This window comes from Rissa tridactyla, unplaced genomic scaffold, assembly GCF_028500815.1.
Source record: "Rissa tridactyla isolate bRisTri1 unplaced genomic scaffold, bRisTri1.patW.cur.20221130 scaffold_47, whole genome shotgun sequence".
Lineage (NCBI taxonomy): Eukaryota > Metazoa > Chordata > Aves > Charadriiformes > Laridae > Rissa > Rissa tridactyla.
In genome coordinates this window covers 438,439-508,202 of record NW_026529679.1, presented here as the reverse complement: position 1 = coordinate 508,202, position 69,764 = coordinate 438,439, and the positions used below count along the sequence as shown (strand labels likewise).

Below are 69,764 nucleotides of genomic sequence, written 5' to 3'. Positions count from 1 at the left end.
TGGTCTCTCAGGTCCTCAGGCAGCAGCAGCACCCTCACAACTGGCATTCAGGCCATTCGCCTGCTGCGGGGCTATCAAGGACTCAGGCAGACGTGACCTCCAAATCAATAGCTGCCTGCTTCTGGCCTATCAGAGATTGTGGCAGCACTGACCTCCTAACCAGCAGCCACACCATGTGCCTGCTGCTGGCCTGTCAGGTGCTCATGAAGGAACAACCTCGTAGACACTGAACCCAGCCTTGAGCCGGGGGTTGGCCTGCCACCTGCAGAGACAGGGGTGACCCCAAAATGAGCATCCAAAGCAGATGCCCGCTGTTATAGCAGTGGTAACCTCACAATCGACATGCCAGACCTTGGCTTGCTGCTGGCCTGTTGGGTTCTCAGGCAGAAGGCACCTCACAAGCATCTACCCAAGACATTGCTGGACTGCCATGTCCTCACAGAATCATGTAGATTGAAAGGGATCTTTGGAGATCGTCTAGTTCAATCCCCCTCCCCTAGAGGGAGTCAGCCAGAGCAGGTCACTTAAGATAACCTCCAGGCTGGTTTTTAGTATCTCCACAACAGGACACTCCACAGCCTCTCAGGGCAGCCTGTGCCAGGGTCATGTGCCCTTGATGCCAAAACCTATTTTCTTGAGTTCAGTTGAAATTTCTTATTTTTGAGGACTGGGCCTTAGCACATCTAGCCCTGTCTGGGGATTGTGAGGGACGTGGGCTTCTTCAACCTGGTGAACCTCCTCCAGTGAGGGTCACCCTCCAAAAGGGATAACCTCACTCCAAGTATGGGAGAGAGATGGATGGCATATGATAGATGTAAACACATGGAAGGATTTGGCTGAAGAGATTCTTAGCCTGCTGAAAGACCAGGGCATTCTTCCAACTGCCTGAAGCTCAAAGCAGCACCTGGGGAGTTTAGAGGGATGCGCCTGAGCGAGGAGTAAGGGGATGGGGAAACTGGAGAGCAAGGGGAAGGCCAACCCTGCTGCCCCATTAACGGTCCAATGGCCCTACTGTTCTGGAACTGCATGGGACAGGTGTGGTCAAGGGTGGGGAGACATGGCCCTGGCAAAGTGCCCTGGCAGCCCTCAGGGCTCTGTCCCCCTCAGCCCTCCTCTTTTGGTGGCCTCCCGCAGTGCCTGGGCCACAGGTGGTCTGTGTCCCCTCAGTGGCAGCCCCTCTCCCCAGGCCAGCACAAGAGTCCTGCTCCAGGCACAGAGCAGCCTGCCCAGAGTGGGGGCCTGCAGAAAGAGGTTTCTCCTTCTCATGGATTCCTCCCTGCAGGCACAGAAATGCTCCCTAGCTCTTCTCCAGGGACACCCCTTCTCCTGGGACAGCCTTTCCCCAGGTGAGCGTGTCCCGGCTGGCCTGGCTGGACATTCCTGGTTCCCACCCCGTGCTCCCTGCAGGGCCCTGAGCTGGCGGTGCTGCTCTGCAGAGGGAGGGGGCTGTGGTGCCCTGGGGCCATGGGGTGACCCTGCCCTGGCCATGCTGGTCAGGATGGGGAACAGACCCAGCCAGAAAGGGATATCTGGTGCTGAGCCCCCTTCCATCTCCCCTGATTGCTCAGTAGCCAAGGACAGGGCTTGGCAGGACAATGGGGTGTCTTCGGTGTCCCAAAGCGTAGGGAAGGGCTGCCCTAGATCAATCCCACAGGGTTTTTCAGGACAGTGGGTGAACCATTGTCTAGTCCTCTGTCCCTTTGGCCTGCTGACTCCTGGCATTGCAGGGGCCTTATTAGTCCTTGGTCTCTTCAGGTTCACCTTTCCTTCAAGGACACTCTACCTTGGATGGTCAGTCATTTGATGAGGTGCCAATCACTGCTCATCCAGACTCACGTACTTTTCTGGGAGATCCCCTGAGCTCTCCTGGCAACTCCAAGTTCCTCTCCAGGATAGCATTGGCCATCAGCCCCACCACAAGTGGGACAGTACCAGGAAGGACAACCAAAAACCATTTGCTCTCTGCTTGGACATGTGCCACCAAGAAGGGAGCTCTAGGTCCAGCCCTTGGTCCCCAACAGATTCCCCTGCAACACTGACCGTGTCCCCCTGAGTCTGTGGAGAACCCCAGAACACCAAGAGGACTTTTCATGGAACAGTTCCTGGGGTGTGTTCTTGATACCAGCTTTGGAAGAGTCATCCAGCCTCTGCCCCTGCCTTGAGGAGTCCCATGAGTGACAGTGGTGCCAGTAGGAAGGCCCCCTCTGACACAGTGGTTCACATGGCCTGTTCCTGCCTGCAGCCACAGGGGTGCCACTGTAGAGACAACAGGACTGTCACAAGGTACACGAGGCCTTCGAGGGAACACAAAGGCAAGGGCACAGCAGGACAGTGGGGATGTGAGGAGAGACCAGCACTGGAAAGGCCACGTCCTGCTGCTGTCCTTGACCATGGCTCCAGGGAAGCAGCAGCCCCGACTCGCAGACAGCAGAGACAGAGGCAGCTGCCAGCGAGGCAGCCAGGGGCAAACCCAAGGGCCCCTGGGGCTGATGCTCCATGGGGCAGATGGGTATTTGCCTCCCAAAACACTCCTGCATGCTGGGGCTGCTCACCCAGCTCCAGAGGAGAAGTGAAGAGATGGCAGCTGCGACTAATAATTTTCTGCTGGCTTCTTTCTTGACTTTATCTAACCAGGGAGCCCAGATCCACACATACCTTAGGTATTTGGGTCAAGAGGAAAACATATAAGAGACCAAGAAGAACATCACAGGTATAAAACAAATGAATAAACAAATAAAAACAACAAAAATAATTTAAAACCCACAAAGAAATAAGAAAGACAAATATGAAAATAGTTAGTCCTGCATTTTCCTGATGTACTGTGGGAGCCGTAGTGGTGTAATGGGCACCTTATTAATCTGAAGTGGACACCATTCAAATAGTTTCAAAACTGCATCCTTGAGCTCCTTGTTCCTCATGCTGTAGATGAGGGGGTTCATTGCTGGAGGAATGAGCGAGTACAGAACTGCCACCACCACCTCTAGGGATGGGGAGGAGATGGAGGGGGGCTTCAGGTAGGCAAACATGCCAGTGCTGACGAACAGGGAGACCACGGCCAGGTGAGGGAGGCACGTGGAAAAGGCTTTGTGCCGTCCCTGCTGAGAGGGGATCCTCAGCACGGCCCTGAAGATCTGCACATAGGACAGCACGATGAACACAAAACATGCAAAAACAACAAAGGCATGAACCACAATAAGCCCAATTTCCCTGAGGTAGTCTGAGTCTGAGCAGGAGAGCTTCAGGATTTTGGGAATTTCACAGAAGAACTGGTCCACAGCATTGCCCTGGCAGAGGGGCAGGGAAAACGTACTGCCCATGTGCAGCCAAGAATAGAGAAACCCACTGCCCCAGGCAGCTGCTGCCATGTGGACACAAGCTCTGCTGCCCATCAGGGTCCCGTAGTGCAGGGGTTTGCAGATGGCAACGTAGCGGACACAGGACATGACGGTGAGAAGATAAAACTCTGTTGCAGCACAGAAAAAGAAAAAAAACACCTGTACAACACATCCTGTGTAGGAGATGGCCCTGTTGTCCCAGGGGGAATTGGCCATGGCTTTGGGGAGAGTGGTGGAGATGGAGCCCAGGTCAAGAACAGAGAGGTTGAGGAGGAAGAAGTACATGGGGGTGTGGAGGCGGTGGTCACAGGCGATGGTGGTGATGATGAGGCCATTGGCCAGGAGGGCAGCCAGGTAGATGCCCAGGAAGAGCCCGAAGTGCAAGAGCTGCAGCTCCCGTGTGTCTGCGAATATGGAGGAGGAACTGGCTGATGGAGCTGCTGTTGGACATTTGCTGCCTCTGGGTGTGGAGCACTGAACAAGGAGGAAAGAACAGTGAGAAGTATAGGGGAAACTTTTCTGAGCAAAATCAACACCATTTCTCATACTTCACACTCTGCACTGCTTTTCCACTTCTATCAGATCTTCATTCAGCTCTGTGGCTGGAGCTCAGACTGTTTCTGGCCGAGTGTACCAGGAGGAGCGGGACCTCTGCCCGCTGGCTGCCCAGGAGTCAGCCCTGCTCTGCAGCAGCAGATTCGTGGGAATGGGGTGGGCAGTCCTGGTGTTCCAATTTGTCAGATAAACCTCTCCTCATGGACAAAGGGCTTGTCAGTCTCTGCACTCCCATTGCCATGAAACCACAGTTGCAAGAGTGTTGGAGAGAGGTTCTTATACAGCTCTTTCCTGTCTCAGCTGGAGATTCTCTTGCATTTCAGAAATCCTCACCATTTCTGCTGCATTCAGGGACAGCAAAGGCAGTCCTGCCAGGCAAGGGGATTGTCTGAGGGTTAGTGCAGAGAGAGGGGAGCTGGTCTGTCCCTCTGTCGTGTTCCCAGCTGCCCTCTGCTTGTGCCTTTCTGAGACAGAGGGGAATCGCACTCGCGTGTTGACATGGAAAGACACCAGGCACTGCTGAGAGCAGAGAAACCCACTGCCGAGAGCTCAGTGTCTCACCCTTTCTCAGGTGAAGTGCAAGAGCTGCAGCTCCCGTGTGTCTGCAAATGCCAGGAGGAGGAACTGGGTGATGGAGCTGCCGTTGGACATCTGCTGCCTCTGGGCATGGGGGCTCTGTCCAAAGGAGGAAAAAACAAGACAAAATTAGGACAGACGCCTTATAGCAAAGACAGTCTGCTTTTCAGTGATTGGGGTTTTTTTGATTTTTCTACCATCATAGTTGGTGAGTGGTCTTTTGAGAGGAAGAAATTCTAATTTTTATGATTGAAACTCTGGAGTCTTGAGACAGGACAGGAAACAGGGCTCTGATCTCTGTGTTTTAGTGCGGAGTCAGGAGAGCTGCAGTGTCCATCAGTCTTTTTTCCATCTGCCCTGTGCTTCTGCTTGTGCTGCCTTGAACATGACTTCACACACAAATTCCGCTCAAAAAAAAACAACAAAAAGAAACAAATAACTGAACTCATATGGGAACAGCGGAGCACTGTTTGAAAGGACAAATATACAAATACTTCTCTTTCCCAAAGCAGAGTTAGAGCTGTGATGGAGAGAGCAGGACACAACCCCTCACAGAGAGAAGCAAAGGACTCTGTGAGGAGAGTGCTGACCCCCGAGGAAAGGCTCAGCCCTCCCTAGGATCCCACAGGAGAGCTCTGCCTTTCTGGGGGCAGCTGGCAAGCCAAGAGGACAGGCAAAGCAGAGAGTCTGGGGTCCCTAGGATGGGGTGTTCTGAGGGGAGAGTCAGCTCATTGCCCAGCAGAGAATGCCCAGAAGACATCCCCAGTGAAGGACCAAAGGAGAGCTGCCTGAGCGCCCCCTCCCCAGTGCGTGTTGCCAGTTTCCCCCAGCCCTTGCCCATGTCTCTGCTGCCTGGAGCTGCCCCTGCCAGGAGCCGCTTCTCTGTGCCCAGGTCTCCTCCCTCTCCCTGCTCCCAGAGCCCATCCCACCCGCTGGGGGCTCAGCTCTGCCCTGCAGACCCCTCCTGGCAGCAGGGCACTGCCCAGGGCCATCTCCCTCTTTGTGGCTCCTCAGGAGGAGATGAGAGAAAGCCTGATGCTGGAAGCAAAGGTGCTGCTGGTGCTGTGTGTAGGGAGAGGAGGGGGTGAAGGCGCTTTGTGAGCTTTCTGGCAGATCTGCTGATCCCTCAGTGGAACAGTGACAGCTCCTTTCCCTCAGGAGACAGCTGAGAGCACAGACCCTGCAATGTCTTCATCTTCCAGGCAGCCCCTGCCTTGTCTTTCCTCTGTAAATGCTGCTCTGCCAGTGTTCTGGGGGTGATCTGCAGCTGTGGGCAGCCCTGACCCACACAGCACACTCTCAAAAGAGCCAAAGGACCCTGCCCTGAGGGGAGTCTCTCCTTTGCCCCAGAGCTTCTCCCCACAGAAGCTCGGGGGGGGGAACTCCTTGGGCAGGCTGAGAGCTGACCCTGGCAAGCAGCAGAGTGCCTGCCCCGGCACAAAGCCCCCTGGGGTGCAGGGACCCTGCTCTCAAGGACAGCCCTGGGCACCCCTGCCTGCACACCCACCTGTCTTCAAAACCCTGCCACAGTCCCTCGCAGAAGGCAGCCCTCCTTCATTGTCGCTGCCATGGTGCAGCAGGGCAGCCCTGCTCGGAAGCACGTCCTCCTTCTCCACACCAGAGAAGCCAGGAGAGCCATCCTGACAGCTCCTCTCAGCCAGCCCTAGAACATCCCTCCAGGAGACTCCCCTGCCTTGCCCTACAGCCAGAGACTGACTGTGTCAACAGGGGTGTAGATTTCCCAATGAACAAGCTCAGAACTCTCCTCCCACCCCAGACTGCCTTTGTCCTCTCTGTGCCTGGCTCCTCTCGGGTGCCTGCAGGCAGTGCCCTCAGCCCTGCTGTGCTTGGCAGAGGAGCTGCTCCTGGGCAGAGCCGTCTCTCTGCAGCGCTGCCCGCTTGCCATGAGCTCCCTCCATGCCAGGAGCCCAGCCCAGCTCAGACGCAGAGGACCAGCCCAAGGCCTTTTAATGACCCCTCTGGTGGGTTTGATGCCAAGTCCATGAACCTCGGTTGCTGAAAGGAAGTTGAAGAAACCTCTCAAGGAGTCAAAGTCAGGTTCAAACTCCAAAGTTTCTTGTAGTGTTAATGGGTCCCACTGAGGGACACCACTCAGAAATTATCACCAGGGTCTGGTTGGAGCAGTAACGTGGAGGCAGTGATGACAGGTCAGGAAAAGCAAGGTGAAGGTGTCTCTGATGCTGAGTAAACCTGGATGTGTTTCATTAGCGCAAAGGGCCAAGCCCTGACCCCATCACCCAAAGGGCCAAGGCCCAACCCCCAGCCCCCAGGAAGGGACATCCTGTCCCTCACTCATTCCTCAGGGCTCTTCCTGGGACACTGTGATGTGGGGATGTGCAATGCCAAGGACAGGGCTATGGTACGACACCAGCCAGTCTCCTGAGTATGGACAAGGAGGCAATGAGACCCCAGTCCTGGAAGGACTGGTTGTCTCCTTATAGGCATCAGTGGCAGAGACAACAGCCCAAGACATGAAGAGGTTGGCTCTGTCAGGGGCCTTTCAGCTTTGCCACATCCCTCTGTCTTCTCCACCACAGGCTGTCCTACAGTGTTCCATCACCTCTGCCTCTTTCCCTGCAGGCTGTAGTCATCCACCTGGCTGCCCCACCTTGCTCTCACCTTCCTTTGCGTCGGAAAGGATGGCCTCCAAACCCCATCTTGGGAGATCTCTGGGCTCTCGCCATGCTGTTTGCAGATGAAAACATAGTGGTCATAGGCCAAGAAAGATGGAGGGAGACTTTTTACCAAGGCCGATAACAGCAGAACAAGGGACAATGGCTTTAAACTGAAAGAGGGTAGATTTAGATTGGACATAAGGAAGAAATGCTTTATGATGAGTGTGGCGAGACCCTGGAACAGGTTGCCCAGAGCAGTGGTGGATGCCCCACCCCTGGAAGTGTCCAAGGTCAGGAGCTTTGAGCAACCTGAACTAGTGGGAGGTGTCCCTGCTCATGGAAGAGGGTTGGACTAGATGATCTTTTAGATCCCTTCCAACCCAAACCATTCTATGACTCTTTGATTCTAATAACCCCCACTCCTCCTGCACAAGGCTGCAAATACCTACATACACCATGTAGGCATTTCCATCTGACCTTGTCTCCAGCCCTTCCATAAAAAAGAAAGGATTGACATTTGTAGGACGTGAGCTGCCATGCTTTCTGAGGAGCAATTCAGAACTCAAAAGGTAAAACAAGAATTCCAAGAAAGTCCTGACATAGTTGTGTCAATTTAGTTAGTTAAGTGGGCCAATGGAAGAGCCTGCCAGGATGACCTTGCCTGTGGTGGAGGGGGGTTTTTGTCTTGGGTGTCTGAGACTCATGCTGGGAAGCCAGAAAGCGCATTTGAGGACTGTATAAGACTTGCCGTGGGATTTCTAGGAAAGGACCAAAGGTTTCTAGAGGAACGAGATGGGACAAGAGAGAGGAAAGAGGAGGAAATGAGATGGTCATGTGCAAACAGGTGGCTGGTCAGGACACTTCCCTGGCTGTGCCCCACAACTGATCACCACAGCCTGTCCTGTTTTCTTAACAGCTCCATTTCCAACAGCTTTCTGGGGAGAGGGAGCTCTCTGCTCTCTGCACAGATGGAGCTTCAAGTGCCAGACACTGGAGTGAGAACCACAAGTCATGAGACCTTTTGTAGTTTGGGGGGCCAGCAACTGGTGAGACTGGTGTGTATGCGTTTAACATTGGTGTGTATGGCAGTGGTTTACCCACAAGCAAACACCAAACCAGAGAGACCAGAGAGTAGAATACACCTGCGAGCAAGTTATTTTTCAGGGCCTAAGTCTGGACTGGACACTAGAGGGACCACAATATCTGCAAGTTGGGTACTGGAAGAAAAAGGTAGCCCAGACCACCTCCTAGAGAAACTGGGGGGTCACAGTATCATAGAATTGTCTAGGTTGGAAGGGACCTTTCAGATCAGCAAGTCCAACCATCAACCTAACACTGACAAAAACCATCACTGAACCATGTCGCTAAGCACTACGTCTACCCGTCGAATTTGAAATACCTCCAGGGATGGGGATTCCACCACTTCCCTGGGCAGCCTGTTCCAATATTTGATAACCCTTTCAGTGCTTCCTAATTTCCTAATATCCAGTCTAAGCATCCTGTGGCGCAACCTGAGGCCGTTTCCTCTTGTCCTATCACTTGTTAGTTGGGAGAAGAGACCGACCCCCACCTCTCTACACCCTCCTTTCAGGGAGTTGCAGAGAGCAAGAAGGTCTCCCCTCAGCCTCCTCTTCTCCACGCTGAACATCCCCATTTCCCTCAGACGCTCCTCACAGGACTTGTGCTCCAGACCCCTCGCCAGCTCCCTTGCCCTTCTCTGGACCCTCTCCAGCCCCACAATGTCTTTCCTGTAGTGAGGGGCCTAAAACTGGACACAGCACTCCAGGTGGGGCCTCACCAGTGCCCAGCACAGGGGGACGATCACTTCCATGCTCCAACTCACCACACTGTTCCTGACACAGGGCAGGATGCTGTTGGCCTTCTTGGCCACCTGGGCACACTGCTGGCTCATAGTCTTTCTCTTCACTGACAGAAGAAACAGACTTTTGTTTGTCTTTGGTGCTTCTCTCTAACCCAAACGAATATGCAGCACTAAAGTGGGTTTCCCTACATGGAGCAGCTTTGCACAACGTCTGCTCCAAGAGGGGAAATATCTCAGACTGCAGCCGGAAATGGGTGAAGGTGTGGAGGATAAATGTGTTGCTTCTGACACTATTTGATATGCATACAATACAAAAAGGCAGGGAAGGCTAACCACCATGAAAGAAACAGGAAAACTGCCCATCAATGAAGCTCTGCAGAAGGAGGATGGAGCCGTACGTAACATGAGGTGATATCATTGGCATCAGCACCTAGAGAAGACTTCTGTAGGGAAGACTTTCACCTGCTCTAGGTGACCCTGCTCTGGCAGGGGGGTTGGACTAGACGATCTCCAGAGGTCCCTTCCAACCCTTATCACTCTGTGATTCTGTGACTTTGCAAGGGAGTACCCTGACTTCATGCAGCTAAAAAGCAGAGGCCTTGTAATGTGCTGAAGGGCTGGGGAGAAGTGCTCTGGGGTGAGAGAGGAAGGGTGGATGGCAGTAGGTTGGAGAGATTTGAGTTACAGAGATTTGAAGTCATCCTGTCAAGGTCTGAGCAGGCTGAACTTTGGAGAGGAGGAAAACTAAAGCAGCTCTCAAGGGTGTTTTGGAATTTGTGGTGCTATCACTAATATCAGAAAGAGGACAGTGCTGTAACCCAGCTGCAGCACTGTGTTAATGCAGAACTGGCTATTGAAAATCCAGTATTTCATTCACTTGGGCTCTTGGCTTTGGCATCTTTTCACTTTGACTCCACTCCTGACACCTCTCTCATGAACCACATAAGAATGGAAGACCAAAGGAGAATTAGGCTCAGAGCTGGCTCCTTAGGGCGTTTGGCGTGTTAATGAGCCCTCTGGTGCCGAGTTCCTGCACTGCAGATCCTGAAAGACTGAGCAAGTCCCCGGAGAAGTAAAAGTCAGAAGCAAACCTCCAGGTTTCTGGGGGTGTTAGCAGGCCCTGCTGATCTCCGCCTCTGAAGAGACGGAGGAGGGAATGAGCAGACAAAGTTCCTGTCCCTGGGGGCTGGTGAAGCAGGAAAGGATGTCAGAGACACTTGCTACAGGAAGACATTTAAACATGGAAGTCATTGTGAAAGCCCTTGATTTGCTTCCCCAAGTAGGATGGCCAAGGCCTGACCCCCATCCTTTGGGGAGGGAGCTCCTTTCCCTCTTGGAATGCTCAGGGCTCTGTGTAATGTGTGAGTGTGTGAAGCCGGGTACTGGTCAGCAGGAGGACCCTTTGCAGGCTCTATGGTGGGTGGGTGAGGAGGCAACGAGGTGCTGGAGCTTTAAGGAGCGAGTGCCTTCTCATGGGTCTCAGTGGAAGAGGCAGAAGCCTACTCAGGTCTGTTGGGGTGTCAAGGCCCAAAGCCATGCCCACTGCAGCTACACTGTCCCATGCCTGTGCCAGGTTCTTTAGCTACAAAAAAAAGCTGTGGAGTTCTGTGGATTTGCCAGTTCCTGTGAGTCCCCTCCAAACTATTTGGTTTCTTCCAAAAGCGTTGTCAATGCTGATTTATCACCCAAGATTTGCAAGCCCCAGACATGCTAGAATCCTCTATTTAGCTCCACAACCCAGCGCTGAAGTGCGTATCCTCCTCATTCTGCTGCCTCAGAGTGAAAATTCAACCTCGGACATTTCAGCCTGACACGCCTTGCTATTTCAGGTCCTTCTCCGGCCTTTCACACGCTCATTGCTATGCACACACTGCTCTTTCCCTGCATGCCTGTGTCTCTCACAAACCCTTCCTCTTCCCCTGCCGAGATGGGACTTCAAGAGGTTTGTGCATCCTCCACGCCCACGGTCTGAACTCACAGTCGTCTCAGGGAACCTGTGTCCGACTGCGGCCAGTGTTGTCCTGCCAGCTCAGGGTCTGAGTTCCATTTGAGCCCAAACCATTCCAGTTCCCGCTGCCTCCCTCTTCCCTCTGACACTGGCTACTGTGTGACACAACTGCTGTACAACTCCAGGCAGGATGGGCCAAAGAGTTTAATTAGCAAATTGGGACCTTTCCCCTTGCTGGAAATGTGAACTTGGCTCTCAATATTTACGTATTGAACTGCTTTGCCACTTTGAAACTGCCTCTCTGAAAAACTAGCCCAGCGTGGTTTTTTTTCTAGGTTTGTTTTTGTTCGTTTAACCCAAATGTACATGCAGCACTGAAGTGACATTCCATAGCATGGAAAGTGGGTTTCCATAGGATTTTGCACAATGTCTGCTCCAAGAGGGGAGATGTCTCAGACTGCAACTGGAAATGGGTGAAGTTGTGAGGAGATAAATGCGTTACATCAGACAATAATTGGTATGAATACAGTTAAAAAAAATGTAGCGAAGGTGAAATGAAAGCCTCACCTGTACCTGACTCTCTTCTCCTGGGGCACACTGCAAGGCACAGGCTCATGGAAGGGCTTTTGGGAAAGGGGAGCCTCTGGTCCAGCCTCTCACCCAAAGGTAGGGTTGTCGATCCCAGGGTCAGGTTGGATGACATTCTGGGGAGCTGAAAACCTCCAAAGATGGAGATAACAGAGAGTCGATGGGTGTCCTGCTGCAGGTCAACGTCCGCCTACTCCGTTGTTCCTAATATTCGGTATAAAGCTCCATGGAGGATGCTTGCCGCTGTTGCCTCTGCCAAACATCTGCCACAGCAGAAGAGTTTGCCTCCACCTTCATCTCTCCAGGAAGATGTCACCTGCTCTTAGACTGCCCTGTGCCTCCCCTTCAGCAGACTAAAGAGGACCGGTTGTCTCAGCCTCTCCACACAGCTCACGTGCTTCAGGCCCCTAACCCCATCCCAACAGACTTCCTCTGGACTTTCTCCAGTTTCTCCGTCCTCCTTTCACAATGGGATCCATCTATGGCATCCACCATATCTCCCACACCCTTCTGCCCAGGACACTCCTCAGCCAGTTGCATCACAGCCTGTCCCAGTGCACCGGCTTTGTTCTGCCCCCAGTGCACACCTTGCCCCCTTTGCCTTATGAAACTTCAGGAGGTTTCATTTGGCCAAGTCCCCAGGTGTGTCAAGGTCCCTCTGGACTCAAAGTCCAAATGCTCAACATTGCAGGTTTTGTGGACAGTGCCTCAAACCAGATGAGAATATGGGGAATTGCAGGATCCCACAGGTAATGAAAGAGAATGATTTGCTTAATGGAGTTGGCACCTGAGTTTGAAAATCAGCACACCAACCACCTCAGATATACCCCAAGGTTGTAAGAAAAAAGAAAAGCATGGCCAAGGGGGAATGGATGAACAAGGAAGTCGTTCATTTTGGAGGGGATTTAGAGAAAAAAGAGAAGGAATTGTGGTTTCAAGGAATGAAAAGGATGTGGTCAGGGCTGTCTGGGGACACCTGTGAAGCACCCTGGCACCTGATGTGAATGACTTCTGTGGTCAGAGACAACCTGAGAGCTTTCCCTAATTTGAAAAAATGAAGGGGAAGAAAGGACAGTCATATTTAGGCTGGATGGGACGTCAGGAGGTGTCTCAAGCAGCCTCCTGCAGGGCCAGACCAGTTACTGAGGGCTTTCTCCAAACACATCCTGGTCACTTGCTAGAAGAGATCCAGTGACATAAACCAAAGAAGTAACCTGGACGTGGTGTAAAAAGTCCTGAGCAGAAGGGGATCATCACTTCCACTGTCTGTGCTCCTGCTCATACAGCCCGGAATGCTTTTGGCCTCCCTTGCTGATGGCTCCTGGTTGTCCCAATGAAACCCAAGGACCACCAAAGTCTTTCCTGCAGAGCTGCTATCCAGCCATGCAGCCCCATGCCCTCTGCCATTGCACACGATGAGTGCACCTCAAGGGGAGGACTTTGGCTTTGTCATCATTGGATACTGTGTGCTTCCTTTTGGCCCAGCCTTCCAGCCTGTCTTTGTCCTTTGGGCGGTAGCCTTGAGCTCCAGCATCGTGTCTGCTCTCCTCCATATGCTGTCATCTACAACTGTTATGAAAAAGCACTCTCTCGTCTCCTCTGGGTCATTAAAAACACATTAAACAGGGCAGGTTGCATCTGAGTCTCCCCTGGCTAAATCCTGTCACCTTCTCTTTCAGCCATGAAAGAATTGTGACCTGAGGGGTCCTGCTCTGGAGCACAGCCTTTCACTCCCCTGCTCATCCATGGGGCATTTCTGAAAGGTGCATGCAATATTTGGGTGCCGCCAGTCATCAGGGAGTGCCCCCACTTTCAAAGATGATGGAAGGGGCCTCTCTGTGACATCGGCCTGCTCTCTCAGCTCCCTGGGATGCCACCCATCCTGTCCTAGAGACTGGTGAGGATGGTGCTTGCTCAAGTGACTCCTGACTTGATGCCCATCCACCGCTGGTTGTTCTCCTCCAGGGTCCTGCTTCAAGTCACAGAGGGCCGGGAGACCTTGCAGGGACAGATCGAGGCAAAGAGGACATAGACAATCGCAGATCTATCCACACCTGCTCTCATGAAACTCAGTGGTGGCGACAGAAAGGTGTGTACTCAGGGTACACAGGGTACAGTTGTTCTGGCATGGACTGCTCCAGTGTGGGTCCCCCACAGGCCACAGGTCCTGCTTGAAAACCTGCTCCAGCATGGGCTCCTCTCCTTGGGCAGCAGTTCCTGCCAGGAGCCTGCTCCACCGGGGTCCTCCATGGGCTGCAGGTCTAACTCTCCTAAAGGAAGAAGGCCAGCCCAGCACGGCTTCTCTTCTGGACCAAGCCACAGGAAGTCCCGGAGGATGGCTGTTTCCTATGCCCGTGGGACTTGAGAAAACTCAGTGCTGACAATACTCCAATGTTTTGGGTATTGCTGAACAGAGTTTGCACAGTGTCAAGGCCTTCTCTAGTTCTCATTCTGAGTAGGTGGGAGGTGAGAAAGAAGTCGAGGGGGCACCCAGCCAGGACCGCTGATCCAAACAGACCAGAGGCATATTCCATACCATATGACCTCATGCTCAGGAATAAAAACTTGAGACAGAGGAAGAAGACGGTGAAGTTCTTGTCATTCAAGGAGGCTGCTGCTTGGCGACCGGCTGGGCATCAGTTTGCCTGTGGGAGGTGGTGAGTGATGGCCTGTGTTTCACTTGTTGAGGTTTTCTTAATCTCTTCTCTTCACCTATTAAACTGCTGTTGTTGACCCAAAACTTTTCACACTTTATTTCTTCCTTGTCCCACTCAGGAAGGGGGAAGAATGCGTGAGCAACAGTGTGGCTGCTGGGCTATTGGCTATTGGCCAGAGTCAACCCACCACAGCAAGGAAGTTTCTGATAGCTGGGAGCTAGTTCAGCGGTTGGGCACCAAGATGCTTAGGGGCTGAAGGGGAAGGGCCTTGTTTAGCCTGGAGAAGGGAAGGTCTCGGGATCCTCCTAGCAGCCGGTCTGTCCCCGTGGGGAGGTTTTCAGGGCCATGGAGCCAGGCTTGTACCAGTGGTGCTTGGCAGGAGGTTAATAGACAATGGTCAGATGTTGAAATAAGGAAGGTTCAGGAGAGAGAAAATGAAAATCTTTTTCTCCATGAAGGCATCCAAGTGTTGGAGGAGGTTTCCCAGAGACATTGTGTCATCTCTGCCCTTAGATGTTTTCCAGCTCCCATGGGATAAAGCTTTGAGCAACATGGTCTGACTCCATGGCTGATGCTGCTGTGAGCACGAGGTCAGAACAGAAGTACTCTTTTCATATCTGCAGCTACTTAGTTTCTGGACTTGTTAGAAGCACCATGACTCAGGATGACCATTGGCACACATACTTTATAAGCTACGCTGTTGGAGGTTCAGTCCAGGGGGACCTTGACACACCTGGGAGTCTGGCCAATAGAAATCTGAAAATTTAGAAGGAAAAGCTGGAGAACAATTCCATGCAGCAGCACGGGCAAGGACCTGAGCGATGAAGGAGTGCTCTGAGGAGAAGGGTCTGGGCACCATGGCAGCTGCCATAGGAGCCAGTGGGCGTCACCTTTCAAAATGAAAGAGGAGAGACTGGAGAGGGTGCAGAGGAGGTGTGCCAAGATGGAGTGAGGGGCCTAACGCGTGAGGGGAGTCTTGGGGGAACTGGGCTGCTCTAGCCAGCTGATGTAGAAGCACGGGGTGGACAAGCAGCTGGAGGACGAGCAGCTGAGCATGAACCAGCAATGCACCCCCGTGGCAAAGGCCAACAGCCTCCTGGGCTGCAGCAGGAAAAGCTTTGCTGGCGGATGGAGGGAGGTGACCCTTCCCCTCTGCTCAGCACTGGTGAGGCCACACCTGGGGTGCTGTGTCCAGTGCTGGACCCCCCCACACAAGAATGTTGTTGACCTACCAAAGCAAGTCCAGCAAAGCGCCACAAAGATTGTTTAAGGCACTGCAGCATCTTTCATAGGAGGAAAGGCTGAGAGATGTGGGAGTGTTCAGTTTGGAGAAGAAACGTCTTTGGGGGATCTTCTTAATCTATATAAAATTCCATCTGAACCCAAGAAAACACTTTTTGACTGTGAGGGTGGTCAATCACTGGAAAAGGTTGCCTAGGGAGGTTGTGGAGTCTCCATCCATGGACATATTCCAAACGCACCTGGACAAGCTGCTGAGCAACCTGCTCTAGTTGATCCTTTCTCAGCTGGGGGCTTGGACTAGATGATTTCCAGAGGTCCTTTGAAACCTCAACATTTCTGTGATACCGTGAGTATAAAGGAGAAAAGTCAGACAGAAAGAAATTAACAACACATAGCATGGACCTCAAATATGGTGGGATCCCATGGAGAGGACCCAAGCTGGAGCAAGGGAGAAGTGTGAGGAGGAAGGAGAGACAGAGATGTTCTTTACTGACTGTTAAGACCCCCTTCACCATCCCCCTGCTCCTCTTGGGGTTGGGGTGGGGAGATGAGCTGGGAGCAATGGAATAATTGGAGCCCGTGAGAAAGCGTGAGGAGAACGGTCTTTAATAGTTTTGTCATTCTTTCTCACAATCAAACTCATTTTTAACTAGCAACAAATTAAATTGGTCTTCCCCAAGTTAACATGTCTTTGCCCGTGGCAGTAATTGGTAACTGATCTCCTTTTCTTTATCTTGACCCATGAACATTTCTGGGTTTTTTTTCTCCCTTTGTCCTGTTGAAGCGGAGGAGGGAATGAGCAGCTGGGTGGGCGTCTGGCTGCCGGCCAAGGTGAACCCACTACAGAACCACATCAGGACGCCTGCCTCCAGTGTGGGTCTCTCCAGCACAAGAAAGTCCCTGACGGACTGGAGCGAGCCCTGCAGAGGCCAGAAGGATGGATGGGGCCTGGAGCACATTTAAGGAAGAGGAGAGGCCGAGAGCTCTGGGTTCTGGAGAAATCCTTTAGAGCCAAACACTGGGGCAAGGACCAGGCCAGTTGGTAAGATCTCAATCAATGGAGATGTTCAAGGTTTTATTTCCTTTTTATTAAAGATGGCGGTAGAGTTGTGTATCACAGAGCCCTGGGGGAAGACAGGAGTGACCGTGCAGCAAAGGTCCCTCCTCAGGGTCGGGGTACATGGCCAGAGATGGAGATGCCTGGTGTGTGGGACTGATCTGGGACAATTTTCCCGGAGCAGCTTCCCCAGGCTGTCCAAGGAGCACGGCACAGACCAGGCCCCTCTCTTTTGCACCTTTGGTGCCTTGCTTCCTTCACCATGGCTCTGCACCATGAGCACCCTGCTGTGTGCGCGCACCTGCAAACTCACACGGCTGAGCTCTCCGCTGGCGCTTTCCTCTCCTGGGCACATTCCACCCCAGCCCAACACCTCCCCAGCAATCCCTAATTCTCCTCCTCCCCTCTCCCCAGCACAATGGCCCAGTCTGGGCTGGCCCCACAGCAGTGCCCACCACAGGGTGCTGCAGAGCTCTGGTCACTCACAGCACAGCCCCAGCCCCCCTGAAGGACACAGCAGCTGCTGGGGGGCAGAGAGGGAGGTTCAGGCTCCCCATCAGTCCCAGGGCTTTTTACCTGGACCCAAGGGCAGGAGGAAACACAGGCCACTCACTCTCTGGCTCTCTACATTCATATTGTGCATCAGCACACCAAGTGTATTTACCCCTTCTCTGTCCCCACCAGCCCCACACTCCAGGACAGCATGACAGTCCTAGCCCTGCAGCTCCTCAGCCAGCTCCTGCGTCTCCCCAGTCTCTCTCCCCTGTGCCAGCTGGGTTCCCACTGACTCTCCTGTGATTGCAGAGTCCTCATTTCCCTGTCAATACCTGGAATTAGCACTTCACTTTTGTGTGATTCCACGCTTTGTGGAGCTCCAGTCACACCCCAGGCACACGCTGTCCATGGAGATCCCCTGGGATATCCAGGCAGCTACAGATTCCCCTCCTGGAAGATGTCTTCTGCCCTGTCGCATGTGGGAAAGAACTGGGTCTGGACCCCAGTGGCCATTCACCATCTCCACTGTCACTAGGCACCAAGAGGTGAGTCCTAAATCCAACCCTCTAACAGGTCACAACAGGACAATGAGCTTGTTTCTTTTGGAACCATGGAGTAATGGGCCCTTTTGGCGTGCAACAGCTTGGGCCTGTTCCTGAACGACCTTTGGAAAAACAGTGCGCAGGAAAGTGCGCAGGCAGTGCGCAGGAAAGATGCCTTTTTATGACAGAGGTGCTTTGAGGGAGTCAGCCTGGGCCCAGTGTTACACAGAAACTTTTCTACATGGGTTCCAGGTGAGACAGAGGAGGTTCAAGCTTCAGATCAAGTACGTGAAATCCAAATATTGCTCTACAAACATAAAACCCCAAATAGGAATAACAAGCATGATACTAAAACAAAGCATGGGCCTGGTGTGGGAGTCACTTACGTAGAAAGACGGGAAGTTTATCAGTATTGAAAAAAGTCCATGAAATCACCTTCCTCAGGGCATCCTTGAGCTCCTGGTTCCTCACGCTGTAGATGAGGGGGTTCACTGCTGGAGGAACCACCGAGTACAGCACTGCCACCACCAGATCAAGAACTGGGGAGGAGATGGAGGGGGGCTTCAGGTAGGTAAACATGCCAGTGCTGACAAACAGGGAGACCACGGCCAGGTGAGGGAGGCACGTGGAAAAGGCTTTGTGCCGTCCCTGCTGAGAGGGGATCCTCAGCACGGCCCTGAAGATCTGCACATAGGACAGCACGATGGAAACAAAGCAAACAAAAACAACAAAAGCACTAACCACAATAAGCCAAACTTCCCTGAGGGACTCTGACTCTGAAGAGGAAAGCTGGAGGATGTGGGGGATTTCACAGAAGAACTGGTCCACAGCATTGCCCTGGCAGAGGGGCAGGGAAAATGTACTGGCCGTGTGCAGCAGAGCATTGAGAAACCCACTGCCCCAGGCAGCTGCTGCCATGTGGACACAAGCTCTGCTGCCCATCAGGGTCCCGTAGTGCAGGGGTTTGCAGATGGCAACGTAGCGGTCATAGGACATGACGGTGAGAAAACAATAGTCCCCTACAATGAAGAAGAGAAAGAAAAAGGCCTGTGCAGCACATCCCCAGTAGGAGATGGCCCTGTTATCCCAGAGGGAATTGGCCATGGCTTTGGGGACAGTGGTGGACAGGGAGCCCAGGTCAAGAACAGAGAGGTTGAGGAGGAAGAAGTACATGGGGGTGTGGAGGCGGTGGTCACAGGCGATGGCGGTGATGATGAGGCCGTTGGCCAGGAGGGCAGCCAGGTAGATGCCCAGGAAGAGCCCGAAGTGCAAGAGCTGCAGCTCCCGTGTGTCTGCGAATGCCAGGAGGAGGAACTCGGTGATGGAGCTGCTGTTGGACATTTGTTGCCTCTGGGTGTGGAGCACTGAACAAGGAGGACAAGACAGTGAGAAGTTAGGGGAAACTTTTCTGAGCAAAATCAACACCATTTCTCATACTTCACACTCTCTGCCACTTTTCCATTTCCATGAGATCATTCAGCTCTGTGGCTGGAGCTCAGATTGTTTCTGGCCCAGTGTGCCAGGAGGAGCGGGACCTCTGCCCGCTGGCTGCCCAGGAGTCAGCCCTGCTCTGCAGCAGCAGATTCGTGGGAATGGGGTGGCCAGTCCTGGTGTTCCAATTTGTCAGATAAACCTCTCCTCATGGAAAAAGGGCTTGTCAGTCTCTGCACTCCCATTGCCATGAAACCACAGTTGCAAGAGTGTTGGAGAGAGGTTCTTATACAGCTCTCTCCTGTCTCAACTGGAGATTCTCTTGCATTTCAGAAACCCTCACCATTTCTGCTGCATTCAGGGACAGCAAAGGCAGTCCTGCCAGGCAAGGGGATTGTCTGAGGGTTAGTGCAGAGAGAGGGGAGCTGGTCTGTCCCTCTGTCTTGTTCCCAGCTGCCCTCTGCTTGTGCCTTTCTGAGACAGAGGGGAATCGCACTCGCGTGTTGACATGGAAAGACACCAGGCACTGCTGAGAGCAGAGAAACCCACTGCTGAGAGCTCAGTGTCTCACCCTTTCTCAAGGTCTCAGCACCCCACTTCTCGCCAAGGACACACATGGCTCCTTTCACAAACCCAGCAGCGTTTCCTTGGTCGTAGCGTCTCTGCGCTTCTCCACAGGGCATTCAGGTAACAGCAGGATGCTCCAGGATGGATTGGCATCCTGGAGGGCAGCACAATGCTTGGAAGGACACTCCAAGGAGATACCCAAGTGTCCTAGTGATGGTATGTCAGAAAGGGAAAGTCATCTCCTTCCTCAGGGGATGATAGAGACTGCATTGCCCACAGCCCCACAGGTTAGGGGAGAGCTTGGACACTTCATTTCCATGGAGACACTTTATGGGAAGGAATCACTAGACCGGTGCCTGACTCGGCTGCTGCAACTCCCATCCCCAGAGAGCCTGGCTGAGAGAACAAGAGAACAATCACAATATATCAAACAGGTTCAGAAACAAGGGAAAACGCAGTGATGGTCTGGCTGAGAGAGGCCAGGGCAGAGACAGCCGGGCACTCTGTTACAGGGACAGCGTTACCCCTACCCTGCTGTGCCCATCACCTCCCCAACATGAACTTTGCTGGCCCAGTTCTCTCAGCCCCTGTGCTCTGGAGAGAAAAATGGACACACGGCACGTGGTTAGAGAGCTGCAGCACGGCTCTGCTGGAGCTCTGGCTTCACAGGTGCTTCATGCCTTGAACCACAGAGCCCTGAGGGCTGAGGCTTTGCTGGGTGGGAGAGGAGGTGAAGGGGCTTGCTCAGGGGAAGGGGTCTGCATTGGAGGGGATCATACAGAGTTTTATGAATCCTTCTCCCACAGCATTTCTGGTTTCTCTTTTCTCTCATTCCCTGATCCTATCCCTGCTGCCGGGATATTTTCCTCCTGGGAGGTGTTTCCCTGTCCCATGTCTTTTCCCTTCAGCTCTCACAGACCCCATCCCAACCCCTGTGCACTCCCCTTGGCCCCACAGAAACCTGCCTGTTTGCCGGGCACTGCCTGGGTTCATGTTCCTGTTTGCAGGTGGAAAAGGGCAGGTCAGAACAACCCCGATGGGTCCAGCAGAGCTGATGCTGGTGCTGCCCATGGGCAGAGGAGTGGCTGAAGGCACTCCAGGAGGTTCCTGGCAGACCTACTGACCACTCAAAGCTACAGCTCAGGAGTCTCACTGGCTTCTTCCAACTTCAGAGCTCCCTATACATTTATCAGATTTTGTACCTCCCCACCCTCTCACTAGGAAAATAAAAACACAAACGCAGGAAAGCTCCTTATCTGTAATGTAATTCCTGCCTTGAGCTTCCCCTTGAAAAGTGCCCTCAGAAATGTCCTGGGGGTGAACTGCAGCTGAGAGCAGCCCTGACCCACGCAGCACCCCCTTGACAGCAGGACACTCTCCTGCCACGAGTTGCCTCTTCCACCCACACCTTCTCCCCGCACTGCTGCTGGCAGCTCCTCAGGGAAACCGAGGGCTCATCCTGAGAGGAGATAAGTCCCTGCCACAGCACAAAGCACCCTTGGGTGCAGGGACCCTGCTCTGAAGGACAGACCCCTGGCTGCACACCCACGTTCACACTCTGCAGCCATCCCCGGGTGAAGGCAGCTGATGTGCCCTGTCCCTTTGACAGAGCCATGGGGAAGCCCTGCTCCAAAGCAAGTCCTTTTTCTCTATGTTGGAGAACCTCTGAGAGACCTCCTGATAGATCCCAGAGGCTGTGGGATGTGCCAGCTTCAGGAGATCATTCCAGGAACCGCAGCTGCATTGCCCTGCAGCCAGAGACTTACCCTGTTCAGGGCTGGGAAGATTTTTCTCCAGCTGAGCTCTCCTCTCTCCTCCCACCCCAGACTGCCTTTACACCCTCTCTGCCTCCCTCCTCTGCCCTCGCTGCCTGCAGGCAGTGCCCTCAGCCCTGCTGCGCTTGGCAGAGGAGCTGCTCCTGGGCAGAGCTGTCTCTCTGCAGCGCTGCCCGCTTGCCATGAGCTCCCTCCATGCCAGGAGCCCAGCCCAGCTCAGCAGCAGAGGACCAGCCCAAGGCAGCCCTTTCTCTGCCCCCTCGGGGCTCCCTCCAGGTGTCCCTGGGGCTCCAGGGGAACCTGCTGATGTAATCGCTGATGTTCCCTCCCTCAGCTGGAGATACACTTATGTCCTGTGGCATTTCTTGTATTAGAAAAGAGGTGGTAGGAGAATCACCTCTTCTTGTCCCAATAGTAGACACCAGAAGGGTGAAAGGGAAGGATCTCATTTTTCCAAGCTCGGGGGATGATTCCATTGAGTGAATTAGGACATTTCACCCTGGGTCTGTAGTCCCAGGGCTGGCAAGACACTGAGTGCTCTTTTGTCAACCCCACATCTCTGCTCTGACGCAATGTCTACCCACACGGGGTCTTGGACACTTGGTACCGGGTTTCCTTAAGGCAAGTAGGAGCTTGCCTGGTGACACAGCTGGGGTGCTTCAGCCCAAATGTGCAGCAATCCCCTCAGCCCGGGGCACAGACAGGATGAGCTGGAGCCATTACTGATGCAGACAGAACTCTGGCCGGGATGGCATACACTGCCCAGACATGGTGGCACAGCTCAGTACAGCAGGTGTCCAAGGACAGCATCCTGCAGGCACAGCAAGGATGGAAACTCAGGCTAAACTTAAGAGGCAATTCAAGGGCACCATGATGCGTGTTTGAAACATCCGGAACAGTTAAAGAAGAAACAAAGATAGTGTGTGGCCACCACTGAGTTTCATGAGAGCAGGTGTGGATAGATCTGCGATTGTCTATGTCCTCTTTGCCTCGATATTTCCCTGCAAGGTCTCCGGGGCCTCTGTGACTTGAGGCAGGACCCAGGAGGAGAACAACCAGCGGTGGATGGGCATCAAGTCAGGAGTCACTTGAGCAAGCACCATCCTCACCAGTCTCTAGGACAGGATGGGTGGCATCCCAGGGAGCTGAGAGAGCAGGCTGATGTCACAAAGAGGCCCCTTCCATCATCTTTGAAAGTGGGGGCACTCCCTGATGACTGGTGGCACCCAAATATTGCATGCACCTTTCAGAAATGCCCCATGGATGAGCAGGGGAGTGAAAGGCTGTGCTCGAGAGCAGGTCCCCTCAGGTCACAATTCTTTCATGACTGAAAGAGAAGGTGACAGGATTTAGCCAGGGGAGACTCTGCCTGGCCATCCGACTTGCTTTATGTGAAGAAAGGCCATGACTGTTAGGTGCAAGGAGACACGTAGTTATCTTTGACCTGGAAGTCAGCAAGGTTTCCAGCATTGTCCCACAGAACACTCTTATGCCCAAGCTAGGATGGCTAATGCCTGCATGGATGGCTAATGGATAGCTAAAACCACCTGTACAGGCGGGCTCGGAGGGACATGGTCAATGCGTGTTACACTGCCTGGAGGCCTGTAGATTGTAAGGTTCTGCAGGGGTCTAGCCTGCAACCTGCCCTGTTTAATGTGTTTTTAATGACCCAGAGGAGACGAGAGAGTGCTTTTTCATAACAGTTGTAGATGACAGCATATGGAGGAGAGCAGACACGGTGCTGGAGCTCAAGGCTACCGCCCAAAGGACAAAGACAGGCTGGAAGGCTGGGCCAAAAGGAAGCACACAGTATCCAATGATGACAAAGCCAAAGTCCTCCCCTTGAGGTGCACTCATCCTGTGCAATGGCAGAGGGCATGGGGCTGCATGGCTGGATAGCGGCTCTGCAGGAAAGACTTTGGTGGTCCTTGGGTTTCATTGGGACAACCAGGAGCCGTCAGCAAGGGAGGCCAAAAGCATTCCGGGCTGTATGAGCAGGAGCACAGACAGTGGAAGTGACGATCCCCTTCTGCTCAGGACTTTTTACACCACATCCAGGTTACTTCTTTGGTTTATGTCACTGGATCTCTTCTAGCAAGTGACCAGGATGTGTTTGGAGAAAGCCCTCAGTAACTGGTCTGGCCCTGCAGGAGGCTGCTCGAGACACCTCCCGATGTCCCATCCAGCCTAAATATGACTGTCCTTTCTTCCCCTTCATTTTTTCAAATTAGGGAAAGCTCTCAGGTTGTCTCTGACCACAGAAGTCATTCACATCAGGTGCCAGGGTGCTTCACAGGTGCCCCCAGACAGCCCTGACCACATCCTTTTCATTCCTTGAAACCACAACTGCTTCTCTTTTTTTATCCAAACCCACTCCAAAATGAACGACTTCCTTGTTCATCCATTCCCCCTTGGCCATGCTTTTCTTTTTTCTTACAACCTTGGGGTATATCTGAGGTGGTTGGTATGCTGATTTTCAAACTCAGGTGGCAACTCCATTAAGCAAATCATTCTCTTTCATTACCTGTGGGATCCTGCAATTCCCCATATTCTTATCTGGTTTGAGGCACTGTCCACAAAACCTGCAATGTTGACCATTTGGACTTTGAGTCCAGAGGGATCTTGACACACCTGGGGACTTGGCCAAATGAAACCTCCTGAAGTTTCATAAGGCAAAGGGGGCAAGGTGTGCACTGGGGGCAGAACAAAGGCGGTGCACTGGGACAGGCTGTGACGCAACTGGCTGAGGAGTGTCCTGGGCAGAAGGGTGTGGGAGTTATGGTGGATGCCATAGATGGATCCCATTGTGAAAGGAGGACGGAGAAACTGGAGAAAGTCCAGAGGAAGTCTGTCGGGATGGGGTTAGGGGCCTGAAGCACGTGAGCTGTGTGGAGAGGCTGAGACAACCGGTCCTCTTTAGTCTGCTGAAGGGGAGGCACAGGGCAGTCTAAGAGCAGGTGACATCTTCCTGGAGAGATGAAGGTGGAGGCAAACTCTTCTGCTGTGGCAGATGTTTGGCAGAGGCAACAGCGGCAAGCATCCTCCATGGAGCTTTATACTGAATATTAGGAAAAACGGAGTAGGCGGACGTTGCCCTGCAGCAGGACACCCATCGACTCTCTGTTATCTCCATCTTTGGAGGTTTTCAGCTCCCCAGAATGTCACCCAACCTGACCCTGGGATTGACAACCCTACCTTTGGGTGAGAGGCTGGACCAGAGGCTCCCCCACCAACCCCTTTCCCAAAAGCCCTTCCATGAGCCTGTGCCTTGCAGTGTGCCCCAGGAGAAGAGAGTCAGGTACAGGTGAGGCTTTCTACAGTAGAGGCTCATGGGACAATTCAGGGTGGCATTGTCCTGTGTTCAGTAGGTATCTCGTCCTACCTTTGATTACTCTTTACATTTCCTGGCCAGGCTCCTTACCCATGCGGTGCTTTAGGCTGTGGAGAAGCTCAAAACCAACTCTTTGACTCGGTTACTTTCATTTGACGTGCTGAAACGCAGGGCAGACGAAGGCAGTTCAGAGCTTCTAGGATCTCTGCTGCACGGTTAGGACTCAGCAGACTGGAAATGCAGGTAGCGGTGTTGTGTCAGTGTACTCCAGGGGTCAGGAGCAGTGGGTACCGGTCACAACACCGCATGCAAAATTTGCCTTCCTTTGTGCCTTTCCAGAGATCTGGGATCTGTACCTTGGCCTCTACCAAGTACCCTATCCCCCCCCTCCACCTCTTACTGGAACCAGGGAGAAAATACACGAAGCGGGCATGAATTCAGGGCAATTCTGTCTACAAGGTGTCATCTTTAAATGATGACAAAGAGATAGCAGTGAGAGCAAAACCACTGTTCGAAGAACTTCATGCCAGAGGCTAACTACTGAAAATGACACCCACTCTGACAAGTAATAGTAACTGTCGGGAAGGAAATAAAAGAACTTTAGTTCATCCTCATGAAGAATAAGTGTTCCCTTGCAGCACTGTCCTCTTTCTGTTCTTAGTGATAGTGCCATGAATTCCAAAACATGCTTGAGAGCTTCTCTGTTTTCCCTTGTCTCTGAAACTCAGCCTTCTCAGACCTGGAAAGGACTACTTCAAATCTCTGCCACCCAAATCTCTCCCATTGTTTCTCATGCTTTTACCCCAAGACCTTTCTTCCCATCGCTTCAGCACGCTGTGGAGCCTCTTGTTTAGCTGGGTGAAGTCAGGGTACTCTCTCGCACAGCCTGGCCTAAAAATCCTCTCTAGGTCATGATCCCGCTTCTATCACCTCATGTTACGTACAGCTCCAGCCCCCTTCTGCAGAGCTCCAGTGACTGGGCAGGTTTCCTTTTTTTCCTGCTTATTCACCTTCGCTACATTTTTTTAATTGTATTCATACCAATTATTGTCTGATGTAACGCATTTATCTCCTCACAACTTCACCCATTTCCAGTTGCAGTCTGAGACATCTCCCCTCTTGCAGCAGACATTGTGCAAAATCCTATGGAAGGCCACTTTCCATGCTATGGAATGTCACTTCAGTGCTGCATGTTCATTTGGGTTAAAAATGGCCCATCCTGCCTGGAGTTGTACAGCAGTTGTGTCACACAGTAGCCAGTGTCAGAGGGAAGAGGGAGGCAGCGGGAACTGGAATGGTTTGGGCTCAAATGGAACTCAGACCCTGAGCTGGCAGGACAACACTGGCCGCAGTCGGACACAGGTTCCCTGAGACGACTGTGAGTTCAGACCATGGGCGTGGAGGATGCACAAACCTCTTGAAGTCCCATCTCGGCAGGGGAAGAGGAAGGGTTTGTGAGACACATGGGCATGCAGGGAAAGAGGTGAATTTTCACTCTGAGGCAGCAGAATGAGGAGGATACGCACTTCAGCGCTGGGTTGTGGAGCTAAATAGAGGATTCTAGCATGTCTGGGGCTTGCAAATCTTGGGGGATAAATGAGCATTGACAACGCTTTTGGAAGAAAGCAAATAGGTTGGGAGGGGACACCCACAGCAATTGGAAACTGCTCATAAATCCAGAGCTTTTTTTGGAGCTAACGAATCTGGCACAGGCATGGGACAGTGTAGCTGCGGTGGGCATGGCTTTGGGCCTTGACACCCCAACAGACCTGAGTAGGCTTCTGCCTCTTCCACTGAGACCCATGAGAAGGCACTCGCTCCTTAAAGCTCCAGCACCTCGTTGCCTCCTCACCCACCCGCCACAGAGCCTGCAAAGGGTCCTCCTGCTGACCAGTACCCGGCTTCACACACTCACACATTACACAGAGCCCTGAGCATTCCAAGAGGGAAAGGAGCTCCCTCCCCAAAGGATGGGGGTCAGGCCTTGGCCATCCTGCTCGGGGAAGCAAATCAAGGGCTTTCGCAATGACTTCCATGTTTAAATTTCTTCCTGTAGCAAGTGTCTCTGACATCCTTTCCTGCTTCACCAGCCCCCAGGGACAGGAACTTTGTCTGCTCATTCCCTCCTTGGTCTCTTCAGAGGCGGAGATCAGCAGGGCCTGCTAACACCCCCAGAAACCTGGAGGTTTGCTTCTGACTTTTACTTCTCCGGGGGCTTGCTCAGTCTTTCAGGATCTGCAGTGCAGGAACTCGGCACCAGAGGGCTCATTAACACGCCAAACGCCCTAAGGAGCCAGCTCTGAGCCTAATTCTCCTTTAGTCTTCCATTCTTATGGGGTTCATGAGAGAGGTGTCAGGAGTGGAGTCAAAGTGAAAAGATGCCAAAGCCAAGAGCCCAAGTGAATGAAATACTGGATTTTCAATAGCCAGTTCTGCATTAACACAGTGCTGCAGCTGGGTTACAGCACTGTCCTCTTTCTGAGGAATTTGAAAAGTCACAGAATCACCAAATGATAAGGGTTGGAAGGGACCTCGGGAGATCGTCTAGTCCAACCCCCCTGCCAAAGCAGGGTCACCTAGAACAGGTGAAAGTCTTCCCTACAGAAGTCTTCTCTAGGTGCTGATCCCAATGATATCACCTCATGTTATGTACGGCTCCATCCTCCTTCTGCAGAGCTTCATTGATGGGCAGTTTTCCTGTTTCTTTCATGGTGGTTAGCCTTCCCTGCCTTTTTGTATTGTATGCATATCAAATAGTGTCAGAAGCAACACATTTATCCTCCACACCTTCACCCATTTCCAGCTGCAGTCTGAGATGTTTCCCCTCTTGGAGCAGACATTGTGCAAAGCTGCTCCATGTAGGGAAACCCACTTTAGTGCTGCATATTCGTTTGGGTTAGAGAGAAGCCCCAAAGACACGCTGAGCTAGTTTTTCAAACAGTTTCAAAGTGGCGTAAAAGATTAAATCCAGAAAAGCCAAGTTAAAAAAAGGGAGGAAAAATGGGCACAGCTGTATATTCTGAACTGACAAATTTTCTGTCAGTGAAGAGAAACTCCCACAGCCTATGGGATGTTTTCATCAGTTGTCCCTGTCGGAAGATGGATTTCTTGGGCCTCTTGGCTTGACCCTGCTGCACTCCCATTTCCAGCAAGAGGAAAAGCTCCAACTGAGGCATCAAACTGTTGCCCATCGTGCCTGGAGAGCCAGGACAGTTGTGTCACACAATACCCAGTGTCAGAGGCGAGAGGGAGGTAGTGCGAATTGAAATTGTTTGGGCTCAAATGTAGGAAATACTGTTTTCCACAATATTCTCCTGGAGAAACTGGCTGCTTATGGCTTGTATGTTCGAACGATTCACTGGGTGAAAAACTGGCTGGAAGGCGGGCCCCAAAGAGTGGTGGTGAATGGAGTTCCATCCAGTTGGCAGCCGGTCACAAGTGGTGTTCCCCAGGGCTCGGTGCTGGGCCCCATTCTCTTTAAAGCCTTTCTCAATTATCTGGACGAATGTGTCGACCTGCTTGAGGGTAGGTTGGCTCTGCAGAGGGATCTGCACAGGATGGATCGATGGGCCGAGGCCAATGGTATGAGGTTGAACAAGGCCAAGTGCCGCGTCCTGCACTTGTTTCACAACAACGCCATGCAGCGCCACAGGCCTGGGGAGGAGTCACTCGAAAGCTGCCCGGCAGAAAAGGACCTGGGGGTGTTGGTCAACAGCCGGCTGACTACGAGCCAGCAGTGTGCCCAGGTGGCCAAGAAGGCCAACAGCATCCTGGATTTTATCAGGAACAGTGTGGTGAGTTGGACCACGGAAGTGATCGTCCCCCTGTGCTGGGCACTGGTGAGGCCCCACCTGGAGTGCTGTGTCCAGTTTTATGCCCCTCACTACAGGAAAGACATTGTGGGGCTGCAGCGGGTCCAGAGGAGGGCAAGGGAGCTGGCGAGGGGTCTGGAGCACAAGTCCTGTGAGGAGCGTCTGAGGGAAATGGGGGTGTTCAGCGTGGAGAAGAGGAGGCTGAGGGGAGACCTTCTTGCTCTCTGCAACTCCCTGAAAGGAGGGTGTAGAGAGGTGGGGGTTGGTCTCTTCTCCCAACTAACAAGTGATAGGACAAGAGGAAATGGCCTCAAGTTGCGCCAGGAGAAGTTTAGATTGGACATTAAGAAAAATTTTTACACTGAAAGGGTTATCAAATATTGGAACAGGCTGCCCAGGGAGGTGGTGGAATCCCCATCCCTGGAGGTATTTCAAATTCGACGGGTAGACGTAGTGCTTAGCATGGTTCAGTGATGGGTTTTGTCAGTGTTAGGTTGATGGTTGGACTTGCTGATCTGAAAGGTCCCTTCCAACCTAGACAATTCTATGATACTGTGACCCCCCCAGTTTCTCTAGGAGGTGGTCTGGGCTGCCTTTTTCTTCCAGTACCCAACTTGCAGATGTTGTGTTCCCCCTAGTGTCCAGTCCAGACTTAGGCCCTGAAAAATAACTTGCTCGCAGGCATATTCTACTCTCTGGTCTCTCTGGTTTGGTGTTTGCTTGTGGGTAAACCACTGCCATACACACCAATGTTATATGCATACACACCAGTCTCACCAGTTGCTGGCCCCCCCAAAGTACAAAAGGTCTCATGACTTGTGGTTCCCACTCCAGTGTCTGGCACTTGAAGCTCCATCTGTGCAGAGAGCAGAGAGCTCCCTCGCCCCAGAAAGCTCTTGGAAATGGAACTGTTAATAAAACAGGACAGGCTGTGGTGATCAGTTGTGGGGCACAGCCAGGGAACTGTCCTGACCAGCCACCTGTTTACACATGACCATCTCATTTCATCCCTTTTCTCTCTGTTTTCCCATGCTTCTTCCTCCACAAACCACCTTGATCCCAACCTTTCCCTTCCTGCGGTCCTTTCCTAGAAATCCCACGACAAGTCTTGCACAATCCAAAAATGTGCTTTCTGCCTTCCCAGCATGAGTGTCAGACCTCTGATGCAGAAACCCCCCTCCTCAGTTGGATGAATCAAAGAATCATAGAATGGTTGTGCTTGGAAAAGTCCTAAACAATCATCTAGTCCAACCCCCCTGCCATGGGCAGGGACATCTTTCATTAGTTCTACTTGCTCGAAGCTCCTGACCTTGGATACTTCCAGGGATGGGGCATCCACCACTGCTCTGGGCAACCTGTTCCAGGGTCTCGCCACACTCATCATAAAGCATTTCTTCCTTATGTCCAATCTAAATCTACCATCATTCAGTGTAAGTCATTGTCCCTTGTTCTGCTGTTACAGGCCTTGGTAAAACGTCTCCCTCCATCTTTCTTGGCCTATGACCACTATGTTTTCATCTGCAAACAGTGTGGAGAGAGCCCAGAGCTCTCCCAAGATGGGGTTTGGAGGCCTCAAGCACTTGAGCAGTTTGGAGAGTCTGAGGGCCCTGGGCACAGTGGTGTGGAGACTGAGGACAGTACAGGAGAAGCCTGAGCGTGCTTGAAGGGTGCTTTCAGAGCTGGTGGAGCTTTTCTTTGTAGTGGAAAACAGCATGAGAAAGAAATAATGCCCCAACATGCAGCTGGGGAGGTGCAGACTGGACACAAGGAGAAAGAAATGTCACCCCAAGGGCAATGCTGTGGTGCAACATGACACCCAGAAGGAGCCTGGATCAGCCTAAGGCTTTGCGTTTCAAGGAGGAGCCAGGGAGTATGGAGAGATCTGAGCAAAGGAAGGTGAGAGCAAGGTGGGGCAGCCGGGTGGATGACTACAGCCTGCAGGGAAAGAGGCAGAGGTGATGGGACACCGTAGGACAGCCTGTGGTGGAGAAGACAGAGGGATGTGGCAAAGCTGAAAGGCCCCTGACAGAGCCAACCTCTTCATGCCTTGGGCTATGGCTGTTGTCTCTGCCACTGATGCCTGTGAGGAGACAACCAGTCCTTCCAGCACTGGGGTCTCATTGCCTCCTTGTCCATACTCAGGAGCCTCTGGTGGTGTCGTACCATAGTCCTGTCCTTGGCATTGCACATCTCCACATCCCCCTGTGCCAGGAAGAGCCCTGAGGAATGAGTGAGGGACAGGATCTCCCTTCCTGGGGGCTGGGGGTCGTGCCTTGGCCCTTTGGGTGATGGGGTCAGGGCTTGGACCTTTGCACTAAAGAAACACATCCAGGTTTACTCAGCATCACACCTTCAGCCTGCTTTTCCCAACCTGTCATCACTGCCTCCAAGTTACTGCTCTAACCAGACCCTGGGGACAATGTCTCAGTGGTGTCCCTCAGTGGGACCCATTAATACTACAAGAAACTTTGGAGTTTGAATTTGACTTTGAATCCTTGAGAGGTTTCTTCAACTTCCTCTCAGCGACCGAGGTTCATGGACTTGGCATCAAACCCACCAGAGGGGTCATTAAAAGGCTTTGGGCTGGTCCTCTGCATCTGAGCTGGGCTGGGCTCCTGGCATGGAGGGAGCTCATGGCAAGCGGGCAGCGCTGCAGAGAGACAGCTCTGCCCAGGAGCAGCTCCTCTGCCAAGCGCAGCAGGGCTGAGGGCACTGCCAGGGTGTCTCAGGGAGATGAGCGAGGCAGAGAGAGAGCTTAAAGCTGTCAGGATTGGGAGGACGACTGAGAGCTCACTGGAGGAGAAATCTTTGCGGCCCTTGACAGGGTGAGTCTCTGGGTGCAGGGCAGTGCAGGTGGAGTTCCTGGAGGCATCTCCTAGAGCTGGCACAGCCACAGCTTATGGGATCTGTAAGGGGGCAGAGGGGGCTGGTATGAAATGTGAATAGCTGATAAGCTGGGTGTGCAGCCAGGGGTGCCCAGGGCTGTCTTTCAGAGCACGGTCCCTGCATCCCATGGGTCTGTGTGCCGGGGCAGGGACTCTGCCGCCTGCAGGGTCAGCTCTCATCCAGCCTGGCGAGACCCCATGGGCATGTGGGGACGCAGCAGGGAAGGGTCCTGCTATTGAGAGGGTGCTGCGTGGGTGAGAGCTGCTCACAGCTGCAGATCACTGCAGGACATTCACAGGAGACTTTTCAAGAAGCACAGCACGGCAGGGGCTACCTGAAAGGGAAGGACCCTCTTCTTCCAAACTTCTGCTCTGGGTTGTCTGGGTGGGTGATGGGACACAAAAATTCATCTCTCAGTTGAGGAGAAGGAATTGAAAATCCAACTCTGTTTCTTTTAGAGGTGAATAACCCAGAGAGTATTGGAAATCAACATCTGGATCTCTGCCCCTACAAAGATACTGCCCTCAGCAGCACAAAGCTGATCTCACAGAAAGGGTCTGAATGAAATTATTCAATGGAAAGAGAAGTCATTTTGGGGAAAATTTTGGAAAAAGGAATAGGATGGGATCAATGAAGTCTGCCTTAACTTGTGAATGTCTTCTCCTCTTTAAACAGTCCCCCATGCACGGACTAAGCACATGTCCAACAGCAGCTCCATCAGCCAGTTCCTCCTCCTGGCATTCGCAGACACACGGGAGCTGCAGCTCTTGCACTTTGGGCTCTTCCTGGGCATCTACCTGGCTGCCCTCCTGGCCAACGGCCTCATCATCACCGCCATCGCCTGTGACCACCACCTCCACACCCCCATGTACTTCTTCCTCCTCAGCCTCGCCTTCCTCGACCTTGGCTGCATCTCCACCACTGTCCCCAAATCCATGGCCAATTCTCTGTGGGACAACAGGGCCATCTCCTACTGGGGATGTGTAGCACAGGTCTTTCTCTTTTTCTTTTTTATGTCAGCAGAGTTTTATCTTCTCACTGTCATGTCCTATGACCGCTACGTTGCCATCTGCAAACCCCTGCACTACGGGACCCTGATGGGCAGCAGAGCTTGTGTCCACATGGCAGCAGCTGCCTGGGGCAGTGGGTTTCTCACTGCTCTCCTGCAAACGGCCAATACATTTTCCCTACCCCTCTGCCAGGGCAATGCTGTGGACCAGTTCTTCTGTGAAATCCCCCACATCCTCAAGCTCTCCTGCTCACATTCCTACCTCAGGGAAGTTTGGCTTCTTGTATTAGGTTGTTCCTTAGCTTTTCTGTGTTTTTTTTTCATCGTGCTGTCCTATGTGCAGATCTTCAGGGCCGTGCTGAGGATCCCCTCTCAGCAGGGACAGCACAAAGCCTTTTCCACGTGCCTCCCTCACCTGGCCGTGGTCTCCCTGCTTGTCAGCACTGGCACGTTTGCTCACCTGAAGCCCCCCTCCGTCTCCTCCCCAGTTCTCGATCTGGTGGTGGCAGTGCTGTACTCAGTGGTTCCTCCAGCAGTGAACCCCCTCATCTACAGCATGAGGAACAAAGAGCTCAAGGATGCCCTGAGGAAGCTATTGGGATCCCATCTCCTTTAGATTAATAAGGTGCCCATTATGCCAATGGGGTTCCACTGTATCTCAGGAAAAGCCAGGATGAACTTTTCTTCATATGTTTCTTTACTTTCTCTTTGTGGGATCTTTTTGGGGGGTTTTTTTGTTGTTGTTGGGGTTTTTTTGTATGTTTGGTTTTATGTATTTTCATTTTTTTTGGAGACCTGTTATATTATTCTTCTTGGCCTCCTAATTCTTTTTTTCTTGACCCAAAGACCTCATTTACATATGGATCCAGGCTCCCTTTTTAGATAAGCTTAATAAAGAAACATGGAAAAAACTATTTACCTCAGCTCCCATCTCTTCACTTCTCCTCTGGATCTGGGTGAGCAGCCCCGGCATGCAGGGGGGGTTCAGGAGGCAAATGCCCATTTGCCCCATGGAGGATCAGCGCCGGTGGTCCTGGGGCTTTTCCCTGGCTGCTTTGCTGGGCACTCTGTCTGTGCCACCTGTGAGGCGGGGCTGCTGCTTCCCTGAAGACATGGCCAAGGACTGCAGGCAAGGACAGCTCTGGTCTCTCAACACATTCACACTGTCCTACTGTGCCCTTGCCTTTGTGTCTCGTGTAATTTGTGAGAGTCCTGTTCTCTCTACAGTGGCATCCCTGTGGCTGCAGGCAGGAGCAGGAAACATGAACCACTTTATTAAGTTGGTCTCTGCACCTCCATAACCAAAATGGTTCTTCAGGGCAATGCCAGAAAGCTGGATGCCTCTTCCAAAGCTGGTGTAACAAATGTACCCAAGGAACTGACCCTTTATAAGGACTTTTCTTCTTCTGGTGTTCTTGTTAGGTTCAGGGGGACAGTCTCAGAGTCCCAGGGTATTCCATTAGGGACCAAGGCTTGATGAAGCCCTCCCTTCATGGTTGCACATGTCCACTCAGACAACAACTGGTCTTGATTATCTGCCTTGCGCTGTCCCACCTACAGTGGGGTGATAGCAGATGCCATGATGGAAAGGAGTTGGGACTTGCCAGGAGTGCTCAGAGAATCTCCGGGGACAGTGTGGATTGTGCGTGGGCAGTGAGTGGCACCTCATCAAATGTGTGACCATCCAAGGGAATGTCTCCCTGAGGAAAAGGGAAACCTGAGGAGCCCAAAGGCAAACAAGAGCAGGCTGCCAGGAGAGGCTGTGAGGAGCCAGCAGGCAAAGGGACAGAAGACTGGAGAGTGGTTTGGGACACTTGGAAAGCTCCAGAGGCTTTCCCTGCCCTTTGTGCCACTGGAGACACCCCTTGGTCCCTCCCAGCCCAGTCCTTTCTCACTGAGCCAGGAAGGAAGATGGAAGGGGGCTCAGCACCAGTGATCCCTTTCTGGCTGGGTCTGCTCCTCACCCAACCAGCATGGCCAGTGCAGGGTCACCCCATGGCCCCAGGACACCACAGCCCCCTCCCTCTGCAGAGCAGAACCGCCAGCAGGTGCAGGGAGCACAGGGTGGGAACCAGGAATGTCCAGCCAGGTCAGCCTGGACACGCTCACCTGGGGAAAGGCTGTCCCAGGAGAAGGGGTGTCCCTGGAGAAGAGCTAGGGAGCATTTCTGTGCCTGCAGGGAGGAATCCATGAGAAGGAGAAACCTCTTTCTGCAGGCCCCCACTCTGGGCAGGCTGCTCTGTGCCTGGAGCAGGACTCTTGTGCTGGCCTGGGGAGAGGGGCTGGCACTGAGGGGACACAGACCACCTGTGGCCCAAGCACTGCGGGAGGCCACCAAAAGAGGAGGGCTGAGGGGGACAGAGCCCTGAGGGCTGCCAGGGCACTTTGCCAGGGCCATGTCTCCCCACCCTTGACCACACCTGTCCCATGCGCTTCCAGCACAGTGGAGCCATTGGACCATTAATTGGGCAGCAGGGCCGGCCTTCCCCTTGCTCTCCAGTTTCCCCATCCCCTTACTCCTCGCTCAGGCACATCCCTCTAAACTCCCCAGGTGCTGCTTTGAGCTTCAGGCAGTTGGAAGACTGCCCTGGTCTTTCAGCAGGCTAAGAATCTCTTCAGCCAAATCCTTCCATGTGTTTACATCTATCATATGCCATCCATCTCTCTCCCATACTTGGAGTGAGGTTATCCCTTTTGGATGATGACCCTCACTGGAGGAGGTTCACCAGGTTAAAGAAGCCCATGTCCCTCACCATCCTCACACAGGGCACGTGCTTTAGGCCCCAATCCTCAAAAATAAGAAATTTCAACTGAACTCAAGAAAATAGGTTTTGGCATGAGGGGCACATGACACTGGCACAGGCTGCCCTGAGAGGCTGTGGAGTGTCCTGTTGTGGAGATACTAAAAACCAGCCTGGACATCTTCTTAAGTGACCTGCTCTGGCTGACTCCCTCTAGCGCAGGGGGATTGAACTAGACGATCTCCAAAGATCCCTTTCAATCTACATGATTCTGTGAGGACATGGCAGTCCAGCAATGTCTCGGGTAGATGCTTGTGAGGTGCCTTCTGCCTGAGAACCCAACAGGCCAGCAGCAGGTCAAGCTCTGGCATGTTATTGTGAGGTCACCGCTGCTATAACAGCGGGCATCTGCTTTGGATGCTATTTTGGGGTCACCCCTGTCTCTGCAGGTGGCAGGCCAACCCCAGGCTCAAGGCTGGGTTCGGTGCCTACAAGGTTGTTCCTCCATCAGTACCTGACAGGCCAGCAGCAGGCACATGGTGTGGATGGTGGTTAGAAGGTCAGTGCTGCCACAATCTCTGATAGGCCAGAAACAGGCAGATCACTTTGATACTGGTTTGGAGGTCACTGCAAAGGTCTGAGTGCTTGATAGGCCAGCACCAGCCTCATGGATGAGTTCGGTGCTTGGGAGATCACGTCTGCCTGAGCCCTTGATAGCCCCGCAGCAGACGAATGGCCTGAATGCCAGTTGTGAGGGTGCTGCTGCCTGAGGACCTGAGAGACCATGAGCAAGCTCCTGGGTGTTTGAAGGCCTGTGTTCCAGAGCACCCCTTAGGCCAGCAGAGGGCTGATGGCCAGGCTTGGTTCCTGTGAGGTCCCAAGTACGCACATGCCAGCAGCATGGGTATGAATGCAACACACAGGATGGACCATGCCAGCATGTATGGAACATGCCAGCAGCTAGAGGTTGCTTCTGGGGTTATGGTTCCTCGGGCACATGATTGTCCAGCAGCAGGCTCATGACTGGGGTCTGTGTTTGTGAAGTCATTTCCTTCTGCATACCTTTTTAGGCCTGGATGTGGCTTTAGGCTGTGTTTGGTGCCTGTGAGGTCTCTCCTTCCTGGAAACTTTCCTGGACTCTTTCGTAGGTGGTGGGACATCCACACTAATGGTCCCAAGGTTTTAGCCAGCTTTTGCTTTCTCAGCAGTGAAGTGTCTCAGCATTTCTCTTCCCTGGGTTGGGATTTCTGTTCTCACTGGAGGGATTTCCAGCAGAGCCAAGATGCCTGGGTCCCTAACCCCAGTCCTGGATGGGGGTGGGCATGGCCAGTGTGATGCCCATCACTGTCTGGCGAGCTGGTATCCTCCATCCTATGGCAGCCATTGTATTTCCTTCAGCAGCAGGATCCCTTTCCACAAGTCCTGCAGAAGGAGTCTGAGATGAGTCCATGCCTGTGTGTCAAGGAGCAGAGTGTGAGGGTGGACAGACGTCAGTGAGTGTTGAACTGCCAGGGTGAGAGCAAGGTGGGGAAGGGAGATGGGTGTCTCCAGCCAGCAGGGAAGAAGAAGCAGCTGTGGGACAGCATAGGACAAGCTGTGGTGGAGATGGCAAAGGGCCCTGGCAAGGCTGGAAGTCACCAAGAGAACGCAAGTCTTTGTCCCCTGGGGCACAGCAATGGTCTCTGCCACCAAGGCCTGTGAGGAGACATGTTGTCCTAAGGCACTGGGGGGGCCTCCTGGCCTCCTTGCACACCCCCAGCAAGGCTGGGCACTGTCCCACCGCTGTCCTTCACTCAGCATCACACCCCCCACCTCCTGCTCTCATAAGATTCTGTAACATACAGGGCCACTCCTCCGCCTCTCCTTTGCTGTCTGTCCGTCCTGAAGAGCTTGTAGCCATCGATTCTGACACTCCAGTCGTGTGAACGCATCCCACCATCCCTACAATCATCCTTAGCGACAGAACCTGTACGTAAAGCTTGATTACCTACCGAGCCATGGTTAACTTTAAATTCAATGATGGATGTCAGGGCTCGTGCACAGGTCAGGGATAACCCAAAGCTGCAGAATGGGAAGCGCTCGCTCGAGTGGAAATAATTGGTGCCTCATTGGCTGTGGGAGGGAAGGGAGATTAAAAGTCCACCCAAACAAACTTCTCGCTGTTAGAGATGCGTCTCTGGAGCTCACAGCCAAAAGATATTCACTGAGGGTAGTAGTGGCAGCTCGCCGCACAGAGCAATGTGCTATGGCTGGTTTGGGTACTAAATATCACCAAATTTTGGGGTTCATTGATGTTGTGCTTTCCCATAGGTCGGGCCCTGTCCTGAGGGGTTGCTGCTGCCTCGTGTGTCGGGCCCAGGGGACCATCAGCCCTCGTGATGGGGCATTTCTCATGTGTGGAGAAATTCTCTAACTCTGGGAGATTTTGAGGAGTGTGGAAATTCGAAGGGAAGAGTTGCGGGTGTGCAAGGATGGAGATGGCAAAGAAGGCTCAAGGACAGTCTCAGTGGAATGATTTTTATCTTGAGCAGTTTGTTTCTATCTTTCAGGCAGAACGGCCCAGCAAACGCTGGGCAAATGGGGGACGAGGTAACCACAGTTGGGGAGTCGGTGGGAGGTTGGTGCAGCGCCTGGGCTGTGCAGCTCCTCACAGTTGACATCGACCTTCTCCCTGCATCTTGGCCAATTCTTCTGAGGTCAACAGTCGTTTTTTTTTGGCCAGAGGATACCCCCGTTTTGGCCAGAAATGCAAAGAATTGCCCAGTGAAGAACTGGCTGTGCTTACATCATAAAGAGCGTTGCCAGCCTCCCGCGTTCTACACAACATTCCGACGCAGTTCTTGCTCGGCGGCCACAACTCTTGCAGCTCACTGCTGCTCTGGGAGTAAACCTCGCCAGTTTGGTCAGGTTTTGAGAGAAGGACAAACTTTCTTGCCCGATAGGGTGCAAAACGACTCTCGGGGCAGCACGGTGATGCCGGTGGTGCTGGGAAGGGACCGTGGAAGTTGTTAGAGGAGAGCTAGTCATGCTTTGCTGGGAAAGACGTAACTTATTTAGTGCAGCTCCTCACATCTCCCCCCTTCCTAAGTGTCTGCTGATCGTGCTGTACGTGTTTCAAACTTGCCTTCCTCACCTCCTCTTCCTTATGATTTCAGGCGCCTCAACATCAGCAGCCGTTTTCAGGCAGAGCTCCCAAACCTCCAGGACAGATCCCGTTTGGCCGAGGAGGAAGCGAGAGTATCTCTGGCGTGGAAGCCCTGGGGAGACATGGAGATGAACCCAGAGACACAGGACAAACATTTCTCTAACACTTTTCTTCCACAGTCACCCCTGGGATACTAGGGGTCAAAAATTCCTCATTTTCACAGCAGCTTTTTGGGTGTTGAGATTCTTTCCCTTCTTTTCTTGGCCGCCTTCCCCCCTGCTAGCGTTAGAGGGAAGGAGATGGCTCAGTTCTGGCAGGACAGTGACCAAATAATAACCGGTGGTGCTCTCGGCAGCATCCTCCATGAGAAATGGGCGTTTGTAGGGGTCGCACTTTATCTGCTCAAAGCCCCATCCAACCTGGTCTTGAACACCTCCAGGGATGGGGCCTCCAAAACTTCTCTGGGCAACGTGTTCTTTTCTGGGCTGCTCTCGATCCATTCTCCACCCAGCCTCTGTTTGTGCTTGGGATGATGTCCTCGTGCAGCTTCAAGCTTCAAACACTTTTGGTGGTTTTATCCTCCTTGCTTGGATTTGTCTTGTTTTAATATACTGATCTCTGGGGGATAATTTGTTCTGCTTTTATTTGCAAAGGCAAGAGATGACAAAATTGGGGTGGGATGCAGTTAGAGGGACACGGGCGCGTGGTGCCAGTGTGGGTGCCCTGGGACCCTCTGCCCAGGCTGCAGCTGCAGCATCCGAGGGGCTCTGCTCTCCAGCAGGTCCTCTGTGACAGCGGCCAGTCCCAGGCATGTGCTTCAGAGACACTGCGTCCTCTGGAGGTACCGCTGGACACTGATGGTCAGACAGCAGAACCCGGCCTGAAAACCTCAGAAATTTTTAGACGTGTTAACATGTATCAACTCGACCTCATCAGCTGAAAAAATTTAATACTTTAAATCAAATGTCATTGTTTTCCCATGAGATCAAAATGAGGAGTCTTCAGGATGTGTATCAATAGCAAGAGGAGAGCTGTTGACCTTCCAAACCAGGAGAACTCTATTTGCATTTTTTCAGTGCTCCCTCTCAGGCTGTGCATTTACTCTCCCTCATCTTTCATGTATTTCCACCTCTCCCAACTAAACTGACCATGTCTGAAGTCACCTTTCCAGAACTACATCTGCACAGAAGCACTTGCGATGGCTCTAAAGACTTCCGTTTCTCTTCTTCTTTGATCATTCAGACACCTCTCAACAATCCAGATGATGCTTTGAGCTTCAGGGAGTTAAAAGCTTGCCTATCATTCAGTAGTCTCTCTCATTCTGTCTTTAGCACAATCTTTAGCTGTGCTTAGTTGATAGTTTTTCATCTCTCTAAAATATTTCTTACTTGGTTATGCTTTGTGGAAGGTGAACCTCATTGGTGGCAGATTCTACTTGGCACACAGCTGAGGGGTGTTTTATTTTAATGGTGAATCTGATCATTTACTTTTGTTTCTTCAAAAACAATACAATCCCTGTTTGCCTGTGTGCAGCAGGTCTCTGAGGAAAGCAGGTGGGAGCTGGTGCAAAGGAGCTGGAACATCCAGCTGCAGACTGCGGTGGAGAAGTGTGATGGAAGGAAAAGGGATGCAAGCCCCAGGTGGCCGATGAGAGCCATGGTGGGGTTGGGGAGGTGAGGAGCAAGGTTGGCCATCCTGTGTCAGACCTCAAGGGACAGCTTCTGCCAGCAGTCCAGATCTCCTTAGGAGAGACCCTGGATCCATATCGGTCAGAGAATGCTGCTGTCACCTCTTCTCTAAACTGAAAAATTGCAAACTACACCCTTGAAAATGAACAGTCTTTTTTCATTAGAAGCTCTTTGAAATCTTTCTCCATAAGAACATTAGGAAACGTCTCTAATTAACTGTAGAAGAGTAGAAAAGGAAGAGACGTGGTCTGTTCGGGCTTTCTTTGTCACAATGAGCCCCACGGTGCATTTGGTGCTGAGCCCTTGAGCCTCAGGTTGCACAAAGCTCTCAGGAAGTCAAAGTGAGAAGGAAGAAAGTACCTTGAAGTATGAATGAGTCCCTCTGAGGGCAAACCCTGAGAAAGCCTCCCCAGGGGCTCGTTAGAGCAGCTGAGAGGAGGCCATGATTGCAGGCAGGCAAAGGTGCTGTGCAGGCAGCTGAGCTGCTGAGAAAGCCCTGGCTTGCTTTGATGGAGCAGAAAGGCCAAGCCCTGAGCCCCAGGCCTTGGGAAGGCAGATCCCGTCCCTCCCGCATGCTCAGGGCTCTTGCTGGGGCAGGAGGAGGTGGGGGGTGTGATGCTGAGTGAAGGACGCTGGTGGGTGCTGTGCCCAAGGGGACAAAGACTTGCGTTCGCGTGGGGACTTCCAGCCTTGACAGTGCCCTTTGCCATCTCCACCACAGCTTGTCCTACGCTGTCCCACAGCTGCTTGTTTTTCCCTGCAGGCTAGAGACACCCATCTCCCTTCCCCACCTTGCTCTCACCCTGGCAGTTCGACACTCACTGACATCTGTCCACCCTCACACTCTGCTCCTTGACACACAAAGACATGGACTCATCTCCGACTCCTTCTGCAGGACTTGTGGAAAGGGATCCTGCTGCTGCAGGAAATACAATGGCTGCCATAGGATGGAGGATACCAGCTCGCCAGACAGTGATGGGAATCACACACTCACCATGCCCACCCCCATCCAGGACTGGAGTCAGGGGCCCAGGCAACTTGGCTCTGCTGGAAATCCCTCCAGTGATTCCAGAAATCCCAGCCCAGGGAAGAGAAACGCCTAGACACTTCACTGCTGGGAAGGCAAATGCTGGCTTAAGTCTTGGGACCATTAGTGTGGATGTCCCACCACTTACGGAAGAGTCCAGGAAAATTTCCAGGAAGAAGAGACCTCACAGGCACCAAACACAGCCACAAGCCTCATCCTGGCCTAAAAAGGTATGCAGAAGGAAATGACTTCACAAACACAGACCCCAGTCATGAGCCTGCTGCTGGACAATCATGTGCCCAAGGAACCATAACCCCAGAAGCAACCTCTAGCTATTGCCATGTTTCATACATGCTGGCATGGTCCATCCTGTGTGTTGCATTCATACCCATGCTGCTGGCATGTGCGTACTTGGGACCTCACAGGAACCAAGCCTGGCCATCAACCCTCTGCTGGCCTAAGGGGTGCTCTGGAACACAGGCCTTCAAACACCCAGGAGCTTGCTCATGGTCTCTCAGGTCCTCAGGCAGCAGCAGCACCCTCACAACTGCCATTCAGGCCATTCGCCTGCTGCGGGGCTATCAAGGACTCAGGCAGACGTGACCTCCAAATCAATAGCTGCCTGCTTCTGGCCTATCAGAGATTGTGGCAGCACTGACCTCCTAACCAGCAGCCACACCATGTGCCTGCTGCTGGCCTGTCAGGTGCTCATGAAGGAACAACCTCGTAGACACTGAACCCAGCCTTGAGCCGGGGGTTGGCCTGCCACCTGCAGAGACAGGGGTGACCCCAAAATAGCATCCAAAGCAGATGCCCGCTGTTAGAGCAGCGGTGACCTCACAATCAACATGCCAGACCTTGGCCTGCTGCTGGCCTGTTGGGTTCTCAGGCAGAAGGCAACTCACAAGCATCTACCCGAGACATTGCTGGACTGCCATGTCCTCACAGAATCATGTAGATTGAAAGGGATCTTTGGAGATCGTCTAGTTCAATCCCCCTGCGCTAGAGGGAGTCAGCCAGAGCAGGTCACTTAAGATAACCTCCAGGCTGGTTTTTAGTATCTCCACAACAGGACACTCCACAGTCTCTCAGGGCAGCCTGTGCCAGGGTCATGTGCCCTTGATGCCAAAACCTGTTTTCTTGAGTTCAGTTGAAATTTCTTATTTTTGAGGACTGGGCCTTAGCACATCTAGCCCTGTCTGGGGATGGTGAGGGACGTGGGCTTCTTCAACCTGGTGAACCTCCTCCAGTGAGGGTCACCCTCCAAAAGGGATAACCTCACTCCAAGTATGGGAGAGAGATGGATGGCATATGATAGATGTAAACACATGGAAGGATTTGGCTGAAGAGATTCTTAGCCTGCTGAAAGACCAGGGCAGTCTTCCAACTGCCTGAAGCTCAAAGCAGCACCTGGGGAGTTTAGAGGGATGTGCCTGAGCGAGGAGTAAGGGGACGGGGAAACTGGAGAGCAAGGAGAAGGCCAGCCCTGCTGCCCCATTAACGGTCTGATGGTCCCACCGTGCTGGAACTGCATGGGACAGGTGTGGTCAAGGGTGGGGAGACATGGCCCTGGCAAAGTGCCCTGGCAGCCCTCAGGGCTCTGTCCCCCTCAGCCCTCCTCTTTTGGTGGCCTCCCGCAGTGCTTGGGCCACAGGTGGTCTGTGTCCCCTCAGTGCCAGCCCCTCTCCCCAGGCCAGCACAAGAGTCCTGCTCCAGGCACAGAGCAGCCTGCCCAGAGTGGGGGCCTGCAGAAAGAGGTTTCTCCTTCTCATGGATTCCTCCCTGCAGGCACAGAAATGCTCCCTAGCTCTTCTTCAGGGACACCCCATCTGCCAGGAGAGCCTTTCCCCAGGTGAGCGTGTCCAGGCTGACCTGGCTGGACATTCCTGGTTCCCACCCTGTGTTCCCTGCAGGACCCTGAGCTGGCGGTGCTGCTCTGCAGAGGGAGGGGGCTGTGGTGTCCTGGGGCCATGGGGTGACCCTGCACTGGCCATGCTGGTCAGGATGGGGAACAGACCCAGCCAGAAAGGGATCGCTGCTGCTGAGCCCCCTTCCATCTCCCCTGATTGCTCAGTAGCCAAGGACAGGGCTTGGCAGGACAATGGGGTGTCTTTGGTGTCCCAAAGCGTAGGGAAGGGCTGCCCTAGATCAATCCCACAGGGTTTTTCAGGACAGTGGGTGAACCATTGTCTAGTCTTCTGTCCCTTTGGCCTGCTGGCTCCTGGCATTGCAGGGGCCTTATTAGTCCTTGGTCTCTTCAGGTTCACCTTTCCTTCAAGGACACTCTACCTTGGATGGGCACTCATTTGATGAGGTGCCAATCACTGCTCATCCAGACTCACGTACTTTTCTGGGAGATCCCCTGAGCTCTCCTGGCAACTCCAAGTTCCTCTCCAGGATAGCATTGGCCATCAGCCCCACCACAAGTGGGACAGTACCAGGAAGGACAACCAAAAACCATTTTCTCTCTGCTTGACATGTGCCACCAAGAAGGGAGCTCTAGGTCCAGCCCTTGGTCCCCAACAGATTCCCCTGCAACACTGACCGTGTCCCCCTGAGTCTGTGGAGAACCCCAGAACACCAAGAGGACTTTTCATGGAACAGTTCCTGGGGTGTGTTCTTGATACCAGCTTTGGAAGAGTCATCCAGCCTCTGCCCCTGCCTTGAGGAGTCCCATGAGTGACAGTGGTGCCAGTAGGAAGGCCCCCTCTGACACAGCGGTTCACATGGCCTGTTCCTGCCTGCAGCCACAGGGGTGCCACTGTAGAGACAACAGGACTGTCACAAGGTACACGAGGCCTTAGGGGGAACACAAAGGCAAGGGCACAGCAGGACAGTGGGGATGTGAGGAGAGACCAGCACTGAAACGCCTCGTCCTGCTGCTGTCCTTGACCATGGCTCCAGGGAAGCAGCAGCCCCAACTCGCAGAGAGCAGAGACAGAGGCAGCTGCCAGCGAGGCAGCCAGGGGCAAACCCAAGGGCCCCTGGGGCTGATGCTCCATGGGGCAGATGGGTATTTGCCTCCCAAAACACTCCTGCATGCTGGGGCTGCTCACCCAGCTCCAGAGGAGAAGTGAAGAGATGGCAGCTGCGACTAATAATTTTCTGCTGGCTTCTTTCTTGACTTTATCTAACCAGGGAGCCCAGATCCACACATACCTTAGGTATTTGGGTCAAGAGGAAAACATATAAGAGACCAAGAAGAACATCACAGGTATAAAACAAATGAATAAACAAATAAAAACAACAAAAATAATTTAAAACCCACAAAGAAATAAGAAAGACAAATATGAAAATAGTTAGTCCTGCATTTTCCTGATGTACTGTGGGAGCCGTAGTGGTGTAATGGGCACCTTATTAATCTGAAGTGGACACCATTCAAATAGTTTCAAAACTGCATCCTTGAGCTCCTTGTTCCTCATGCTGTAGATGAGGGGGTTCATTGCTGGAGGAATGAGCGAGTACAGAACTGCCACCACCAGATCGAGAACTGGGGAGGAGATGGAGGGGGGCTTCAGGTAGGCAAACATGCCAGTGCTGACGAACAGGGAGACCACGGCCAGGTGAGGGAGGCACGTGGAAAAGGCTTTGTGCCGTCCCTGCTCAGAGGGGATCCTCAGCACGGCCCTGAAGATCTGCACATAGGACAGCACGATGAACACAAAACATGCAAAAACAACAAAGGCATGAACCACAATAAGCCCAATTTCCCTGAGGTAGTCTGAGTCTGAGCAGGAGAGCTTCAGGATTTTGGGAATTTCACAGAAGAACTGGTCCACAGCATTGCCCTGGCAGAGGGGCAGGGAAAATGTACTGGCCGTGTGCAGCAGAGCATTGAGAAACCCACTGCCCCAGGCAGCTGCTGCCATGTGGACACAAGCTCTGCTGCCCATCAGGGTCCCGTAGTGCAGGGGTTTGCAGATGGCAACGTAGCGGTCATAGGACATGACGGTGAGAAGATAAAACTCTGTTGCAGCACAGAAAAAGAAAAAAAAGACCTGTACAACACATCCCCAGTAGGAGATTGTACTGTTGTCCCAGAGGGAATTGGCCATGGCTTTGGGGAGAGTGGTGGAGATGGATCCCAGGTCAAGAACAGAGAGGTTGAGGAGGAAGAAGTACATGGGGGTGTGGAGGCGGTGGTCACAGGTGATGGCGGTGATGATGAGGCCGTTGGGAAGGAGGGCAGCCAGGTAGATGCCCAGGAAGAGCCCGAAGTGCAAGAGCTGCAGCTCCCGTGTGTCTGCGAATGCCAGGAGGAGGAACTGGCTGATGGAGCTGCTGTTGGACATTTGCTGCCTCTGGGTGTGGAGCACTGAACAAGGAGGAAAGAACAGTGAGAAGTATAGGGGAAACTTTTCTGAGCAAAATCAACACCATTTCTCATACTTCACACTCTGCACTGCTTTTCCACTTCTATCAGATCTTCATTCAGCTCTGTGGCCTGAGCTCAGACTGTTTCTGGCCCAGTGTACCAGGAGGAGCGGGACCTCTGCCCGCTGGCTGCCCAGGAGTCAGCCCTGCTCTGCAGCAGCAGATTCGTGGGAATGGGGTGGCCAGTCCTGGTGTTCCAATTTGTCAGATAAACCTCTCCTCATGGACAAAGGGCTTGTCAGTCTCTGCACTCCCATTGCCATGAAACCACAGTTGCAAGAGTGTTGGAGAGAGGTTCTTATACAGCTCTCTCCTGTCTCAACTGGAGATTCTCTTGCATTTCAGAAACCCTCACCATTTCTGCTGCATTCAGGGACAGCAAAGGGAGTCCTGCCAGGCAAGGGGATTGTCTGAGGGTTAGTGCAGAGAGAGGGGAGCTGGTCTGTCCCTCTGTCGTGTTCCCAGCTGCCCTCTGCTTGTGCCTTTCTGAGACAGAGGGGAATCGCACTCACGTGTTGACATGGAAAGACACCAGGCACTGCTGAGAGCAGAGAAACCCACTGCCGAGAGCTCAGTGTCTCACCCTTTTTCAGGTGAAGTGCAAGAGCTGCAGCTCCCGTGTGTCTGCAAATGCCAGGAGGAGGAACTGGGTGATGGAGCTGCCGTTGGACATCTGCTGCCTCTGGGCATGGGGGCTCTGTCCAAAGGAGGGAAAAAACAAGACAAAATTAGGACAGACGCCTTATAGCAAAGACAGTCTGCTTTTCAGTGATTGGTTTTTATGATTTTTCTACCATCATAGTTGGTGAGTGGTCTTTTGAGAGGAAGAAATTCTAATTTTTATGATTGAAACTCTGGAGTCTTGAGACAGGACAGGAAACAGGGCTCTGATCTCTGTGGTTTAGTGCGGAGTCAGGAGAGCTGCAGTGTCCATCAGTCTTTTTTCCATCTGCCCTGTGCTTCTGCTTGTGCTGCCTTGAACATGACTTCACACACAAATTCCGCTCAAAAAAACCCCAATACACAAACAAATAACTGAACTCATATGGCACAGCAGAGCACTGTTTGAAAGGACAAATATACAAATTCTCTTTCCCAAAGCAGAGTTAGAGCTGTGATGGAGGGAGCAGGACACAACCCCTCACAGAGAGAAGCAAAGGACTCTGTGAGGAGAGTGCTGACCCCCGAGGAAAGGCTCAGCCCTCCCTAGGATCCCACAGGAGAGCTCTGCCTTTCTGGGGGCAGCTGGCAAGCCAAGAGGACAGGCAAAGCAGAGAGTCTGGGGTCCCTAGGATGGGATGTTCTGAGGGGAGAGTCAGCTCATTGCCCAGCAGAGAATGCCCAGAAGACATCCCCAGTGAAGGACCAAAGGAGAGCTGCCTGAGCGCCCCCTCCCCAGTGCGTGTTGGCAGTTTCCCCCAGCCCTTGCCCATGTCTCTGCTGCCTGGAGCTGCCCCTGCCAGGAGCTGCTTCTCTGTGCCCAGGTCTCCTCCCTCTCCCTGCTCCCAGAGCCCATCCCACCCGCTGGGGGCTCAGCTCTGCCCTGCAGACCCCTCCTGGCAGCAGGGCACTGCCCAGGGCCATCTCCCTCTTTGTGGCTCCTCAGGAGGAGATGAGAGAAAGCCTGATGCTGGAAGCAAAGGTGCTGCTGGTGCTGTGTGTAGGGAGAGGAGGGGGTGAAGGCGCTTTGTGAGCTTTCTGGCAGATCTGCTGGTTCCTCAGTGGAACAGTGACAGCTCCTTTCCCTCAGGAGACAGCTGAGAGCACAGACCCTGCAATGTCTTCATCTTCCAGGCAGCCCCTGCCTTGTCTTTCCTCTGTAAATGCTGCCTCTGCCAGTGCTCTGGGGGTGATCTGCAGCTGTGGGCAGCCCTGACCCACACAGCACACTCTCAAAAGAGCCAAAGGACCCTGCCCTGAGGGGAGTCTCTCCTTTGCCCCAGAGCTTCTCCCCACAGAAGCTCGGGGGGGAACTCCTTGGGCAGGCTGAGAGCTGACCCTGGCAAGCAGCAGAGGAGTCCCTGCCCCGGCACAAAGCCCCCTGGGGTGCAGGGACCCTGCTCTCAAGGACAGCCCTGGGCACCCCTGCCTGCACACCCACCTGTCTTCAAAACCCTGCCACAGTCCCTTGCAGAAGGCAGCCCTCCTTCATTGTCGCTGCCATGGTGCAGCAGGGCAGCCCTGCTCGGAAGCACGGCCTCCTTCTCCACACCAGAGAAGCCAGGAGAGCCATCCTGACAGCTCCTCTCAGCCAGCCCGAGAACATCCCTCCAGGAGACTCCCCTGCCTTGCCCTACAGCCAGAGACTGACTGTGTCAACAGGGGTGAAGATTTCCCAATGAACAAGCTCAGAACTCTCCTCCCACCCCAGACTGCCTTTGTCCTCTCTGTGCCTGGCTCCTCTCGGGTGCCTGCAGGCAGTGCCCTCAGCCCTGCTGTGCTTGGCAGAGGAGCTGCTCCTGGGCAGAGCTGTCTCTCTGCAGTGCTGCCCGCTTGCCATGAGCTCCCTCCATGCCAGGAGCCCAGCCCAGCTCAGACGCAGAGGACCAGCCCAAGGCCTTTTAATGACCCCTCTGGTGGGTTTGATGCCAAGTCCATGAACCTCGGTCGCTGAAAGGAAGTTGAAGAAACCTCTCAAGGAGTCAAAGTCAGGTTCAAACTCCAAAGTTTCTTGTAGTGTTAATGGGTCCCACTATGGGACACCACTCAGAAATTATCACCAGGGTCTGGTTGGAGCAGTAACGTGGAGGCAGTGATGACAGGTCAGAGAAAGCAAGGTGAAGGTGTCTCTGATGCTGAGTAAACCTGGATGTGTTTCATTAGCGCAAAGGGCCAAGCCCTGACCCCATCACCCAAAGGGCCAAGGCACGACCCCCAGCCCCCAGGAAGGGACATCCTGTCCCTCACTCATTCCTCAGGGCTCTTCCTGGGACACTGTGATGTGGGGATGTGCAATGCCAAGGACAGGGCTATGGTACGACACCAGCCAGGCTCCTGAGTATGGACAAGGAGGCAATGAGACCCCAGTGCTGGAAGGACTGGTTGTCTCCTCATAGGCATCAGTGGCAGAGACAACAGCCCAAGACATGAAGAGGTTGGCTCTGTCAGGGGCCTTTCAGCTTTGCCACATCCCTCTGTCTTCTCCACCACAGGCTGTCCTACGGTGTCCCATCACCTCTGCCTCTTTCCCTGCAGGCTGTAGTCATCCACCCGGCTGCCCCACCTTGCTCTCACCTTCCTTTGCGTCGGAAAGGATGGCCTCCAAACCCCACCTTGGGAGATCTCTGGGCTCTCGCCACGCTGTTTGCAGATGAAAACATAGTGGTCATAGGCCAAGAAAGATGGAGGGAGACTTTTTACCAAGGCCGATAACAGCAGAACAAGGGACAATGGCTTTAAACTGAAAGAGGGTAGATTTAGATTGGACATAAGGAAGAAATGCTTTATGATGAGTGTGGCGAGACCCTGGAACAGGTTGCCCAGAGCAGTGGTGGATGCCCCATCCCTGGAAGTGTCCAAGGTCAGGAGCTTTGAGCAACCTGAACTAGTGGGAGGTGTCTCTGCTCATGGAAGGGGGTGGGACTAGATGATCTTTTAGATCCCTTCCAACCCAAACCATTCTATGATTCTTTGATTCTAATAACCCCCACTCCTCCTGCACAAGGCTGCAAATGCCTACATACACCATGTAGGCATTTCCATCTGACCTTGTCTCCAGCCCTTCCATAAAAAAGAAAGGATTGCCATTTGTAGGACGTGAGGTGCCATGCTTTCAGAGGAGCAATTCAGAACTCAAAAGGTAAGACAATAATTCCAAGAAAGTCCTGACATAGTTGTGTCAATTTAGTTAGTTAAGTGGGCCAATGGAAGAGCCTGCCAGGATGACCTTGCCTGTGGTGGAGGAGGGTTTTTGTCTTGGGTGTCTGAGACTCATGCTGGGAAGCCAGAAAGCGCATTTGAGGACTGTATAAGACTTGCCGTGGGATTTCTAGGAAAGGACCAAAGGTTTCTAGAGGAACGAGATGGGACAAGAGAGAGGAAAGAGGATGAAATGAGATGGTCATGTGCAAACAGGTGGCTGGTCAGGACACTTCCCTGGCTGTGCCCCACAACTGATCACCACAGCCTGTCCTGTTTTCTTAACAGCTCCATTTTCAACAGCTTTCTGGGGAGAGGGAGCTCTCTGCTCTCTGCACAGATGGAGCTTCAAGTGCCAGACACTGGAGTGAGAACCACAAGTCATGAGACCTTTTGTACTTTGGGGGGCCAGCAACTGGTGAGACTGGTGTGTATGCATATAACATTGGTGTGTATGGCAGTGGTTTACCCAGAAGCAAACACCAAACCAGAGAGACCAGAGAGTAGAATATGCCTGCGAGCAAGTTATTTTTCAGGGCCTAAGTCTGGACTGGACACTAGAGGGACCACAACATCTGCAAGTTGGGTACTGCAAGAAAAAGGTAGCCCAGACCACCTCCTAGAGAAACTGGGGGGTCACAGTATCATAGAATTGTCTAGGTTGGAAGGGACCTTTCAGATCAGCAAGTCCAACCATCAACCTAACACTGACAAAAACCATCACTGAACCATGTCGCTAAGCACGTCTACCCGCCTAATTTGAAATACCTCCAGGGATGGGGATTCCACCACCTCCCTGGGCAGCCTGTTCCAATATTTGATAACCCTTTCAGTGCTTCCTAATTTCCTAATATCCAGTCTAAGCATCCTGTGGCGCAACCTGAGGCCGTTTCCTCTTTTCCTATCACTTGTTACCTGGGAGAAGAGACCGACCCCCACCTCTCTACACCCTCCTTTCAGGGAGTTGCAGAGAGCAAGAAGGTCTCCCCTCAGCCTCCTTTTCTCCACGCTGAACACCCCCATTTCCCTCAGACGCTCCTCACAGGACTTGTGCTCCAGACCCCTCGCCAGCTCCCTTGCCCTCCTCTGGACACGCTCCAGCACCAGAATGTCTTTCCTGTAGTGAGGGGCATAAAACTGGACACAGCACTCCAGGTGGGACCTCACCAGGGCCCAGCACAGGGGGATGATCACTTCCATGGTCCAACTCACCATACTGTTCCTGGTAAAGGCCAGGATGCTGTTGGCCTTCTTGGCCACCTGGGCACACTGCTGGCTCGTAGTCAGCCGGCTGTTGACCAACACCCCCAGGTCCTTTTCTGCCGGGCAGCTTTTGAGTGACTCCTCCCCAGGCATGTAGCGCTGCATGGCGTTGTTGTGAAACAAGTGCAGGACGTGGCACTTGGCCTTGTTCAACCTCATACCATTGGCCTCAGCCCATCGTTCCAGCCTGTGCAGATCCCTCTGCAGAGCCAACCTACCCTCAAGCAGGTCGACACATTCGTCCAGATAATTGAGAAAGGCATTAAAGAGAATGGGCCCCAGGACCGAGCCCTGGGGAACACCACTTGTGACCGGCTGCCAACTGGATGGAACTCCAGTCACCACCACTCTTTGGGGCCCGCCTTCCAGCCGGTTTTTCACCCGGTGAATTGTTCGCACATACAAGCCATGAGCAGCCATTTTCTCCAGGAGAATATCATGGGAAACAGTATTTCCCACATTTGAGCCCAAATGATTTCAATTCGCACTGCCTCCCTCTCGCCTCTGACACTGGGTATTGTGTGACACAACTGTCCTGGCTCTCCAGGCAAGATGGGCAACAGTTTGATGCCTCAGCCGGAGCTTTTCCTCTTGCTGGAAATGGGAGTGCAGCAGGGTCAAGCCAAGAGGCCCAAGAAACCCAGCTTCCCACAGAGACAACTGATGAAAACATCCCATAGGCTGTGGGACTTTCTCTTCACTGACAGAAAATTTGTCAGTTCAGAATATACAGATGTGCCCATTTTTCCTCCCTTTTTTTAACTTGGCTTTTCTGGATTTAAAGTTTTACGCCACTTTGATACTGTTTGAAAAACTAGCTCAGCGTGTCTTTGGGGCTTCTCTCTAACCCAAACGAATATGCAGCACTAAAGTGGGTTTCCCTACATGGAGCAGCTTTGCACAATGTCTGCTCCAAGAGGGGAAATATCTCAGACTGCAGCTGGAAATGGGTGAAGGTGTGGAGGATAAATGTGTTGCTTCTGACACTATTTGATATGCATACAATACAAAAAGGCAGGGAAGGCTAACCACCATGAAAGAAACAGGAAAACTGCCCATCAATGAAGCTCTGCAGAAGGAGGATGGAGCCGTACATAACATGAGGTGATATCATTGGGATCAGCACCTAGAGAAGACTTCTGTAGGGAAGACTTTCACCTGCTCTAGGTGACCCTGCTCTGGCAGGGGGGTTGGACTAGACGATCTCCAGAGGTCCCTTCCAACCCTTATCATTCTGTGATTCTGTGACTTTGCAAAGGAGTACCCTGACTTCATGCAGCTAAAAAGCAGAGGCCTTGTAATGTGCTGAAGGGCTGGGGAGAAGTGCTCTGGGGTGAGAGAGGAAGGGTGGATGGCAGAAGGTTGGAGAGATTTGAGTTACAGAGATTTGAAGTCATCCTGTCAAGGTCTGAGCAGGCTGAACTTTGGAGAGGAGGAAAACTAAAGCAGCTCTCAAGGGTGTTTTGGAATTTGTGGTGCTATCACTAATATCAGAAAGAGGACAGTGCTGTAACCCAGCTGCAGCACTGTGTTAATGCAGAACTGGCTATTGAAAATCCAGTATTTCATTCACTTGGGCTCTTGGCTTTGGCATCTTTTCACTTTGACTCCACTCCTGACACCTCTCTCATGAACCCCATAAGAATGGAAGACTAAAGGAGAATTAGGCTCAGAGCTGGCTCCTTAGGGCGTTTGGCGTGTTAATGAGCCCTCTGGTGCCGAGCTCCTGCACTGCAGATCCTGAAAGACTGAGCAAGCCCCCGGAGAAGTAAAAGTCAGAAGCAAACCTCCAGGTTTCTGGGGGTGTTAGCAGGCCCTGCTGATCTCCGCCTCTGAAGAGACGGAGGAGGGAATGAGCAGACAAAGTTCCTGTCCCTGGGGGCTGGTGAAGCAGGAAAGGATGTCAGAGACACTTGCTACAGGAAGAAATTTAAACGTGGAAGTCATTGCGAAAGCCCTTGATTTGCTTCCCCAAGCAGGATGGCCAAGGCCTGACCCCCATCCTTTGGGGAGGGAGCTCCTTTCCCTCTTGGAATGCTCAGGGCTCTGTGTAATGTGTGAGTGTGTGAAGCAGGGTACTGGTCAGCAGGAGGACCCTTTGCAGGCTCTATGGTGGGTGGGTGAGGAGGCAACGAGGTGCTGGAGCTTTAAGGAGCGAGTGCCTTCTCATGGGTCTCAGTAGAAGAGACAGAAGCCTACTCAGGTCTGTTGGGGTGTCAAGGCCCAAAGCCATGCCCACCGCAGCTAAGCTGTCCCATGCCTGTGCCAGGTTCTTTAGCTCCAAAAAAAAAGCTGTGGATTTATGAGGATTTTCCAATTCCTGTGGGTGTCCCCTCCCAACCTATTTGCTTTCTTCCAAAAGCGTTGTCAATGCTCATTTATCCCCCAAGATTTGAAAGCCCCAGACATGCTAGAATCCTCTATTTAGCTCCACAACCCAGCGCTGAAGTGCGTATCCTCCTCATTCTGCTGCCTCACAGTGAAAATTCAACCTCGGACATTTCAGCATGACACCCCTTGCTATTTCAGGTCCTTCTCCTGCCTTTCACACGCTCATTGCTATGCACACACTGCTCTTTCCCTGCATGCCCGTGTCTCTCACAAACCCTTCCTCTTCCCCTGCCGAGATGGGACTTCAAGAGGTTTGTGCATCCTCCACGCCCATGGTCTGAACTCACAGTCGTCTCAGGGAACCTGTGTCCGGCTGCGGCCAGTGTTGTCCTGCCAGCTCAGGGTCTGAGTTCCATTTGAGCCCAAACCATTCCAGTTCCCGCTGCCTCCCTCTTCCCTCTGACACTGGCTACTGTGTGACACAACTGCTGTACAACTCCAGGCAGGATGGGCCAAAGAGTTTAATTAGCAAATTGGGACCTTTCCCCTTGCTGGAAATGTGAACTTGGCTCTCAATATTTATGTATTGAACTGCTTTGCCACTTTGAAACTGCCTCTCCGAAAAACTAGCCCAGCGTGGTTTTTTTCTGTGTTTGTTTCTGTTCGTTTGAACCCAAATGAACATGCAGCACTGAAGTGACATTCCATAGCATGGAAAGTGGGTTTCCATAGGATTTTACACAATGTCTGCTGCAAGAGGGGAGATGTCTCAGACTGCAACTGGAAATGGGTGAAGTTGTGAGGAGATAAATGCGTTACATCAGACAATAATTGGTATGAATACAGTAAAAAAATGTAGCGAAGGTGAACAAGCAGGAAAAAAAGGAAACCTGCCCAGTCACTGGAGCTCTGCAGAAGGGGGCTGGAGCTGTACGTAACATGAGGTGATACAAGCGGGATCATGACCTAGAGAGGATTTTTAGGCCAGGCTGTGCGAGAGAGTACCCTGACTTCACCCAGCTAAACAAGAGGCTCCACAGCGTGCTGAAGCGATGGGAAGAAAGGTCTTGGGGTAAAAGCATGAGAAACAATGGGAGAGATTTGGGTGGCAGAGATTTGAAGTAGTCCTTTCCAGGTCTGAGAAGGCTGAGTTTCAGAGACAAGGGAAAACAGAGAAGCTCTCAAGCATGTTTTGGAATTCATGGCACTATCACTAAGAACAGAAAGAGGACAGTGCTGCAAGGGAACTCTTATTCTTCACGATGATGAACTAAACTTCTTTTATTTCCTTCCCGACAGTTACTATTACTTGTCAGAGTGGGTGTCATTTTCAGTAGTTAGCCTCTGGCATGAAGTTCTTCGAACAGTGGTTTTGCTCTCACTGCTATCTCTTTGTTATCATTTAAAGCTGACACCTTGTAGACAGAATTGCCCTGAATTCATGCCCGCTTTGTGTATTTTCTCCCTGGTTCCAGTAAGAGGTGGAGGGGGGGATAGGCTTTAGGCTTCTTCACAGCCTAAAGCACCGCATGGGTAAGGAGCCTGGCCGGGAAATGTAAAGAGTAATCAAAGGTAGGACGAGATACCTACTGAGCACAGGACAATGCCACCCTGAATTGTCCCATGAGCCTCTACTGTAGAAAGCCTCACCTGTACCTGACTCTCTTCTCCTGGGGCACACTGCAAGGCACAGGCTCATGGAAGGGCTTTTGGGAAAGGGGTTGGAGGGGGAGCCTCTGGTCCAGCCTCTCACCCAAAGGTAGGGTCGTCAATCCCAGGGTCAGGTTGGGTGACATTCTGGGGAGCTGAAAGCCTCCAAAGATGGAGATAACAGAGAGTCGATGGGTGTCCTGCTGCAGGGCAACGTCCGCCTACTCCGTTTTTCCTAATATTCGGTATAAAGCTCCATGGAGGATGCTTGCCGCTGTTGCCTCTGCCAAACATCTGCCACAGCAGAAGAGTTTGCCTCCACCTTCATCTCTCCAGGAAGATGTCACCTGCTCTTAGACTGCCCTGTGCCTCCCCTTCAGCAGACTAAAGAGGACCGGTTGTCTCAGCCTCTCCACACAGCTCACGTGCTTCAGGCCCCTAACCCCATCCCGACAGACTTCCTCTGGACTTTCTCCAGTTTCTCCGTCCTCCTTTCACAATGGGATCCATATATGGCATCCACCATAACTCCCACACCCTTCTGCCCAGGACACTCCTCAGCCAGTCGCGTCACAGCCTGTCCCAGTGCACCGGCTTTGTTCTGCCCCCAGTGCACACCTTGCCCCCTTTGCCTTATGAAACTTCAGGAGGTTTCATTTGGCCAAGTCCCCAGGTGTGTCAAGGTCCCTCTGGACTCAAAGTCCAAATGCTCAACATTGCAGGTTTTGTGGACAGTGCCTCAAACCAGATGAGAATATAGGGAATTGCAGGATCCCACAGGTAATGAAAGAGAATGATTTGCTTAATGGAGTTGGCACCTGAGTTTGAAAATCAGCACACCAACCACCTCAGATATACCCCAAGGTTGTAAGAAAAAAGAAAAGCATGGCCAAGGGGGAATGGATGAACAAGGAAGTCGTTCATTTTGGAGGGGATTTGGATAAAAAAAGAGAAGCAGTTGTGGTTTCAAGGAATGAAAAGGATGTGGTCAGGGCTGTCTGGGGACACCTGTGAAGCACCCTGGCACCTGATGTGAATGACTTCTGTGGTCAGAGACAACCTGAGAGCTTTTCCTAATTTGGAATTGTCTGTTCTCCTCCATATGCTGTCATCTACAACTGTGATGGAAAAGCACTCTCTCGTCTCCTCTGGGTCATTACAAACACATTAAACAGGGCAGGTTGCATCTGAGGGGACCTGCTCTGGACCACAGAGCACAGCCTTTCACTCCCCTGCTCATCCATGGGGCATTTCTGAAAGGTGCATGCAATATTTGGGTGCCGCCAGTCATCAGGGAGTGCCCCCACTTTCAAAGATGATGGAAGGGGCCTCTCTGTGACATCGGCCTGCTCTCTCAGCTCCCTGGGATGCCACCCATCCTGTCCTAGAGACTGGTGAGGATGGTGCTTGCTCAAGTGACTCCTGACTTGATGCCCATCCACCGCTGGTTGTTCTCCTCCTGGGTCCTGCCTCAAGTCACAGAGGCCTGGGAGACCTTGCAGGGAAAGATCGAGGCAAAGAGGACATAGACAATCTCAGATCTACCCACACCTGCTCCCATGAATCTCAGCAGTGGCCACACGCTATATTTGTTTCTTCTTTAACTTTCAGCAATTACATCAGCAGGTTCCCCTGGAGCCCCAGGGACACCTGGAGGGAGCCCCAAGGGGGCAAAGAAAGGGCTGCCTTGGGCTGGTCCTCTGCGTATGAGCTGGGCTGGGCTCCTGGCATGGAGGGAGCTCATGGCAAGCGGGCAGCGCTGCAGAGAGACAGCTCTGCCCAGGAGCAGCTCCTCTGCCAAGCGCAGCAGGGCTGAGGGCACTGCCTGCAGGCAGCGAGGGCAGAGGAGGGAGGCAGAGAGGGTGTAAAGGCAGTCTGGGGTGGGAGGAGAGAGGAGAGCTCAGCTGGAGAAAAATCTTCCCAGCCCTGAACAGGGTAAGTCTCTGGCTGCAGGGCAATGCAGCTGCGGTTCCTGGAATGATCTCCTGAAGCTGGCACATCCCACAGCCTCTGGGATCTATCAGGAGGTCTCTCAGAGGTTCTCCAACGTAGAGAAAAAGGACTTGCTTTGGAGCAGGGCTTCCCCATGGCTCTGTCAAACGGACAGGGCACATCAGCTGCCTTCACCCGGGGATGGCTGCAGAGTGTGAAGGTGGGTGTGCAGCCAGGGGTCTGTCCTTCAGAGCAGGGTCCCTGCACCCAAGGGTGCTTTGTGCTGTGGCAGGGACTTATCTCCTGTCAGGATGAGCCCTCGGTTTCCCTGAGGAGCTCCCAGCAGCAGTGCGGGGAGAAGGTGTGGGTGGAAGAGGCAGCTCCTGGCAGGAGAGTGTCCTGCTGTCAAGGGGGCGCTGCGTGGGTCAGGGCTGCTCTCAGCTGCAGTTCACCCCCAGGACATTTCTGAGGGCACTTTTCAAGGGGAAGCTCAAGGCAGGAATTACGTTACAGATAAGGAGCTTTCCTGCGTTTGTGTTTTTATTTTCCTAGTGAGAGGGTGGGGAGGTAGAGAAAGGGATACATGTATAGGGAGCTCTCAAGTGGGAAGAAGTCAGTGAGACTCCTGAGCTGTAGCTTTGAGTGGTCAGTAGGTCTGCCAGGAACCTCCTGGAGTGCCTTCAGCCACTCCTCTGCCCATGGGCAGCACCAGCATCAGCTCTGCTGGACCCATCGGGGTTGTTCTGACCTGCCCTTTTCCACCTGCAAACAGGAACATGAACCCAGGCAGTGCCCGGCAAACAGGCAGGTTTCTGTGGGGCCAAGGGGAGTGCACAGGGGTTGGGATGGGGTCTGTGAGAGCTGACAGGGAAAAGACATGGGACAGGGAAACACCTCCAGTGAGGAAAATCTCCCGGCAACAGGGATAGGGTCAGGGAATTTGTGGAAACACAAACCTGAAATGGCTGTGGGAGGAAGGATTCATAAAACTCCGTATGATCCCCTCCAATGCAGACCCCTTCCCCTGAGCAAGCCCCCTCGCCTCCTCTCCCACCCAGCAAAGCCTCAGCCCTCAGGGCTCTGTGGTTCAAGGCATGACCCTCCTGTGAAGCCAGAGCTCCAGCAGAGCCCTGGGCCAGCTCTCCAGACACATGCCCATTTCCCTCTGCAGAACACAGGGATTGAGAGCAGGATCCAGGCACAGTTGGTGTCTGGGAGGTTGCGTGAACATCTGGGTGAGGGTAACGCTGTCCTGAGTGCCCGGCTGTCTCTGCCCTGGCCTCTCTCAGCCAGACCCTCACTGCGTTTTTCCTTGTTTCTCCACCTATTTGTGATATTGTGATTGTTCTCTTTCTCTCAGCCAGGCTCTCTGGGGATGGGAGTTGCAGCAGCCGAGTCAGGCACCGGTCTTGTGATTTCTCCCATGAAAGTGTTTCCCTGGGAATGAAGTGTCCAAGCTCTCCTCTAACGCATGGGGCTGTGGGCAAAGTAGTCTATGTGGCTGGGGAATGAGCTGACTCTCCCTTTCTGACATACCATCACTAGGACACTTGGGTATCTCCTTGGGGTGTCCTTCCAAGCACTGAGCTGCCCTCCAGGATGCCAATCTGTCCTGGAGCATCCTGCTGTTACCTGAATGCCCTGTGGAAAAGCGCAGAGACGCTACGACCAAGGAAACGCTGCTGGGTTTGTGAAAGGAGCCATGTGTGTCCTTGGCGAGAAGTGGGGTGCTGAGACCTTGAGAAAGGGTGAGACACTGAGCTCTCGGCAGTGGGTTTCTCTGCTCTCAGCAGTGCCTGGTGCCTTTCCATGTCAACACGTGAGTGCGATTCCCCTCTGTCTCAGAAAGGCACAAGCAGAGGGCTGCTGGGAACAAGACAGAGGGACAGACCAGCTCCCCTCTCTCTGCACTAACCCTCAGACAATCCCCTTGCCTGGCAGGACTGCCTTTGCTGTCCCTGAATGCAGCAGAAATGGTGAGGGTTTCTGAAATGCAAGAGAATCTCCAGTTCAGACAGGAGAGAGCTGTATAAGAACCTCTCTCCAACACTCTTGCAACTGTGGTTTCATGGCAATGGGAGTGCAGAGACTGACAAGCCCTTTTTCCATGAGGAGAGGTTTATCTGACAAATTGGAACACCAGGACTGGCCACCCCATTCCCACGAATCTGCTGCTGCAGAGCAGGGCTGACTCCTGGGCAGCCAGCGGGCAGAGGTCCCGCTCCTCCTGGCACACTCGGCCAGAAACAATCTGAGCTCCAGCCACAGAGCTGAAGGATCTCATGGAAATGAAACAGTGGCAGAGAGTGTGAAGTATGACAAATGGTGTTGATTTTACTCAGAAAAGTTTCCCCTGACTTGTCACTGTTCTTTCCTCCTTGTTCAGTGCTCCACACCCAGAGGCAGCACATGTCCAACAGCAGCTCCATCAGCCAGTTCCTCCTCCTGGCATTCGCAGACACACGGGAGCTGCAGCTCTTGCACTTCGGGCTCTTCCTGGGCATCTACCTGGCTACCCTCCTGGCCAACGGCCTCATCATCACCGCCATCGCCTGTGACCACCGCCTCCACACCCCCATGTACTTCTTCCTCCTCAACCTCTCTGTTCTTGACCTGGGATCCATCTCCACCACTCTCCCCAAAGCCATGGCCAATTCCCTCTGGGACAACAGGACCATCTCCTACTGGGGATGTGTAGCACAGGTCTTTTTTTTCTTTTTCTGTGCTGCAGCAGAGTTTTATCTTCTCACTGTCATGTCCTATGACCGCTACGTTGCCATCTGCAAACCCCTGCACTACGGGACCCTGATGGGCAGCAGAGCTTGTGTCCACATGGCAGCAGCTGCCTGGGGCAGTGGGTTTCTCAATGCTCTCCTGCAAACGGCCAGTACATTTTCCCTGCCCCTCTGCCAGGGCAATGCTGTGGACCAGTTCTTCTGTGAGATCCCCCACATCCTCAAGCTCTCCTGCTCAGGCTCCTTCCTCAGGAAAGCTGGGCTTCTAATATTAAGTTGTTTTTTAGCTCTTGTGTGTTTTGTTTTGATTCTGTTGTCCTATGTGCAGATCTTCAGGGCCGTGCTGAGGATCCCCTCTGAGCAGGGACGGCACAAAGCCTTTTCCACGTGCCTCCCTCACCTGGCCGTGGTCTCCCTGTTCATCAGCACTGGCATGTTTGCCTACCTGAAGCCCCCCTCCATCTCCTCCCCAGTTCTCGATCTGGTCGTGGCATTCCTCTACTCGGTCGTTCCTCCAGCAGTGAACCCCCTCATCTACAGCATGAGGAACAAAGAGCTCAAGGATGCCCTGAGGAAACTATTTGAATACAATCTTCTTTAGATTAATAAGGTGTCCACTGTGCCAATGGAGCTCCCACTGCATCTCAGGAAAAAGCAGGACTAATTTTCCTTCAAATGTTTCTTTACTTTCTCTTTGTGGGATTTTTTTGTTCTTATTCGATTTTTTTGTTCGTTTGATTGTTTTTATATGTTTTGGGTTTTTTTATTCTAGAACTTTGTTATTATAATTCTTGGCTTCCTACTTCTTTTTTCCTTGACCCAAAGCCCTCATTTACATATGGACCAGGCTCTCTTTTTAGATAAGCTCAATAAAGATATCTGGAAAAATTATTAGTCTCAGCTCCCATCTCTTCACTACCCTCTGGAGCTGGGCGAGCAGCCCCAGCATGCAGGAGGGGTTCAGGAGGCAAATGTCCATCTGCCCCATGGAGGATCCGCCCCTGGGGCCCTTGGGGCTGCCCCTGGCTGCCTCGCTGGGCACTCTGTCTGTGCCGCCTGCGAGTCGGGGCTGCTTCTTCCCTGGAGCCATGGCCAAGGACAGCAGCAGGACGTGGCCTTTCCAGTGCTGGTCTCTCCTCACATCCCCACTGTCCTGCTGTGCCCTTGCCTTTGTGTTCCCCCGAAGGCCTCGTGTACCTTGTGACAGTCCTGTTGTCTCTACAGTGGCATCCGTGTGGCTGCAGGCAGGAACAGGCCATATGAACCACTGTGTCAGAGGGGACTCCTCAAGGCAGGGGCAGAGGCTGAGTGACTCTTCCAAAGCTGGTATCAGGAACACACCCAAGGAACTGTTCCATGAAAAGTCCTCATGGCGTTCTAGGGTCAGAGTTGCATGGGAATCTGTTAGGGATGAAAGGCTGGACCTAGAGCTCCCTTCTTGGTGGCACATGTCCAAGCAGAGTGCAAATGGTTTTTGCTTATCCTTCCTGGTATTGTCCCACTTGTGGTGGGCCTGATGGCCAATGCTATCTTGGAGAGGAACCTGGAGTTGCCAGGAGAGCTCAGGGGATCTCCCAGAAAAGTACGTGAGTCTGGATGAGCAGTGATTGGCACCTCATCAAATGAGTGACTGTCAAAGGTAGAGTGTCCTTGAAGGAAAGGTGAACCTGAAGAGCCCATGGGCTAACGAGGCCCCTGCAATGCCAGGATCCAGCAGGCAAAAGAGACATAAGACTAAACAATGGTTCAGCCCAGTGTCCTGGAAAACCAGTGGGATTGATCTAGGGCAGCCCTTCCCTGCCCTTTGAGACACTGGAGACATCCCATTGTCCTGCCAAGCCCTGTCCTTGGCTACTGAGCAATGAGGGAAGATGGAAGGGGGCTCAGCAGCAGTGATCCCTTTCTGGCTGGCTTGCTCCCCATCCCGACCAGCATGGCCAGTGCAGGGTCACCCCATGGCCCCAGGGCACCACAGCCCCCTCCCTCTGCAGAGCAACACCGCCAGCTCAGGGCCTTGCAGGGAGCACGGGGTGGGAACCAGGAATGTCCAGCCAGGCCAGCCGGGACAAGCTCATCTAGGGAAAGGCTCTCCCAGGAGAAGTGGTGTCCCTGAAGAAGAGCTAGGGAGCATTTCTGTGCCTGCAGGGAGGAATCCATGAGAAGGAGAAACCTCTTTCTGCAGGCCCCCACTCTGGGCAGGCTGCTCTGTGCCTGGAGCAGGACTCTTGTGCTGGCCTGGGGAGAGGGGCTGGCACTGAGGGGACACAGACCATCTGTGGCCCAAGCACTGCGGGAGGCCACCAAAAGAGGAGGGCTGAGGGGGACAGAGCCCTGAGGGCTGCCAGGGCACTTTGCCAGGACGATGTCTCCCCACCCTTGCGCACACCTGTCCCATGCGGTTCCAGCACGGTGGGGCCATCAGACCGATAATGGGGCAGCAGGGCCGACCTTCCCCTTGCTCTCCAGTTTCCCCGTCCCCTTACTCCTCGCTCAGGCGCATCCCTCTAAACTCCCCAGGTGCTGCTTTGAGCTTCAGGCAGTTGGAAGAATGCCCTGGTCTTTCAGCAGGCTAAGAATCTCTTCAGCCAAATCCTTCCATGTGTTTACATCTGTCATATGCCATCCATCTCTCTCCCATACTTGGAGTGAGGTTATCCCTTTTGGACGGTGACCCTCACTGGAGGAGGTTCACCAGGTTGAAGAAGCCCACATCCCTCACCATCCCCAGATAAGCCCCAATCCTCAAAAATAAGAAATTCCAACTGAACTCAAGAAAATAGGTTTTGGCATGAGGGGCACATGACCCTGGCACAGGCTGCCCTGAGAGGCTGTGGAGTGTCCTGTCGTGGAGATACTAAAAACCAGCCTGGACATCTTCTTAAGTGACCTGCTCTGGCTGACTCCCTCTAGGGCAGGGGGATTGAACTAGTCGATCTCCAAAGATCCCTTTCAATCTACATGATTCTGTGAGGACATGGCAGTCCAGCAATGTCTCGGGTAGATGCTTGTGAGGTGCCTTCTGCCTGAGAACCCAACAGGCCAGCAGCAGGCCAAGGTCTGGCATGTTGATTGTGAGGTCACCGCTGCTATAACAGCGGGCATCTGCCTTGGATATTCATTTTGGGGTCACCCCTGTCTCTGCAGGTGGCAGGCCAACCCCAGGCTCAAGGCTGGGTTCGGTGCCAACGAGGTCCTTTCTCCATGAGTACCTGACAGGCCAGCAGCAGGCACATGGTGTGGATGTTGGTTAGGAGGTAAGTGCTGCCACAATCTCTGATAGGCCAGAAGCAGGCAGCTATTGATTTGGAGGTCACGTCTGCCTGAGTCCTTGATAGCCCCGCAGCAGGCGAATGGCCTGAATGGCAGTTGTGAGGGTGCTGCTGCCTGAGGACCTGAGAGACCATGAGCAAGCTCCTGGGTGTTTGAAGGCCTGTGTTCCAGAGCACCCCTTAGGCCAGCAGAGGGTTGATGACCAGGCTTGGTTCCTGTGAGGTCCCAAATACGGGACATGCCAGCAGCATGGGTATGAATGCAACACACAGGATGGACCATGCCAGCATGTATGGAACATGCCAGCAGCTAGAGGTTGCTTCTGAGGTTATGGTTCCTTGGGCACATAATTGTCCAGCAGCAGGCTCATGACTGGGGTCTGTGTTTGTGAGGTCATTTCCTTCTGCATACCTTTTCAGGCCAGGATGAGGCTTGTGGCTGTGTTTGGTGCCTGTGAGGTCTCTTCTTCCTGGAAACTTTCCTGGACTCTTTCGTAGGTGGTGGGACGTCCACACTAGTGGTCCCAGGGCTTCAGCCAGCTTTTCCCTTCTCAGCAGTGAAGTGTCTTGGGATTTCTCTTCCCTGGGTTGGGATTTCTGGACTCACTGGAGGGATTTCCAGCAGAGCCAAGATGCCTGGGCCCCTAACCCCAGTCCTGGATGGGGGTGGGCATGGCGAGTGTGTGATGCCCATCACTGTCTGGCGAGCTGGTATCCTCCATCCTATGGCAGCCATTGTATTTCCTTCAGCAGCAGGATCCCTTTCCACAAGTCCTGCAGAAGGAGTCGGAGATGAGTCCATGTCTTTGTGTGTCAAGGAGCAGAGTGTGAGGGTGGACAGAAGTCAGTGAGTGTTGAACTGCCAGGGTGAGAGCAAGGTGGGGAAGGGAGATGGGTGTCTCCAGCCTGCAGGGAAAAAGAAGCAGCTGTGGAACAGCGTAGGACAAGCTGTGGTGGAGATGGCAAAGGGCACTGGCAAGGCTGGAAGTCACCAAGAGAACGCAAGTCTTTGTCCCCTGGGGCACAGCAATGGTCTCTGCCACCAAGGCCTGTGAGGAGACATGTTGTCCTAAGGCACTTGGGGGGGGCCTCTTGGCCTCCTTGCACACCCCCAGCAAGGCTGGGCACTGTCCCACCGGCGTCCTTCACTCAGCATCACACCCCCACCTCCCACTGCCCCAGCAAGAGCCCTGAGCCATGCGGGAGGGACGGGATCTGCCTTGCCAGGGCCTGGGGCTCAGGGCTTGGCCTTTCTGCTCCATCAAACAAAGCCAGGGCTTTCTCAGCAGCTCAGCTGCCTGCACAGCACCTTTGCCTGCCTGCAATCATGGCCTCCTCTCAGCTGCTCTAACAAGCCCCTGGGGAGGCTTTCTCAGGGTTTGTCCTCAGAGGGACTCATTGTTGCGTGAAACAGGGCCAAGCGGTTTTGGCAGAAGATAAACCCCCTTGCGTTCTAACACTCCTCACCGAGGTGGGAGGCCAGGTGCGGCTAGGTTTAAATTCGGAGTGATGCCCAATTCAGCACTATCAGTCCAATCGCGTTTAATATGTATTAAACTACTACGATTTGGATACACTAATAGTGGACTGCACCTTCAGTCTAGTCGTGCTCCTGAACTAGCACGGCCTCTCTGTAGTTTTGGTCGCGTTCAGTGAGAAAGCGAAACGACCAGCTACTTAAACAGTGCAGTTTATTTAAACAACAGATATACAGGTTCTTTAGGATTGCCGGTGATAAATACACTGTCTGCAAAGCACGTGCAAATAAAGATATTGCTAAGTATACAAACGCGCGACAAAATTATAAACGATACAGCCTGGCTATAAATGTAGGGTAGAGATTCTCTAGAGAAATTTCTAAGTCCCCGAGAAAGCGCTCGGTGTAATCAAAGTCTTACCCAAAGGCGTCCTTATGGGGGGGAAGAGAGGCTCAGCCCGTCGACTGATCCCAGAAATCAGCGGTGGAATTCTTCGCGATGGTGTCTTCCCTGACATCCCCTCTCTCTTGGGCTATTTTTATATTATTTTTTTATCTTCAAAGTGGAGTTTCAGTGACTTTAGTCATACGTACTTTTATTATGATTAATGTATTCAAGGAGGAGTGTTCACACCTCGGGGGCGGATAGCCTCCGGGATGGAGGTGTGTTTTGGTACATTGTGGTGAGCAAAGTTCGCACAAAAGGACAGCATTTCATCAACATTTGACGAAATGTTGGCTCGGGTAGCGTGTAGGCCGCTTATCAGTTCCGTAGTACCATCTCGTCCCCATATCTGCTATTCGTCACAAGGGAAGGCCACGGAACAAGCGTGTTCCGTTCCATCCCTCGTGTAGTTTCGCAAACAACCTTGTACAGGGAATCACAGATGTTGCATTCTTCGTGTGCTAGCTGCGGCTGTATTCTACCTCAGAAGCCTCTTGATTGTATGACTTTCCTTAATGTGTGAACAATGCTGTATTTTTGTATTCTTGGCCAATTTAGTAATTATTCCACACTCATTCATACTTCAAGGTACTTTCTTTCTTCTCACTTTGACTTCCTGAGAGCTTTGTGCAACCTGAGGCTCAAGGGCTCAGCACCAAATGCACCATGGGGCTCATTGCAACAAGGAAAGCCCGAACAGACCATGTCTCTTCCTCTTCTACTCTTGTCCACTTAATTGGAGATGTTTCCTAGTGTTCTTGTGGAGAAAGATTTCAAAGAGCTTCTAATGAAAAAGGCTGTTCATTTTCAAGGGTGTAGTTTATTGTGTTTCAGTTTAGAGAAGAGGTGACAGCAGCATTCTCTGACTGATATGGATCCAGGGTCTCTCCTAAGGAGATCTGGGCTGGTGGCAGAAGCTGTCCCTTGAGGTCTGACGCAGGATGGCCAACCTTGCTCCTCGCCTCCCCAACCCCACCATGGCTCTCATCGGCCACCTGGGACTTGCATCCCTTTTCCTTCCATCACACTTCTCCACCACAGTCTGCAGCTGGATCTCCAGCTCCTTTGCACCAGCTCCCACCTGCTTTCCTCAGAGACCTGCTGCACACAGGCAAACAGGGATTGTCTTGTTTTTGAAAAAACAGAAAAAACTGATCAGATTCACCTTGAAAACAAAGCACACTTCATAACCGTTTGCCATGTACAATCTGCAACCAATGAGGTTCACCTTCCACAAGGCTTAACCATGCAAGAAATATTTGAGGGAGATGAAAAACTACCAAATCAGCAAAATTCAAGATTGTGCTAAAGACAGAATGAGAGAGACTATTGAATTATAGGCAAGCTTTTGACTCCCTGAAGCTCAAAGCATCATGGGGACTGCTGGGAGGTATCTGAACGCTCAAAGAAGAAGGGAAAGGGAAGTCTTGAGAGCCATCGCAAGTGCTTCTGTGCAGATGTAGTTCTGGAAAGGTGACTTCAGACATGGTCAGTTTAGTTGGGAGAGGTGGAAATACATGACAGATGAGGGAGATTAAATGCACAGCCTGAGAGGGAGCACTGATCTCATGGGAAAACAATGACATTTGATTTAAAGTATTGATTTTTTTAGCCGATGAGGTTGAGTTGATACATTTTAACACATCTAAAAATTTCTGAGGTTTTCAGGCAGAGCTCCGCTGTCTGACCATCAGTGCCCGGTGGTGCCTCCAGAGGACGCAGTGTCTCTGAAGCACATGCCTGGGACTGGCCGCTGTCACAGAGGACCTGCTGGAGAGCAGAGCCCCTTGGAAGCTGCAGCTGCGGCCTGGGCAGAGGGTCCCAGGGCAGCCACACTGGCACCACGCACCCGTGTCCCTGAAACTGCATCCAACCCCAATTTTATCATCAATTGCCTTTGCGAAAAAATGCAGAACAGAATATCCCCCAGAGATCAGTATATTAAAACAAGACAAATCCAAGCAAGGAGGATAACACCACCAAAATGTTTGAAGCTTCACGCTGCAAGAGGACATCATCCCAAGCACAAACCAAGGCTGGGTGGAGAATGGATCGAGAGCAGCCTAGAAAAGAAGAGCTTGCCCAGAGAAGTTTTGGAGGCTCCATCCCTGGAGGTGTTCAAGACCAGGTTGGATGGGGCTTTGAGCAGATGAGGTGTGACGCCTACAAATGCCCATTTCTCATGGAGGATGCTGCCGAGAGCACCACCGGTTATTATTTGGTCACTGTCCTGCCAGAACTGAGCCATCTCCTTCCCTCTAACGCTACCAGGGGGGAAGGCAGTCAAGAAGAGAAGGGAGAGAATCCAAAAGCCCAAAAAGCTGCTGTGAAAATGAGGAAACTTTGACCCCCAGTATCCCAGGGGTGACTGTGGAAGAAAAGTTTTAGAGAAACCTTTGTCCTGTGTCTCTGGGTTCATCTCCATGTCTCCCCAGGGCTTCCACCCCAACGATGCTCCCTCTTCCTCCTCGGCCAAACGGGATCTGTCCTGGAGGTTTGGAAGCTCTGCCTGAAAACGGCTGCTGATCTCAAGGCACTTGAAACCGTAAGGAAGAGGAGGTGAGGAAGGCAAGTTGGGAACAGATACAGCACGATCAGGAGACACTTAGGAAGAGGGGAGATGTGAGGAGCTGCACTAAATAAGTTACGTCTTTCCCAGCAAAGCATGACTAGCTCTCCTCTAACAACTTCCACGGTTCCTTCCCAGCACCACCGGCATCACCGTGCTGCCCCGAGAGTCCCCTTGTGCCCCATCGGGCAAGAAAGTTTGTCCTTCTCTCAAAACCTGACCAAACTGGCGAGGTTCACTCCCAGAGCAGCAGTGAGCTGCAACGGCTGCATCCACCGAGCAAGAACTGCGTCAAAATGTTGTGTAGAACGCGGGAGGCCGGCAACGCTGTTTGTGTTGTAAGCACAGCCAGTGCTTCACAGGGCATTTCTTTGCATTTCTGGCCAACACGGGGGTATCCTCTGGCCATAACAACCACGCTGTTGACTTCAGCAGAATTGGCCAAGCGATAGGGAGAAGGTCGATGTCAACTGTGAGGAGCTGCACAGCCCAGGTGCTGCACCAACCTCCCACCGACTCCCCAACTGTGGTTCCTTTGTCCCCCATTTCCCCAGCGTTTGCTCTTATTCTGACTGCTGGGCCACAACAGGGACAACTCTGCCTGAAAGACAGAAAAAAACTGCTCAAGATAAAAATCATTCCACTGAGACAATCCTTTAGCCTTCCTCGTCATACTGATTATCACACACCACTAACTATTCCCTTGGATTTTCCAAGCTCCCCAAAATCTCCCAGAGTTAGAGAATTTCTAATGAGTGGGGACAGGGACAGGGTAGAAGAAGATACTCTGAGCAGGAGAGGGAAGTAACTAAATTCCCCAAGTGGGGCAGGAGCAAAGCGAGTCACCCCAATTTCAGCAGAGGCACAAAGAGCCACCTTGAGCAGGGCAGGAATAAATCCAGGCACCTGGTGTAGGGCAGGGGCAAAAGAGAGGGGAAAAAACGGCTGTCCTGAGAGGGACATGATGAAAAGAAGCCACCCAAGGATGGCTGAGGCCACACTGGATGCCCAAAGCGAAGGATACAAAGAAGAAAGCCTCCCTGAGTGGAGCAGGAGGAAAACTCCCTGCCCTGAGCTGAGCAGGAGGAACCCACTGCCCCGAGCAAGAGTGGGGAAAACTAGAGGACCCAGGCGGTGCAGGGGCCCAACTGGCGAGCTCAAGGTGGGCAGGAATAGCAACCAGCTGCCTTGTTGGGGCAGAAGCAACACTCACTGCCCTCCAGGGGGCTTGAGGGGTTGAACCAGATGCTAAAAAGCCACCCACAAATGGCTTTTGGAGCTGCAGGGTTGGGAGTGCAGCTGGGTGGGGGCCTGGCAGCCACCCAAGGTCCACCCCGTGCAGTTGCTCAAGGTGGTCCTTTGGTGGTGCTTGTTCAGAGTCAGCCTGTGGCTGTATCTTTGGGGTAGATAAAATTCATTGGAAAGGAAACTGTCAGACAGCAGGTACTTTGCTACAGGAGTCTCGCAGACGCAGTGCTGTACCTGGGAAGAGTGGAAAAGAAGCCCTCAGCCCCCCGACTGTGCCAGCCAAAGCTGTGAGGGGGCTCGCTGACAGCCCTGGGCAGGTTTTTATTCCTGGGGCTGGTGCGGCTCCAGGCAGAGGCGGGAGCTCCACGGGCAGACGAGCAGCCCTTGGCCAGCAGTGCCTGGGGCAGCCCAACACCTGCCAGCTGGTGGCCCCAGGAGGTGCCCGGGCTGTGGTGGCTGCGGGGCCGCAGTGCATCCCCGTGCGTGTGGGGGTAGTCCCTGTCACAAAGGGGCAGTGATGCGGCACCCGCCCGCTGCTTGTGAGCTCACCTGGCCAGGGCTTGGCATCCTCAAGAGCGGGCCAGCCAAAGCTCCTTGGGCTGAGCTGGCCTTGGGACAACTCGGCTCCTTCCTTTGCCACTTGCTTGGCTGCTTTTTCCCAACCATTCATCGTTTACTGCCCACTTCTCCTCACCTTCCATCCTCTTCCAAAGGTAATGATGATTTGACTGTTAGGACAGATCATACAGGAGGTAGATATGGGATCAAAGTATCGGCTGGTCTATGCCTTCGGAACAGTAGGATGAGCTCTTACAGCTTTATAGGCTGGCCAGACACACACTATGGGTAGAGTTCCTATTTGCTAATTTTACTTCTTTACCATATGCTAGGATAGGTAAGTTGAACCTTGTTGAACCTCATTAGGTTCTTCTCTGCCCAGCTCTCCAGCCTGTCCAGGTCACTCTGGATGGCAGCATGGCCCTCTGGGGTGTCAGCCACCCCACCCAGTTTGGTATCATCGGCGAACTTGCTGAGCATACACTCTGTGCCTTCATCCAGGTCATTGATGAATACGTGAAACAATACTGGTCCAAGTATTGATCCCTGGGGGACACCGCTGGTTACAGGCCTCCAACTCAACCCTGCTCCATTAATCACAGCCCTCTGAGTCCTGTCACACAGACAGCTCTCCATCCACCTCACTGTCCCCTCGTCTAGTCCACACTTCCTCAGTTTCCTAAGGAGGGTGTTATGAGAGACAGTGTCAAAAGCCTTGCTGAAGTCAAGGTAGATGACATCTGCTGCTCTGCCCTCATCCAGCCAAGCAGTTATAACATCATAGAAGGCTATGAGATTGGTCAAGCATGATTTACCCTTGCTAAACCCATGTTGACCACTTCCAATAACTTCCTGCTCCTGAACATGCTTGGATATGACATCCAGAACAAGTCGCTCCATTCCCTTCCCAGGGATGGAGGTGAGACTAACCGGTCTGTAGTTCCCTGTGTCCTCCTTCTTGCCCTTTGGGAAGACTGGAGTGATATTGGTCTTCCTCCAGTCCTCAGGCACTTCTCCTCTTCTCCATGACCTTTCGAAGATGATGGAGAGTGGCCAAGCAATAACATCTGCCAGCTCTCTCAGCACTCGCGGGTGCATCTCGTCAGGGCCCATGGACTTTTGGATGTCCAGTTTGGCCAAGTGGTCGCTAACCTGATCTTCCTCTACTGAGGAAAACTCTTCCTCTCTCC

General features: G+C 52.8%; 4 protein-coding genes across 4 annotated transcripts; 2 read left to right on the top strand and 2 right to left on the bottom strand.

The window, feature by feature from the left end:
- Positions 1-17,831: 17,831 nt before the first annotated feature.
- LOC128903580 (olfactory receptor 14J1-like) lies at positions 17,832-18,794 on the bottom strand. The gene has a single exon (XM_054187594.1). The coding sequence runs from the start codon at positions 18,792-18,794 to the stop codon at positions 17,832-17,834; it is 963 nt and encodes a 320-aa protein (XP_054043569.1).
- A 13,159-nt stretch (positions 18,795-31,953) lies between these two features.
- On the top strand, positions 31,954-32,880 carry LOC128903558 (olfactory receptor 14A16-like). Its single transcript, XM_054187575.1, has one exon. It carries the CDS (start codon positions 31,954-31,956, stop codon positions 32,878-32,880), a length of 927 nt encoding a protein of 308 aa, XP_054043550.1.
- An 11,284-nt stretch (positions 32,881-44,164) lies between these two features.
- Positions 44,165-45,157, bottom strand: LOC128903557 (olfactory receptor 14A16-like). Its single transcript, XM_054187574.1, has one exon. It carries the CDS (start codon positions 45,155-45,157, stop codon positions 44,165-44,167), a length of 993 nt encoding a protein of 330 aa, XP_054043549.1.
- A 13,525-nt stretch (positions 45,158-58,682) lies between these two features.
- On the top strand, positions 58,683-59,609 carry LOC128903556 (olfactory receptor 14J1-like). Its single transcript, XM_054187573.1, has one exon. It carries the CDS (start codon positions 58,683-58,685, stop codon positions 59,607-59,609), a length of 927 nt encoding a protein of 308 aa, XP_054043548.1.
- Positions 59,610-69,764: the final 10,155 nt, after the last annotated feature.

Excerpts from the sequence above, each read along its gene's own strand:
- LOC128903580 (XM_054187594.1), bottom strand. The coding sequence starts at position 18,794 with ATGTCCAACAGCAGCTCCATCACCGAGTTCCTCCTCCTGGCATTCGCA.
- LOC128903558 (XM_054187575.1), top strand. The coding sequence starts at position 31,954 with ATGTCCAACAGCAGCTCCATCAGCCAGTTCCTCCTCCTGGCATTCGCA.
- LOC128903557 (XM_054187574.1), bottom strand. The coding sequence starts at position 45,157 with ATGTCCAACAGCAGCTCCATCAGCCAGTTCCTCCTCCTGGCATTCGCA.
- LOC128903556 (XM_054187573.1), top strand. The coding sequence starts at position 58,683 with ATGTCCAACAGCAGCTCCATCAGCCAGTTCCTCCTCCTGGCATTCGCA.